This window comes from Apodemus sylvaticus, chromosome 12, assembly GCF_947179515.1.
Source record: "Apodemus sylvaticus chromosome 12, mApoSyl1.1, whole genome shotgun sequence".
NCBI lineage: Eukaryota > Metazoa > Chordata > Mammalia > Rodentia > Muridae > Apodemus > Apodemus sylvaticus.
The window spans coordinates 64,197,625-64,269,713 of record NC_067483.1 but is presented as its reverse complement, the minus strand read 5'-3'; the positions used below and the strand labels follow the sequence as shown (position 1 = coordinate 64,269,713).

The window sequence follows — 72,089 nt, the reverse complement described above, 5'->3', positions numbered from 1 at the left end:
ACTTCCTGCTTCTTTGTGCTCAAAAACCTTGCTCTCCTGAACCTATCTAGGACCCAGATGGTGGTCAGGTGGATGATGAACCCAGATGTTCACTTGGACAGCTTTCCCTGGGAATTTGGAGCAGGATGGAGTTGATGTCATTGGCCTGCAGGACCGAGAGCTGGGAACTCAATTAAAAACATACAGAACAGAGCACACAAAGGCTGTTGTGATAACAGAAGAGTCAAAGGCCTCCCATTCAGTCTCACCTTCCTGTGTTTACCTTGACTAACCACAGCTATGCCAGGGCTACAACAAAATGAACTCTGTTCTACTCTAGTTTAGGAGAATAAACAAATGACCTATGGCTGTGTAGGGAAAACAAGAAGGCTAGTGTGCTAAGCAACACAAAACCACACCCATGCTATGGGGGATGGCCATTGGCTAGTGCAGAAGATAGGGAGGGGTCCCATGTGACAGCATCTTATGCCTATAAGCTCAGTGACCATGACAACAGAGTAAGGAGTGACTGGCTCAGCCCACCCCACCCACAGCAATAGGTATGGCAGCCCCAGGCCCTGACTCAGGCATCCTCAGAGACACTTAAGGGTGAGTGGTTTGAGAGCAGCTAGGGAAAGGAGGGCTGGGCCCCAGTGGGGAGAGGTCAAATGGTGTCAACCATTCCCAGTCACTGCTACCAACCTGGCACAATGCCTACCCTTAACAACCCCTTTTCTGTCACAAGGTAAGAAAGGATGAGCATTGCTTCGTTTTATTATTAAGAAAAAAAAAAGAAAGAAAGAAACTGTGGAATCTCTTTCTCATTCTGTGAAGTTATTCAAAGGGTTGTGCCATTTTATACAGAACAAAACAAGCCGAGCGGCAGGTAAAATAACCCCTTCAAAGGGCACATCACAGGAGCTGAGCTGGGATTTGAACCGGGAGCGCACTGATTTGCGATTCCGGCTCCACACCGGACTGATCGCAACAGCGTTGTTAGCACTCGTCAGAAGGGCACTTGGCTGCCTCTGTCTCCCTGGACCTGCACTAGAAGAGGCCTTGCCTGGTGGCTCCAACGTGCAACTCATCTGTGTGGATGGGGCCTCCTGCTGAGGCACGGTGCCCGAGCCCTTCATCCAGGAGCAATCTAATACCTGCTGGGGGGAGGGGAGGGGAGGGTCTAGCACTGACGGAGCCCTTTGGGTTTCTGTCCTGCTGTTCCTCAAGCCTCTGGGGAGAACAGGAGTTGTTAGTCATGAAAGCGCAGCCCCGCTTCTGGCCAAGAACCATCTCTGAGTTGTTTCTCCTTGAGGGAGAAACATCTCTTGGTTTCCTTAAGGGATGACAGAGCAGTCCCCTCAAACGCATTGAGAAGACCTTCAGAGGGGCATCCCTGAGCCTGGAGTCCTTTCTATTTGAGGCTTTGTTTTTCTTTTCCTCGCAGACCAGAGAGGCAGTCAACCCTCCTTTCATTCGGGTTATTGGTACCCAGACGCTCCCTCTGGCGATCAGTTTTATTAGCACAAACCACTTTCAGATTTGACACTGACAGAGGAAAGGGCTTAGGGTGAGACAAGAAACTTTTCCTACTCCCAATATAAAACAAAGGCCTTGTATTCCTAGGCTGGAGGGAAAGGGAGACAAAAAGCAATCAATCATAAAAACACACCAGCAGACGGCACCACAGCCACATTAGTCTCTGCCCACTGCACTCCCCAGAAGCCAAAGCTGCCAGGATGTAACCGGGACTGGACAAACTAGAAGTCTAGACCCTGGGTGCATTTCAGCCTCACCTTTGGCATTTTGTAGGTCTCTGGGTGCCTGATGACACGGGCTCATGCCTACAGGATGCTAGCTAGTGTTCACTCTCGGAGAGATTAGTCCCAGACAAAACCAGTACTCAAATCTAACAACAAAACGTGCCCTTCATTTAATTCACCAGCCTTTGCTGAGTGTTTCCAGCCTTTAGTGGGAAATGTCCCCGACCCCACCCCCCATATACATTTAGAGAACCCCATTAAACTTTGAGCCTTGATCAGGAAATTTGTCTTGGCTTCATGTTTCTCTCGCTCAGTTATATCCCCAGCTTTCCTTCCAGGTAACCTGGTGACCCATTTGACGTAACTGCAGGCAGTTACAGACCCCAAGTTGTGCCGACCCCCAACCACATTATTTTTGTTGCTACTTTACAACTGTAATTTTGCTGCGGTTATGAATTATAATGTAAATATCTGTGTTTTCTGATGGTCTTAGGTGACCTCATGCAAAAGGGTCGTTTGCCCTCCCCTCTGTGGGGAGATCTCTGAGCAGTCCAGCGCTTGCTGCTTGCGGATCAGAGCTAACTCTTTAAGCAGGTTTGAAGGGTGTGTCAGCGGGTTCTGTGCAAGTCTGTGTGTGCACTTGGGTGAGATCAGAAAGAGGTCAACCCAAGGAAAAGGATGAGCCACCAGGCCTGACTGGGGAGAACTGCTGAGCTGGGAAGGATTGCCTTGCTGTGACAGCTGCAGGCCTGGCTCTCTGGGGACCCCCGCTGAGAGCCCAGCCCCAGCCCTTTTGTGCTATAAACATATTAACAGGGCAGTCTGACCTCCACACAGCGTTCTCCTGGTGTCAGAGGTCCTGCTTGGAAAGTCCTGTCTCAATACTGAAGGGCGAGCTGAGGTGGGGGCTGGAACTTTCCTAGAGAACCTTCAGGGGGGAGGTACATGAAGACCACCAGAACCTGACCGGACCACCACAAAGACAAGACCCTTCTTCTCCATCACGCTCCACACACAAGCAGGGCTGACCTGCAGCCCTCTGTGCCGAGTCCTCATTAGGATATGCTTGCTGCCAGACCTCTGGGCCCGACCTCTATCTTCCAGAGAAGCCCAACTACAAAGCACACCTGCTTGCTACTTCTTTGTAAAACCCCGCTGGCCACCCAGGGAGTAGGAAACCTGATCCCTTACCAGGATCAGGACAACTTGGTAGGACAACAAGACCACCAGACAACTGCAATGTCTTCCAGCTGACAAGAGGATAGCAAAGCAGAATGAGGGGACATTCAACCACAAAGAGAAAGTGCTAGAAGATGCCACAGTGACGCGAACCGCTGAAAACAACGGCTGTGCTCCTTTAATCCCAGCACCAGGGAGGCGGAGGCAGGCAGGTCTGAGTATCTGAGGCCCGCCTGGTCTGCAAAGTGAGTTTCAGGACAGCCAGGGCTACATATTGAAACTTTGTCTGAGATGGATGGATGAATGGATGGATGAATGGATGGATGAATGGATGGATGAATGGATGGATGAATGGATGGATGAATGGATAGATAGATTATATAAATCTTCAAAATTCTACAGAGATAGAAAGTGATTGCTGCAAGCTGGCCGAGAGGAGCTGGGATGACCGGTGACTGATAGGGAATTTTTGGGGGGTGTGAGGAAATATTCTGGAATTTGCTGCTGGCGATGTTTGCCTAACTGTGACTATGTTGAATACCATATTGTATCATTTAGTGTGCACATGTCCCATGTATATTAACTCTTATTTTGTTTTAAGTTTAAGTGAAGACGTCACAACTCTGTGGCTATGAATTCTTTCTACAAAATAATAACATAAAACAAACACAACAACATGTCTCAGCTAAAGTACCGCCCCCTCCTCCAGGAAGCCTCCATCACTGCCATGCTGAACTTCCGCAATTTGACACTTCATCCACACACTTCATCCACACACTTCATGCAGTCGCGGAGCCCGGAGAGGCTTTGCTGCAGCATCCCCGGGAGCTTGGTAGGTATGCAGCGTCTCAGGCCCCAGACCTAAGAGCCAGATCTGCATTCTAACAAGATACACAGGTGAGCCTGGTACAGCGGCCACAGAAGCCACTCGAGCTCCTGGGACTCTCCGTGTCTACCTACTACGATCACATCTTTGCTGGTTCCACATTCACACATGCTAGGGCTACAAGAACACTTGAGAGTCTCAGAACTAACGCCAGTCCGACTCTAACTTTACCACCAGGAGAGAGATGGCATAGGAAGGCATTTTGGCCACATTAAAGGGTAAGGGAATTCCCACCCTCTGGCAGGGTCTCCGAATGCCCTTTCCTGTTAGCTGAAAGTGACGTGTAACTCTTGAGCTGTGCGGGAAATGTACAAGATGAGGCTTGTACAAACTAGAAGATTGGTTTTGTTTTCTTTGAGACAGAGTCTCTCTATGTAGCCCAGGCTGACCTCAAATTCTCCATTCTTCAGCTGAGGTTCCTGAGTGCCAGAGTTATAAGACTGTACATTCAGTTAAAATGTATTAATTGTAACTCATCTGGGACCCTGTCTCTCTTGAGAAACCCACACCCATGTTTCTTGACCATTCTTGTCTGTTTCCTAAAAGTCCGTCTTAATCCCACACCCTTTTTCTGTCTTCCCTCCTTCATGCTTAAATCTACAGTAAAACCTTTTATTTAAAACAATTTTTATCTCTATTATTTTTAAATTGTGTGTGTGTTGGTTTACAGAAAGTGGGGACAGCAGGCATGTAGACTAGACTACAGTGAGGTCATCAGTAAAACATGCAGGAGATACACCCCAGTGCTTCTACAAGTAGATAGGAAAGAAAACAGAGGCCAGAAGAGTAACCTGTAGATTACTACACGCTAAAACAGGCACCACCCTTAGTCAGCGTCTAAGCTGAACTCAGAGTCTCTGATTCAGTCTCTAAACATATCCGTGCATGGTGATGTCCAGGCAGTGAGGGAACGTGAACACGAGGAATTGTTCATTTGTTTTGATGTATGGAGAATTATGACGACCATACAAAGCGTGTTCTTCCTGAGTGATTTACTAATACATTTACAGACAGCATAAATATGAAACCCAAGGTATGCCTAAACATATAATACCATACAAGACAGGCTAAAATGAAGGGCATGGGGATGCTGGCTCAGCCCTGTGGGGCAGGGGCAGGGAGGGACACACTGCTTCAGGGGGCTGTTTTGTTTACCTCCGTGCATGTGCCAAAGTCCAAAGCAAATGAAGCCAAACAAAAACCAGATGTATAAAACAGGTAACTATAGCCGATACATTATGAACTATTAACTGAAGAGAAGCAAATATATACAAAGCAAAAATGTATGTAAGGATCCCTTAATTGTGTAGGAAAAATAAAGTGCAGTGTGGCTCCGTGGTTAAGAACTTGTGCTGCTCTTACAGAAGACCTGAGTTCAGTTCCCAGCCTCCACGTGAAGTGGTTCACAACTGCCTGTAACTCCAGCTCCAGTGAGGATTCGACGCCCTCTTCTGGCCTGTGAGGGCATTGCACTTGCACGCATGCCCCCCCCCCAACACACACAACTTTAAAAAACGAAAATAATCTTTTTTAAAAGAACAATAACTATTTTTTCTTGTTTTCAATCAATTTTCCACACCCATGATTCTGAAATGTAATAGCTTGCTTTCTCAGGTGCTTCATACATAGACTCTCAACTCCCTGTCCAGAGAATTAAAACTTAAAATGTTACTAAAATCTAAGATGAGTTAGAGGGGGAAAATGCATGGAAGGTTGTGGATCAGAAATGTGCACAGCTCAAGGCCACAGCGCACCACTGGAGGGCCGGAGCCAGCTGCAGGTGCATTGGTATCTGGGTCAAATGTGAACATGGAGTCAAGCCCTTTAACATCCCATACACACCAGGGTCAGAGACGTGGTCGGCCGCCTTGGCCCTCACTGGAATCCTCTGGGGTGCTCTGAAGGCTGTGAACACAAAGATCCAAGCTAAGGCAATTGAATCAAGCTCTCTGCTGGAGGCCTGGGTCGGCAGAGGTTCTAAATACTCTCCAGCTGACTCAAGTCCCCAGCCAGAGGGAAGACTCCCTACCAGCGAAGGGGGGAGGGGCTTAAACACAGCAGGGCAAATGAGCGGTGGTCAGGTCGGCCGGCCGTAACCTCTCCTGGGTCAGTGGAGAACAGAGCTGCCAGCGAGACATTAAACAGCCACCTTTGTCCTGCTTGCTGTGAGTCACTAGAGGGCATTTGGAGATGCTTGTGTCCAATCTGAGTCATTTCTCTCTCGGGTGTGGCTGAGAGCCCAGAGGGGCCAAACTTTGGCTTTTCTGGGCCGAAATGGGGGCTCCTTTGGTTGTGGGTTTTTATCGAGTACATTCAAGTATGGGGTAAACAGCTGGCCGTGGGTCCCTGAGGACTGACCTCCTGCTGAGCCCTGGGCTGTGATCCAATCCCAAGTGACACCCAGCACTAACCCAGCAGCCCAGATTCCAACCCCATGCAAGAAGTCCTCTCAGCTGGATCTGTGTCTGGCACTGAATGTCACCGTAGGACATTCAGCTGGTGAATTGGGACAGAGATTCAAGCATGACTGTTGGGACCTTTGCCCAGTCACAGGGGCTGGGCTGAAAAGCAGTGCATTTTTTAAAATATTTAATCTTTTATTGATTGATTGGTTGATTGATTGATTTACACTCCAGATGTTACCCTCCTCCACTCAGCCTCACACCCCACCCCCACCCCGTTCCATGGTCTGGGGAGCTGGTTTACTGTAAGGTCTCTCCCGAAAGTCTCTCCTCACCTGGCCAGCAGAAGCCTGTCATTTGCCACCAGCAAGTGGGCCTTTCATTCAGCCCTCCCTGCAGGCTTTGTGCCTAAGTAGGCCCGGCACCCTGTCCTCCATCTGGGTCCCCACCCCCGCCTCAACCCCACAGCCTTGCCTGACCATCAGCTCAGTGACACTGGTGGCTCCCTAGCACTGGGGTTCCCTTGGATCTGCCTTTTTGAAGAGCTTCCCAGGTGTGGCCTGACATCTGGCTACTGCAGAAGGACAAGGCGGGGCTCTCTAAACCACGAGGCCACTGACCAATGAAGGCTGGCAGCACGGCCAACCTGCCACTGGGCACCAGGCCTGACACAAAATTGTAAACTTACTTAAAACCTGGAGGGTTGCCGGGCAGTGGTGGATCACGCCTTTAATCCCAGCACTTGGGAGGCAGAGGCAGGCGGATTTCTGAGTTTGAGGCCAGCCTGGTCTACAGAGTGAGATCCAGGACAGCCAGGGCTACACTGAAACCCTGTCTCAAAAAGCAAAACAAAACAAAAAACCAAAAAAACCAAACAAACAAACAAACAAAAAACCTTGAGGGTTATTTTTGCCCTGTTTTTTGAGCATAAACTTGGTGATACTGTCATGTTGTAATGGAAAAAGGTTGGATGGATCTGGAATAAACAAGCTGGTCCCTACAAAGGCAGAGTAATAAGGCCAAGACCTTGTGGGCTCAGAACTGAAACTATTTCAGAATTTGCGGAGGGCAGGACCAGGTAAGACACACGGAGTCACAGTGAGCCTCGGCAGGCTGCACTGCCCTTCAGGGATGGCTTGCTGTAACTCGAAGGTAGGAGACGCTCTAAAGATTTAACGGTGGACTCTGCCCCGCTAGAACTTGAAAGGGCTGGCTGTGCCAAGCGTGATTATTAATTGCTGGATTGCAGAATCATGGTGGTTCTGGGAAAGGCCCAGGGAACCATTAGCCTTCACTGGTCGGGGACTGGAGCCCGGGGCAGCAGCCGCTAATCAAGCAGTGCGAAGTGGCTCACTATTCAACTGTGGGAGGGTAAGGTGTGTGCACCCGTGGGATGTCTGTACTCGTGACTTGTCACTGACCCTGGCTCACATCCCAGCCTTGACATGTGAGTACAGTAATCAGAGACAGACAGACAGCACCTTTGTCGGCAGCACACTCGAGAGCTCCTGTTTTATCTCCCTTCTTGAAAAGAAGGTATGTCCCAGGGCAGTACAGAGGCCTTAGTACCCCAACTTATGAAATGCTGGGTGTCTCTATTCTGACCCAACCAGTCACTTCTACCAGCAAGCATTCCAGGCCCCACCCAGGAGCAGCTTAGAGCCTTCACAGTGGCCTCGGGGTCTGAGACTGTCTTCTTTGTGAATCTGTCTTTGCTGGCCTTAGTGAGGTTGAGAGGAATTCCAGTAATGCCATGAGCATGAATCTAGACTTGCAAAGCCACATTTAGGGCCAGAGAAATCACAAGGCTGTCTCTGGGACATGACGGCTGCTGCTCTAACCTTTGTAATTAGACAAGGCCTTCGCACAGCCCACTGCCAAGATCCTCCAAGGCTTTGTGACAGAGAAGCCTTCCTCCTGCAGAGGGCACAGTGATTCATGGGGAGCCACTTAGACATGCCAAGAGTCCTTACTGCAGGAACAGAGGAGAAGCCCAGCACTATTCTGACAGAGCAGCATGAGTTTGGCTGTGTGGAGAGCCCGGTTCAGCCGGATCTCAGAGCTATGAGATCTGAGGCTAGCAGGCTGACTTAGCAGGAATGGAACATTCTGGAACGGAGCATTCTAATACACAGACTCACCTAGAACATCACCACAGGAGTCAGACGGCCTCAGTGGGAAAGACATCGGCCCCAGGACGGACTGGCAACTAGAGGATGTAGGCAAGAGTAATCCACAGAATGCAATAATTTAGATGGGGCACGGAATGTTGCCAGGGGCTCATTTCTAGTGCTGGAAAGAGGTCTTGCCCCTGACCTTTGTGGGTCACATCTCCACTTGGATTGTACTGGATAGGACATCTGCAATTGTGCGAGGAGGGGAGAAGGGGCTGACTGACCTTCAGGAATCCCTTGTTTCAAACAGAGGGGCTAGAGAGATGGCTCAGCAGTTAAGGGTGAACACTGCTCTTCCAGGGGATCGGAGTTCAGTTCCTGGATCTCCCAAACAGAAAGACAGCTGGGAACCACGCGCAGCCACAGTGAAAGGGGCCCCAGTGTGCTAGAGATGCCGTGTGGCTGACGGAAACAAGGACGTGCTGGCCATCTTGTCTTCACACCTGGAGAATATCCAGAGTGACAACACCTCACAGGGAAGAAAAGCGGTGTGAGGCTCTCGGTCCATCTTCCAGATCCTCGTGGGGCAAAAGCAACCTCGAAACTGCAAAAGTAGCATTTGCAGGGTAGGCAGCTCAGAGGCTGTGTTCTGCACACATTCGGCGAATGTCTTTGATGCTTAACCCTCCAGAGAGACACAGTTCCTACCTTGTGGAGAAACTGCATCAAAGGTCAAGAAATGCGGAATGCGGCAGGCGATGGAGGCCTTTTCCTGGCAATGAAGTCTCTGGGGTGGGGTGGGGTGAATACTCTGAAGTTGTATGCCAAGTGTCACGACTACCCATGAGGCATTTGGAACAAGGGTAGTGTCTTCCCGGGGTCCTCTGAGGAGAGCATTTCCTAAGCATTACCCCACCCAACTCCCGGAGAACGGATAGAATGTCTAATGATTGGCCTCCACATCTCCAACGCCCTGCATCTCCAGTTTTCTGTATCCCCACTAAAAGGGTGCTCTCCGAGTCACCTCTGAACTTAAACTGAAAGTTGTCTCTCCCCTTTTCCCTGGCAGTAAAACCCACTCGTTTCCCATCCTCCCTGCCAGTTCTGTCTCAGGTAATAACATTTCTCTTTTACCAAGAGGGAGAGCAGGGTGGGTGAGCAGATGGCTCAGTGGGTCAGGGTGCTTGCTGCCAAAGCTACAAGTGTGGGTTCGAACCCCAGGCCCTCCATGTTAGAAGAAGAGAATCACCTCTGCAAAATACAGCCAGCACACACACCCTCACACCTAAATGAATAAATAAGTCAATAAAACAAATAATTAGATAATTATAGTTTTAAATTCTTCAAAAAAGGGAGCCTAATGTAGCAGTCCTCTCTTGACAGCTGTGTGACTTCATACAAACTTTCTGTGCCTCAGTTTCCTCTCCTGTAGAATGGGGACAATACTTAGCTCATAGGAGTGCTGTGAAATTTAAAGACTTAAAAAATACGCAAAGGGTTTTGAGTTTTATCCAGCTGGCAGTGTCAGCTTGTTCTCCTACTCAAAGCAGTCAGGACAAAGCCATCCCTGAGTCCCTGGATTCTCCCCCCCCTCACGCACTACACCCAAATCCATCAGCGATTTCCATTCTTCAGATACAAACCCATCTGACTCTCAACGGGGCACGAGTGCCTAGGCGGTCAGAGGTGGGGGAAGAACTTGGATCACTGGGGTGTACTCTTAAACAGACCCACCCCACCCCCCAACTTACCTCCTCTTTCTATTTGCCTTTCGGTGTCATGAAGAAGGAGCAGCTTTTGCCATGAGATGTCATGTTGTTCTGCCATGGCCTCAGAACACAACCCCACCCCTGAAGGCCCAAATCTCTGAAACAGTTAGCAGACCCAGTCTGTCCTCGCGAGGCTCCCACCCACTGCGGGACGGGATGAAAGCCTCAGGATACCTATCAGGTGGAGTGGAGATCTAGCCCGGCTCTCCGCGCTGGGTGACACTCTGGCCGCCAGGTGGCGCTGCAGCACATTGGGGTGTTGCAGCGATGCCCCTGTGGCCGCCCGCGTCCCGGTGCCAGCTGGCAGCACCCCCTTTTCTCTGCTCTATAGGAGGGCAAAGGTAGCAACGTAGAATACCCCTTCTCTTCTTGAGGGCTGAAAAAGAAAAGCCAGGAACCCTTGGTGTGGTCGCCCTCGCAGGAGGCAGGCGTGGGTGGGTCCCTTCCGCTCAATGGGCATCCAGGACTAGAGTAAAGAAAGGGCAAGGACCGCTTGCGGGCTAATCGCTGCGTCTGTATAATGTTTAACCCAGGGCTGCAAGCTCCCATGTAGCAATAGTCCTGAAGACGTTCAGCTCTACCCTGGGCTGCCAGTGCACTGGCCTAGGACGTGGGAAGCAGGGAGAATTTGAAATCCATAGACATTAAGTGTCACTAGCTGTACTGTTGGCATTACCGCCACTGCCGTTTCTTTTCCCTGGAGGCAAGGGGAAGGCTTTTCAGGAAGAAAATCGGTTTATTCCTGGCATAAGAACCAGAGGAATGATAGTAACCCTAGAGGGAAAGTGCTCTGGGTTCTGGGCCACTGTTATAAATGTGTTGTGCCCTGCGGTATGCCCTGGGAGAATCCCGGGATCACGGCATAGGTGCAGTTCCGGTATCTACCACTAGGTGGCGCAGGCCACTGCGCTCTGTTGTGGGATTACTGAACTGGTTTAGCTAGGCCGGGCCAGCAAGTTAATCTGAGCACCAGACAGGCGTTGGGGTCTTAGGCCGGCGTTTAGGGTCTCAGGCAAGGGAAGAGCTGTCTTTTTTGGGGGGGAGGTGTCCTAGGATTTGAGTCTCACAGAACAGGCACGGAGACCTGGGGTTTGCCTAGGCCTCAGATGTGGGTTCTGGAGAGTGATGGGGTGAGATGCCACAGTGGATCTGTAGTCAAAGCCAGACCTTAGGGTCAGCTTTTGCTTTGGTAACTGGAGCCCACGGTAGTACTAATGATCATCTTGCAAATCCTGGGAGGATAACGGAAAGGAAGCAGGAGACTCTCAGAGCAGGCAGGGAGGGCCAGGTCTACAGGAGAAGAGACCTGTCTTTTCTTCTCCCTGGGCATTCCCTCTAGGAGGTCAAATTTTCTAGTACCCTCCCGTAGTTGCTGTTCTCTGGGTTTGGTTTTGTGCTTGTGAGAAGAAGGCCTGTAGGGGAGACAGGACCTAGACATGGTGGCCTGTGGCTGCCTTTGGAGATTTCTGGAGCAGAGATCTGCTGGCTCTACACGGCTTACTTCCAGTGCGCCAGTCTCTGGGTTCTGAAGCAGATGGATCCACTTACAGCATTTTGACCCCTGCCTGAGCCATGGCAGTTTCCCCAAGCCTCCCCCTCCCCCCTGCTTGGCCTCTCTGGAAAGTTGCGAGTGAGCCTGTCTGTCAGAAAACAGTATCTTTATCAGCGTTGAAACCTCCAACAGGGAATAAATCCTGCGGCATGGAAACCCCCGCTCCCTTCCTCCCATGCGCAGAGCCTGCATCCCGGGACTCCAGTTCCTTTTGTTAAGTTCAGTTTTGCTCTGAGCCCGAGTCTCCCCCCAGTTCTCTGAGCCTCAGAAATCCAGACCTCAGGGCTGCCAATCACTATTCTCTAATCAGCATACCTTTTGAGGAATTAGAGTAGATCCTCGCCCCCACCCCACCCCACTCCTTTGGGCGCTGGTGCCGGAAGCCAGAGCCTTCTATGCTCTAGGTAACCTACTCTCAGCTACAGCCCCAGGCCTTGATTTTTTTTTTTAATTAGAAAATGCCTAAATATCTTTATCCACGGGTAAAAGTTTACGTGCACTTGTCTGACACGCTTTTCCCTAGCAGCACGATCTTCCCTATAGAAGCAGGAGGGTTGGCTGAGGAGCCGAGACTGCCAGATCTTGGGGATTTTATTTTTTTGCATGTTGAAAGCAGTGTTGTATCACGGCCCTGATAGCACAAGGAGTGATCTTTGGGGAAATGAGTCACCGGCACCTCCCTCCCGGTGACTGCCCTCCCACACCCTGGGGACTGGATGCACTATACAGGAGGGAATCTTTGCAAAGCGTTAACAATCTGGAGGGTGAACACTTCAGAGACAGAATGCAGTAACTAGGCCAGACAGGCGTGTTGTTTTCCCGCTTTGAGGGAGAAGGGAGAAGTGCAAACCAGTCTCTTCACCTTCCGGGCGAATACAAGGCCGTGCACTAAATCTCCTCTGATTTCACCTCCCTGGACACAGGCTGCCCAGCTGCAGAATCCGATCCAAACAAAAACTCTTATTCTTATTCATAGCATTCAGGAGATGACCCTGGTTCTCTGAGTACAGTGAGAGCTAGGGGGAGGGGTGGGGAGTGTTGGTGAAGGGGGGGTGGGTTACGCCCAAGTTCTTACTGCATCTAGAACCCTCCGGTTACACAGGCAGGATGCGGTTCAGTCATACCCCAAAATTGTGTTTCGAAGTTAAACTCGATGGGGCTTCAGGAGAGAGAGAATGCACGGCGGCTGTCTCTAGTTTAAGGGTGCTCAGAAAGTTCAGAGAATGTGCTCTCTGCCTCCCTCCCTCCCTCAGACCCCACCACAGGACCACACCTCCCTGCACCGACTTACTGCTCCGGGCCAGCCTCATACACAATGGCTCCTGCAACTGTTTGCAGATGAAATCCCCGTTGGCAGATGAAGGCCAGGCCAAAGGAAGCCTTTCATTTGTCACCTCCGCACAAGCTAAAGTCACCTGGGAAGAGGGAGTCTCACCTGAGAAAGAGCCTCTGACAGATGGGTCTGTAAGCAAGCCAGTGGGGGCATTGTCTTGGTTAGTGATTGACGCGGGGTAGCCCAGCCCCCCTGGGGGTGGAGCCAGCCCTGAGCGGGTCGTCCTGGGCTGTATAATAAAGCCGGCTGAGGAAGCTGTGGGGCAAGCATTAGGCCGCCTTCTTCCATGACTTGTGCTTCAGTCCCTGCCTCTGGCTCTGCCCTGATTTCCCTTCATGATGGACTACGACAGGCATGTGTAAACTAAATAAACACTGTGCTCCACAAGTTGACTTAGGTCGGTGTTTTATCATAGCAACAGAGAGCCAACGAGGACAAAAGCCAGCAGACTGGCTCCAAGTCACAGCTAACTGTGGTGTCACTCACCTGGGTGTCCTGGGTATCTGGGTAAATGTGTAAACAGTGAAAGAGCAGGCCCCAGGAGAGCCTGTCTAACTGTGGTGACTCACGGTCCACACCCTCGGCGGTCCATCATAACCTTCAAAAGCTGAAAAGCCAGGGCAAGGCTGGGGTGTGGCTCAGAGACAGAGAATTTGTTTGACATGGGCCAAACCCACAATTTAATCCCAGCACAGAGAGAAAAGAGCGGGACACCCAAGAACTGCTGTGTCTCCACCCTGCCCACGTCCATTCTGAAGCTGTTGTTTATCATTCTATTTATCATTCGTACCCTTCACCAAAGAATAAACTCTACGACTATGAGCATAAACAGTGCAGTTCTGTCTTGTGGACTAGAATGCAGGATAGACAAGCAACTAGGGACAGCTACAGGGGACCTCGGAATTTGTTTTCTAAATTACCGAGAGAGAATCTCAGGTTGGTATTTTAGAGACAGAGACAGAAAACTCAAACATACCCACTGTGGCTTGTCATAACAGTGGTAGATGAGCAGGGGGGGTGGGGGGGGTGGGGGGGGTGGGGGACGATGACTCTGGGCCAAGTCTACAAGAGGGAGTGGAGAACGAGAGCCTGTATTGTGTAGAAAACTCCGAAGCAACTTGTTTCCTGGTCGATGATTTGCTTTGGAAAATTCTAAAACAGCCATAGGCCTCGACCACGGTGGAGCAGTTGTAAAAAGCATCCTAGAAACTGGGGCAGGAGAGATGCCAGTGGGTAACGCAACTTGCTGCTCTTGCAGAAGATCTGGATTTGGTCCATAACATGCACACGGTGGTTCAGGGCTGCCTGTGATCCCAGTCTCAGGGGATCCGACTCCCGCTTCCGGCTGCCAGGCATTCATATGGCATACTTACATGCGGGCAAACACTCATACCGTTGAAAGTAAAAACTAAAAGTTCATCCTATTTAAAAAAGAAAAATTTAGAAACCATTAAAAATAAACTTGAGAGACGGGGATATGGCTCAGTTGGTAGAGCGCCGGTCTGGCACGCAGGAAACCTTGGCTTCATTCTCCCAGACGCCATGAGGTAGGCGTGGTGACTTGTAAGCTCAGGACTCCACAGAGGAGGGGGGGGGGAGTTCAGGGTCATCAGGGACTTCACAGTGAGTTTGAGGCTAGCCTGGGATACTCATCAGGGACTTCACAGTGAGTCTGAGGCTAGCCTGGGATACATGAGACTCTATCTCAAAACGAACAAGGGCCCAGAAAAATCTTAAAAATTTGTAAGCACACAGGTGGAACCCCTTAAGTGAACAGTCCCTCCAGAAAGGAGAGGGAGGCTCATGAAAGTCTTCATGCCTGGAAAATGAAATGTGCAAGATTTAGGAGTCCCCGCCTCCTCCGACACCCCAGCTTTAGCAAACACTCCTGGAGGAGGCTGATGTCTATGCTGTGAGAAGAGTGGCCTGCAGGTTCAGAGAGCAGGGGTTACTGCTTTGTTTCTGAGCTGTCATTTGTGTTGAATGTTGGGACGGGCTTTTCTGTGATTGCTTTTGAGCCATCCTGTCCCTTCCTGTAAGTAACCCTAAAAAAGACCTCATTGGCTCACCAGGCTGGACTTCAGTGCAGTCATGGATTCTCTTTCTGGGATAAGCAGAAGTGTGTGTGTGTGTGTGTGTGTGTGTGTGTGTGTGTGTGTGTGTAAGAGAGTTTCAGCATCTCATCCACGAAAGTCTCTCCCATAGCAACATGTGATGGAGGTAATATTATGGGGTGCTCTTAGATCCAAAGCAACTCAATCACCAGGTCAAGGCAGATAACAAAAATGTATTGTAGTCAAGCTGCTACTGATCAATCAGAGGCACAGAACAGACTCAGAAGCTGCACTACATCCCTGGGTCAGCAGTTCACACAGAGCTTAAGCTTGCAAACCACAAACACCTGTGACAAGTTATTGTTATATTTTCCACCAATCAGGATTTAGAGATGAGGGCTTTCTTTTTTGCCGTTGATCTACATCATCTCATATAGAATGTAGGTTGTATAGTCCGGCCAATCAAATCCACTTATTTGTTCTTTTGTAGTCATTATGTTTTAGGGCACAAAGGATGCAGTTATTATGTTTTAGGGCACAAAGGATGAATGAATGGGAACTGTGTTCAGGAATTGTCATTATGTCCTGGGACAAAATGGCAGTACTTAGAACAGAGTTCTTTTACTTGTTCCCAACAATAAGAGCAGAAGTGACTGTCTCTAGAGCTTGTCTTCAGTTTGAAGGTCACAAAAATGAATGCAGAGAAAACTTAGTTCTGTCTAGAACAGCTTTTTCTTGCAAAATCTCAAAGAAGAATAAAAGATAATCAAGGAAACACATGACATTCCTGATAGGTGATTAGCTTAGCTCCTGGCCCATGGAGACTGGGTTCAGGGCCACCTTCTCCAGGGAGACTCTTGCCGCAGTGCCAGTGTCTGGTCACGTTCCTGCTTCTGGGTTCTCTAAGTTTGTCATAATGTAGAGAAGATGCCAAACTCTTAGGTCAGTCCCTCTCCACATCTCTCCAGTGCACTGTTTGGAATCTGGAGCTGCATCTCATCAAGAAGAAAAAAGATACCCAGCAAGCACTGTTTAGACTTCAGCAGGTAGAATCCTAGCCTTGGGGTATGTCTTAGTCTGTATTCATACACAAAACATCATGACCAAGAAGCAGGGTGGGGAGGAAAGGGTTTATTCAGTTTACACATCCACATTGCTGTTCATCACCAAAGGATGTCAGGACATGAACTCAAGCAGGTCAGGAAGCAGGAGCTGATGCAGAGGCCATGGAGGGGATGCTGCCTCCTGGCTGGCTCAGCCTTCATTCTTATAGAACCTAGAATGATTCCTCAAGGGATGGCACCACCCACAAGGGGCCCTCCCACCCTTGATCACTAATTGAGAAAATGCCTTACAGCTGGATCTCATGGAGGCACTTCCTCAAGGGAGGCTCCTTTCTCTGTGTTAACTCCAGCTTGTGTCGAGTTGACACACAACACCAGCTAGTACAGGGTAATACTTTCAAAAGTCATGTCCACAGTCTTCCCTTATAGAACATTCTCCAGGATTAGATCTTCACAGGTTCCTGTCCATGCATACTCTCCCTAGAGTAGGCTACAGTGCCTGTGTGCTCACCCACAGCTCCATGGGAAATGGTTTTAGAGGGCTGGAGCCACAGAACACCAAAGGCAGGTCCTTCTAAACATCAGAAATGGATCCTTAGGTTTCTAAAGCCTGAAGGTCCAGGTTTGAAGGATATGCAGGTTTGGTGCCTGGTACGTCTGTTCATTTCCAAGATGGTGGCTTGTTGTTGGGTCCTCTGAAGAGGACGAATGTGGCATCCTCGTGCATTTGAGAGGATGGGACAGCAAAAAGAGTCTAGTCTCACCCCCTCCATCCTTTTTATAAGCGTTCTCATCCCATTTGCGAGGTAAAGGGCACTCACAGCCTAGCTCCTACACCACTGTTCTGAGATATGCTGTGGACTGAGTACAAGGACCATCACCCTGTGCCCCTGCATTCTAGTATGGTGCTCCCTGAAAGCCACGTACTGGACACTGGGAAAGGCCATCCAGGTTCACACTTCTCTGTAGCACTTAAAAAGCAAGGCCAGCAGACGAACAAGGAACCCCTCGTAGGCTGAGCTTGCTACCTCGAAGGGGAGAGGTGGAGAGGGATGAACAAGGTATGCGGCCCTCCCTTGGGCTTCTGGTTGCAGGCCTCAGAGACATTCAAGGCAGCCTGGGTATGTCTTCGCCAGTTCGCCATCCTTCAGAGCTCTGTTCATTCTCTGCAGTTGCTGTGACTCACCTGGAGTCAAGAGACCCGTCCCCCAGGTAATGAAATGCCTAGTTCAATGTAAAAACAAAACCACGGGGACTCTGTAAATAAGGTATGGAAAAACAGTGGGAACTGTAGGTCTTCACAATAAATTCAGATCCTGCTCCTAGATTAAATGAAGTCAACTGTAAGACAAAGAGGGTGGGGGGCGAGGGGAGCGAGGGGCAACTAATACTGAGCCTGAGGTGCCAGCCTTCACAAGCACCCCTTGCGGTAGCCTGAGTGATGTTGGTCCCTTGTTTTTAAGCTGCTGATGTTGCCAGGTGTGGTGGTATGCGCCTTTAATCCCAGCACTCGGGAGTCAGAGACAGGCAGATCTCTGTGAGTTTGAGGTCAGCCTCGAAACTACAGAGCGAGTTCCAGGACAGTCAGGGCTATACAAAGAAACCCTGTTTCAAAAAACAAAACATAAACACACACACACACACACACACCAAACAAACAAACCAAAGATGTGGGCGAATGTGCCAGATCAGTCTGAATGGAAGTGTTCTTTTGCACCACTAAAGAACAGATTAGCGCGGAGGATGAGGCTGAGCAGGGAGATGCTAGTTTTGATCAGGGAACCACTCTTTAAAGGGCCTCACCAGGTTGGCAATGCAGATGCTGAATTAGACTGAATTAGACTGAATTATACGAGACCCACAGACTCTCTGGAGAAGGCTGAGCAGGATGTCTTCCTGGAAATCTGTAGGTAGCAATTCATAACCCATCACAAACCAAGGCCTGATGGCTGGTCCGTGGTGAAAGGAAGCATTTGTCAGGTGTCTGCTCCACACACCTCTGGTTCCAACACATGGGTGAAGCATTAGGTGTGAGCATGTGGCCTCACAGCTGAGCAGGGTGAGGTCCCCAGGTGGACACTGGGTCAGCCAAGTATATGTTTTAAGTCAATCCTACATGTGTGCATATGTGTGTGAGTGTGTGGGGGGGTGCATGTGCCCTGTTGTTTACTGATTGTATAGACCACGCTAGCTGCTCCATGAGCCTCTGGAAGCTTCCTGTCTCTGCCTCCCATTTCTCCATAAGAGCCCTGAGATTACAGAAACATGTATGTTGTTTAAATGAGAGGGAAATATGAACTCGGGTCCTCATGCTGACAGCAAGTTCTACCCACTGAACCACCTCCCTAATCCTACCATACATATATGAATATATATCCTCTTAACAGTTTTTTAAAAAACAGAATTGTCCTTTTTTAAGAAAAAAAAGATTTATTTATTATGTATAAGTACAGTGTAGCTGTCTTCAGACACTCCAGAAGAGGAAGTCAGATCTTGTTACAGATGGTTATAAGCCACCATGTGGTTGCTGGGATTTGAACCTTTGGAAGAACAGTCAGTGCTCTTAATTGCTGAGCCATCTCTCCAGCAACACCCTCCCCCCCCCCTTTTAAGATTTATTTATTTTGTATAAGTACACTGAAGCTATATTCAGACACACCAGCAGAGGGCATCAGATCCCATTACAAATGGTTGTGAGCCATCATGTGGTTGCTGGGAATTGAACTCAGGACCTCTAGAAGAGCAGTCAGTGCTCTTAACCACTGGACCATCTCACCAGCCCCATATTCTCTTAATTTTAACAAGCTCAGATCTGCTCTCTTTGACCTGGGTTTGGTGAGTTGCACTTCAGCAAAACAATATGAAATACTTTATTATCCAATGAACTATTATCCGAGATTGTGCTAGGAATGAGGGAGAAAAGTCCTGCGGTAGAATATCCAGTCTAGGCTTGGAAATCAATTATCCAAAGAGAATTCGTATTTCCAGTTGTAACGTGGTGTTTATTACGTCTGATCAAGGACGAAACCAGTGCCTGATTCGTTAACAAGCCCTTAGGGAAGCTATTAGCCAGCCGGCGTTTCTGATTCATGTGGGAATCCTTCCTTTCACTGTCAGAGGATTGTGCAAAGGTGCTCCCTTAATTACGAACGAAATCTACTGAAGGGAAAGTCCATGACCTTCATAATACTGCGGAGAGGCAAACGCAAGCCGAAAGAAATTGGTTAATCTTCTAAACGCTGACCTGTTTTCCCCTTGAATAGCCATCAGTACTATGTTCAAGGAATTATGCAAATACGTGTATCCTTTACAAGACTTTTTAAAATGTAACTTGCCCTCACTAGGAGCTATAATAAGGTCCAGAAATGGTCATTGAAAAGAAGTGCTTCCACCTTTTATTCCATGTCAGGGCTAAGCACAGGGCCTCTCCCATGCAGAGTTTCTGCTGCCCCCTGCACTGCAACCTTGCCTCCGCTGCAGCTAAAGAGAGGCAGCTCCACAGGTTAGAAGGCACGTCAGGACCTAGTAGCTTTGTGGAGATTTCTCTCTTATTTTTAAGTACATATGTGTCTATGTATGGATATCAGATCCCTGGGGCTGGGGTTACAGATGGTTGTGAGTGGTGCTATGCTGGGTGCTGGGGACCAAACTGCACGTGCTCTCAACTGCTGGGCCGTCTCTCCAGCCCCCAGGATCCAGCATATTTTTAAACTGCAAGTAAAACATTGTCACCTTATAATCTGCAAAAGCATCAGAAAAAGAAGGAAGGAAGGAAGGAAGGAAGGAAGGAAGGAAGGAAGGAAGGAAGGAAGGAAGGAAGGAAGGAAGGAACGGAGGGAGGGAGGGATGGAAGGAACGGAGGGAAGGGAAGGAAGGAAGGAAGGAAGGAAGGAAGGAAGGAAGGAAGGAAGGAAGGAAGGAAGGAAGGAAGCAGGCTGCCTGAGAACAGAGGCAGATACACACCAGAAAACTGTATTGGAAGCGGTGACCAGGCGGCACCCACTGTAGGTGACCTACACCAGGAATCAGTCCTGCCATCTATACTGAGGGTCCGATGATCAAAGGCGCACTATGGAGAGACACTGGGAAAAGGCCAGACAGGACCAAGAACCCCACGCAGAGGAAGAGCCGGCTCTGGAGGCCCCAGAGCTCAGGAGGCGGTTCCGGCTGTAGAAGAGGGGAGGAGCCAGAAGAAGGCGGGCTGCCTTGGGATTTGGAGCTCCGCGCGGCGCCCCTGGTTCGGTTTTTTCTTTTAGCCTCCTGCTGGCTCCAGCTGCCCCTCTTCCTCGTTTCTACGTCTCTCATTTGAAAGACAAGCCAGGGCCACTCCCGCGGAATGAATACTCAGGTTTCAGTTTTGCCCTGACCTCAGACTCAGCCTCTCCATGGCCTATCTGATAAAGTTACCAAAAGTGAGCGGTGACAGATTCCTGGAGGAGAAGGCTGGAAATGATGGCCCAGCCCAAAGGCCATTTTTTTTTTTTTTAAAGTCTGGGACCTACTTTCCGGCAACAGCAATTGAAAGCTGCCTTACTCCACACAGGTTGAGACTTTGCTACTGTATATGGAAATTTGCAAAGCAGACTGAGACTACAATATAAAAGCTATTCCTTTCTGTGTTTGGCTTTGTTTTGGTGACAGCCTTGCTCCAGAGCCCAAAGCAGGTCTTAAACCTGAGATGGTTTTACCCCAGCCTCGTAAAGCGCTGAGAGATTACAGGTGTGTGCCACTCTGCCTTGTTTTTAAATATGAAAAACATTAATTCTCTTCTGATGTCCTTTTACATTAAAGAAATCTGTGACACTGTGGGTGGAACTCTTGAGTCTTAGGAAATCGTTTTACTTCACGAACTTCACTTTAGTCCTGTTGAGTGTGTCTTGTGCTGGGTTCAGCTAGAGTACCTGGTTCAGATACTCTAGGAACTGGGCTGGACTGTGGCCTGAGAGTTGCTGATGACTTGGTGTCATTCGCTAGATTGCCTTCACCCAGGGGCCTCTAGTCCAACGACCTCAGAAATAATGTGTCCTTGCACAGAAAGAGCAAGAGATGGAGGTGTGGTCCCAATGACTGTCTTGAAGAGGAGGTGTCTGAGCAGTTGATGTGTTCAGGCCTGGATTGGTCACGGGACAGTGCAGGAGGAGAGAAGGATGGAGGAAGGGAAGGGTAGCCAGCAGTCACCGCCACAGAACTGGGCACACAGGATACCTTCTAGATGTCCAGGCAGAGCCACCATGCCTCAGAGCAGGGGTAAAAATGCAAAGGAGATGGTGGCCCTTCCTGGCCTCGGTTCTCTCTGTAGGGCATCGGTCCCCACACAGCTCTGCCAGTTATGGCCTGACCTCTCAACGAGTTGATGGTGACGTGAGACCCGAGAGCCCATGTTTCACCCACTCGGCTCTGCTCTGCAGGGCACATGAAAACTCACAGGTCCCCGTGGCTCGCTCTGCTTTCTGCTGTTGGATTGCCTGGGAGTGAGTAATCAATCATTTCTGGGCTCTGAGAGGTCTTAGAACATGGAGCTGGCCACTGGTGAGGGCCCTCCTGGTCGTCCTTCCAGGATGGGGGGGGCGGGGGGGAACAAGAGAGGGCAAGACAGAGAGAAGAGGGAACTGCACTGTGTGGCATCCATTCATCCATCCATCCATCCATCCATCCATTCATCCACCCACCCATCCATCAATTCATTCATCCATCCATCCATCCATCCATTCATTCATCCATCCATCCATCCATTCATCCATCCATCCATCCATCCATCCACCATTCATCCATCCCTCCATTCATTCATCCATTCATTCATCCATCCATCAATTCATCCATCCAATCATCCATCCATCCATCCATCCATTCCATCCATCCATCCATTCATCCATCCATCCATTCATTCATCCATCCATTCCATCCATTCATCCATTCATCCATCCATCCGTCCATCCATTCATCCATTCATCCATCCATCCGTCCATCCGTCCATCCATCCATCCATTCATCCATTCATCCATCCATCCGTCCATCCATCCATTCATCCATCCATCCATCCATTCATTCATCCATCCATTCATCCATCCATCCATTCATCCATCCATCCATTCATCCATCCATCCATCCATTCACCCATTCATCCATCCATCCATCCATCCATTCATCCATCCATCCATTCATCTATCCATTCATTCACGAAGGCAGAGCCCTTGAACTATTTTAATAGCCTCTTGCTAGGCACCTCTCAGCTCCACTGCACTGGGGACAGAACTGTGGGGGACACACTCCAGCCACAGGAACCGTGCTCATCCAGCAGTGATGCTGCTGGAGATATATAAACTGGGCTCGGTTCCACAATGATCTAGGAGCTGGGAGTGAAAAGCACAATCACTCCCTTGCTATTCTGTCACAGTCCTGATCCCACTCAACCTCCCGCTGCCATTTAGAACACGAGCGTGTGTTTCTCTAGATGGGCAATACTCTGGCAGCATGAAGCAATAGAGAGATGGAGGGGAGGGATTTTAAGTGTCCTCACTTTGGAAACCACCCCATTTTCCTACAATACTTAAGTATTCTGTGACCCCACAGAAGCCACTTAACCCCTCTGAGCAATGGAAGCAGTTTCATGAGACCCTGTGTAATATATATATATATATATATATATATATGTATATATATATATATATATAATAGAAGTCAGTGAAATCACCATAGCAACAGCACTTTTGCTCTCTAGTGTTGAGCAAGGCAGGGGCTGTTCATGGGCCAGACTCCCCATGCCTTCTGCGTCCCTATCCACTGGTCCTCTCCAATGGCTCTGCCTCCTTTCTTTGACCCTTTTAAACTTGGTTCCAGTTGTGTTTCCAGTATGGCCTGCCTGCCTCCAGTTCTGGCCCCTAAATTCAAGCCCAGTGCCGCCTTCCTCTACACCTTGAATCATCTAGCCCCTGAGCAGCCTGCCCTTGGTGCTATATTAGGGGGAGTAATCTTAACTACAACCGCTTGCCTGGGCAGTGATTTCACAATGGCATCTTTCCCTGGCTGTGCTGAGCCAAGTCTCTACAAGCACCAACCTGCCTGGGAAGGGAAGAGCTTGCCTGGGAAGAGCTGGGCCAACCGTCTCTTAGATGCTGCTGCTTTCAGATCAGATGAAAACACAGGTGGGCTTCTCCCTGGCCCCTCTCTGAGCCACCTCTCCAGCCCCCAGGATCCAGCAGGCTCTGATCTCCCACACAGGTTCCCTCTCACCTCACGGTGGCCTCTGTGAGGGAGGGCATCTCCATTTTTACAGCAGAAAAGGTTTGAAGAGCCAGCAAGTGGCTCTAGGCTAATTTTATGGCCAATGTGAGGCCAGCCAAAACTGGGAACTGTGTCTTCTTGTTCCAAGTTACTCTCTGCCACTTTCCTTCCCTTTGTTTCGGCCTGTTCCGATTCCTTTGTTCTTGCCTTTCACAGAAATTTACATACCAGTGTGCTTAGCAATGCTGTCCACTTAACTCGCCAAGAAACTCGGTCACATAAAGCTGAATCCCCGAGAGGCCCATCAAGTCCACAAGGCTATCTCAACCTTGAGGTAAGTCAAGGCCAAATAAATCTTTCTCAAAGGCCAGAGGGGCCTCTGAGCGCCATGACCTGCTTCCCGAGAAGGAAGAACCAGAGATTCCCTTCAACTGACCTCATGTCATGGGTTCTCTTTGTCAGATTGGCACCCACATTCCCTGAGGTGCAGTGGCCTTCGTCCCTATAGGTTGTTCCCTTTGAGGACCATGTGTGTTTGATTTCCAACTGGGGACTGGGAGTGGGATCAGCGGCGGCAGCCAGGGCAGCAATGTGGAATTCTGGAGGAGAATCAGAGATAAACTGAGGCAGAATGTGACCATGTGACACGAATCCACCCCACTTGCTCCTGTCCCCAATGGAAGCTCAGTCCAGTATGTGCCACGTGCTGGTGGATTTGGAGTTAATGGAAAAGGCTGGGTCATGGGTCATGGGTCTGAATAACTAAGATATGGCAGGGACCACCCAGAGCTCAGTGTCATAAATGTTATACCCTGAAGGTCTCACTAGACAAGAGGCTGATGGGGGCCTAAATCATTAGGTCATGGCTCCCTTGAGCTACAGAGACAAGTCTTTCAAGAAGCCCCATGTCTTAGTTAGGTTTATATTAGCTTGATAAAACACCATGAGCAAAGCAACTTGGGGAGGAAAGGGTTTATTTGACTTACACTTCCACATCACGGTTCATCCATTGAAGGAAGTCAGGACAGGAACTCAAACAGGTCATGGAGGAGTGCTGCTTACTGGCTTACTCCGCCTACGTTCTGAGCCCACACCCACCAGCCCAGGAATGGCACTACCTATGAAGGGCTGGGCCCTCCCCCACCAATCACTAAGGAAATGACTTGAAGGTTTGCCTACAGCCCAGTTGTATAGAGACATTTTCTTAATGGAGGCTCCCTTCCTTCAGATGGCTGTAGCTTGGATCAGGTTGAGGTAAGTGTAGCCTGCGCACCCTGCTTGGTGTCCATTTTGGGCCATTCTTACTCTCATTCAAAATCAAGTCTATTTCTCCCATCATTGTGTTGAATATATGTGTGAGTGTCAGAGATTCTAGCTCACGAAACCAAAAACTACAGAAAAAGGAACTTTGGGGGAGGGGTGCTGCTGAGGATGTGATCAGAGGCCATGGAAACTGTGGACCAAGCAGTCTGGGGAAATAAATTACGTGGTTGCAGATACTGGGACCTCGGCCAGAGGAAGGAGCTGTTGCCCTGCAGAAGAGACAGAGAACAATTCCCCTGAGGCACAACAGAGGGTCTTGTCAGCAAAGTCAACATTATCCAGCTTCTTTTGATTCTGACTGGCACTCACCCGAAGCCACCAAATGAGGCCACCAACCCTGAGCAACACGGTAGTGGTGGCCTTCATCCTCAAGTGGTACAAAGCTGTCAGCACAGTTTCCTACCCTCAGCCCCTCCTGCCTCACATGGAAACCCTGCCAACCCTTTTCTGTGCCAAGGATCCTCCCGCCTTTGACAGAGACCTAGCCTAGGCCTGTCTTCTCAGGCCTTTCTGTCCTACTCTCCTCACACCATGTGGCTGAGCTAGAAACACATCCAGCGTTACCCATAAGCATCAACAAGAAATTTTCCTTTTTATCGGCTGCCATGGATTTCAGAAAGCATTTTGCATCTCACTTCACCTGACATCTGAGAAAATTGTGCATGCCAGCTGAGTTGTAAGATGAACCTGCCCGTGATAAACGGACCCGGCTTAGCAAAGGCAGCGAGGTCAGCTGACCAGAGTTCTGTGTTCTGCAAGCTATGTCCACTGGGCTGGTTCAACATCAACTCTTTGTTTTCACAAAGACTATCAGATTGTCACCAGGGATCAAGCCCACATTTCATGACAGTTAATCAGCAAAGAAACCTACAGATACATATGGAATGAATGTATTCAAACAAACGAGTTGGTATTTATAATGCATTCCAGACAAACAACTTTGCATTCAACTATTTAGCCTAAATTCAGTATTTCTAAGTCTTCCCAGATGGGCCCCCAATTTTTTTTTCTGTGTTGTGGGGAATACTTCGCATAGAAAATGTTTGAGCTCTCCAGCCTTGCACCAATTAGAATGAGTTAGGTTTGCTACAGCATCAACCATCCCCAAACCCTAGAATGGATACAACAAAAGTTTAATTCATCTTAGTTCACTTAAGATCTTCAGACGGCCCTTTAGGGCCACTTTCCTTCTGCGTTGACTCAGTACCATAATCAGTCATAGCTCTCTATAAGCACACACCTCCATGCATGCCATAGCAGAAGAACAGTTAAGTGTGTCCTCCTAGAAATGATACATGCTATATTTAACTTGCAAAAGCAAGTCCCCTGACCACACTGAACTCCAAGTCAGCACGACAGCTATCAATTCCTATAAAAACAAATGACCAACAAAGTTACGCTTTTGACAACCCAGCTTCTAATTTTCAGTTTCTGGAGTTTCCTTGGCTCACACAGACAATGGTATGTGGGTGGAAGATTAGTGTTTTGGTTGGCTCAGAGAGGCCACAGTGTCCTTGTACACATGTGTAGCCCTTGCTGTTGATGGCTGCCGGAGTACCTCGATGGCTTCTCGTCCTCTAGCAGGCTCAGTTCCCACCTCCTTACACAAAGGTCCTAGGATAGTGTCCCAAGAGGACAAAGCCCAAAGCTGTCAAATCTCTTGAGCCCAGGCTCCAGAATTTGTACAACGTTGCCATGCGTCATGGGCCAAGGCTGGTGGCAAACCCAGCCCAAGTCCAAGGTTTATGGAAATGGTTTCCTGGTGAAGTTACTCATATCAAAGTCAGGCTGTGGCCTATTAAATCAGGTGTGTGCACAGCCAAGTGCTGTGACTCCTGCTCTACAGTCACTGTGAACTCTGAGTTAAATAATACTGAGTCACGGCTTCTGAAGAAATAGAGTGTGTTCCTACGAGCCTCTGGCACTAAACCGCCATAAACTAACCAACTCTCTAACCACATTTCTCATCTCCTTAAGGCTATCTTATCTAATGCATACCGTCGGTTTGTAAACACTGAAGTCACAGCCAACTCAGAGCCCACAGTGTGTCCGGCCCACTGAAGTCTCACCCCATCAAAGTTTACCTACACATATTTCCTCAAAAGGCGCACCATAGCCCTGAGGAGCGGAGGAGCACTGTGTCACCAACTATACTCCATGGACACTTGTTAACAAAATAAGAGCTGCAACGAGATGGCAAAATATCACTTGGTTTTACACACAGCTGTGTATCTACAACTCAAACTGTTACCCCCAAAGACTACAGTCCCGCAGGGGGGGGGGGGTGGTGCACGCCTTTAATTCCAGCACTTGGGAGGCAGAGGCAGGCAGATTTCTGAGTTTGAGGCCAGCCTGGTCTACAGAGTGGGTTCCAGGACAGCCAGGACTACACAGAGAAACCCTGTCTCAAAAAACCTACAGTTCCCTCAAAGACCACAAAAGCAACATGAGTCATAGGTGTGGATTTTGAGATCACACATTACTTTTTGCAAGGAGATAAGCCCACACATATGGAACCCACAAATAATAAGAATCAGTTGTACAGGGAAAACAGATAATGGTGAGAAATATATCATATTTTCTTTATTTGCTTGCCTAGCCACCTTTGGTTGAAGGTGGGCACTTTATTTAATGTGACAGTTCTAAAAGTCCTGTAATCAAATTCTCCACCCACCTTGGGTTTGCACTGACTGCTGTTATTTAGTCACTGTTCTGAGCCGGGATATATTCTCTCTTTCCCTCTCCATCGCTCATTGTCTCCATCTCTCTCTGAGACCCCACAGAATTGAACCCAGAGCCTCAAACATGCTAAACAAATGCTCTATGTCTTCAGCCCCCAAACCTGAGAACCCACTGTCATGTGTACCCTCTGAAGTCTCTGTCCTGTCAGCTTGGTGGCATGCTGACGATCGGATAGTTCTCCTCAAAGACTAGAACTGGTAGATCTCCTGGCCGTGCCTACTGGCTGTGTATGAGCACTGGAGTGTGCCATGGGCAGAAGCTGACACTGACTGTTCTGCTCTAGTCTGTTTCCGTCCTTTTGGAAGTCTGTATAAAAATTTGGCCTTTGTTTAGGAAGCCCAAAGCCAGCAAAAATAAATAGATAGATAGATAGATAGATAGATAGATAGACAGATAGATAGATAGATGATAGATAAAGGCTTTCTTACATGCCACATCTATCTTACAGAAACCGAGATAATGAAAGTTTAATAACTGACCTGAGCATACAGTGACCCTACGATGCAAAAGGTGGTCTGACCCCAAAGTCTGTACAATGAAACACTTTGCCTTGTTGTTGAAGAAACAGGTTTAGAAAGCTTAAATGGCTGGAGGTCACATGGCTGGCCAGGGCTGATCTGCCTGGTCCTAAAACTCATCCTGTGCTCCACTGTTTGCCCAAACCGTTGATGAGATGCCAGGAGCAGGTGGGCTTCAAGGTTAAGGCTAGAGCCCTTTATACACACACACACACACACACACACACACACACACACACACACACACACACACTACTGCAACAATGGTTATCTGAGGGTCAGCAAATGAGCAAAATGATAGAGATTCAGAAAATGAGCTTAAGATGGGCAAACACGTGGCGCCTTGCCTGTGTGTAGAGCAGGATTAAGGATCGTGTTTGATATGTGCCGTGCACTGCTATAATAAAATTATACTGAAACTTGCATTCCTGCTGGGTGTGGTGACGCACGCCTTTAATCCCATCGCTCAGGAGGCAGAGGCAAGTGGATCTCTGTGAGCTGGAGGCCAGCCAGGCCTACATAGTGAGCCCCGGACCTGCCAGACTGGACAGTGAACGCCAGCTGTCTCAATAATGAGCAAACAAAAAAACATTGCATCCAGTGGAACTGAGTCCTTTCTGTTCAGTTTCTTGCTCAGCTCCTGGACAGGAGGGCCCTCCAGCCAGTCAGCGGGTTCTTAGCAGACCCTCCCACCCACGGGGGGCGGGGGGGGGCTCAAGATGGGTGAAGCCCCAGTGAAGGTCAGGTCCAGAGTTCCACGAGCCCACCTACTCCACCTCACCCTTTTTCTTTGTCAGTTCTTTTCCCTCACCCTGGATAGCCCTGCAGCTGATATCACCGAGAACTCAGCATGTAGGTGCACAGTGCAATCACAAACACCTGATGAGCTGGGACTCCCTGTCATGGTGCTCAGAGGACATACTCAAGAGAGGGTGTCAATGAAACTGCAGTTCTAATCAAACAGAAACCCGATTAGAGCCTGTTCACGAACACAGCGCATTCATGGCCACAGAGAGAACCCACTGTTCTGTGTGCAGTTTGAGTTCATTACAAAAGCACAGGACTCGATTCCAGCAGCTGGTGTGATTTTAGCTCTATCTAATGGTGAATGTTTGAGGCACTAAACTCATGGTTAGACCTCAGAGAGAGGCCATCTGCTCCTTACTTCATAGTCAGGAGCCTCCCCATTGCAATGATAAGAACTTACTCTACAACTCTGGTACCCCTAAATGACTTGTTCTGATACCCCTACACACATACCCATGAACTGACATGTTCATGTACATGCATGAACACATGTGCATACAGGGGGTGAGAAAGAGAGAGTTCCAGATGCCTCTCTTCTCTCCTTGGACCGTTTTCAGGCTTCCCCACAGATCTTTCTTTAACTATTATATTTGGAATTTCCTCCTGTCCAGGAAAACTAACAGATCTTTGATGAGAAAAAAAAAGCAAGTTTAATATTTTTTAATTAGCCATTTTAAGATTTTATTGAAACTAACATTTCATAAGTCGATTCAGATCAAACTGCTAGTGTCATCGTCTCCTTTCTCCAAAGTCTTTAGAGTCAAATCCACTTGTGTTGGGCAGGAACCACTCGTTTTGAGGGATTCGTGTTAAAAGAGCCCTTGGTTGGTGGTGTATTCACACAGCACTCCTATATTAATCCGTTTTCCTTAGTTCCCCGTAGTGGGCTGCCATTTTGATTTCTCACTGGTAGGGTCATCTTCACATGACTCTGTGCAAATATTCTCATAGATATCTTTGCTCCATCTGGGCATTCACATGTTTGAAATATAAAACACAGACTTTATCAAAGGATCTCCTTCATTCTCAAAGATAAAACTTGTCTTTTCATTGCTGTGAAGAGACACCATGACCAAGGCAACTCTTATAAAGGAAAACATGTAATGGGGGCTGGCTTACAGTTTTAGAGGTTCAGGCCATTATCATCATGGTAGGAAGCATAGCACCATTCAGGCAGACATGGTGCTGGAGGAGCCTACAGTTCTGCATCGTGATCTGCAGCCAGCGGAAGGAGACTGTGTGTCACCCTGGACATAGCTTAAGTATATATAAGATTTCAAAGCCCACCTCCATAGTGACATACTTCCTCCATCAAGACCACACTTGCTAATAGTGTCACTCCCTATGGGCCAAGCATTTAAATACATGAGTCTTTGGGGGCCATTCCTATTCAAGCCACCACAAACTCTATTGTCTCAGTCTTCAAAATGACACTTGGATAAGGGTGGTATGTCTTCAGAACCACCCGGAACCATAGTTGTTTTAACAAATTTCCAGGGCAGGAAGGGGATCTCCTGGTGCCACTGTGGCACCTGGGAACCCAGATGTGGTTTTCTTTTTTTTTCTTTTGGTTGGATGTATTTGTTTGTTTGCTGTAGGTTTTTTGTTTCTGTTTTCATTGATTCTTTTTTTGAGACCAGGTTTCTCTGTATAGCCCTGGCTGTCCAGGAACTCTGTAGCCCAGTTTGCCCTCAAACTCAGAGACCCACCTGAGTCTACCTTCCGAGTGCTGGGATTAAAGGCATACACCACTACAACCAGGCTCAGGTTAAAGTAGCTATAAACTCAGCTGTAAGAGGTCATATAGAGGTCATATAGAGGTCATATAGAGGTCATATAGAGGTCATATAGAGGTCATATAGAGGTCATATAGATGATGCCATTGCTCTTTCCCCAGTTTATTCCCAACGATAACATCTTGAAACATACATATCACAGTCAAGATATTGACACTGGTACAATACATAGATCTCAATCAGGTGTCATGGCATCCTATGTATCCATATGCGTGTACACACTCACATGTACTTAGTTGTAATTATTTTATGACAAATTGTCTGTATCAATATTTCTTATTCTTGCATTATTTTAATAACCCCACTTATTTTCCTTTTGTTGATGCCCCTATCCTCCAGATCCAACTCCTATCGATCGCTAATCTATTCTCTCTCACTATGACACTGTTATTTTAGGAGGCCATAGAAACGGGGCACATGTATATATGTATGGCACATACATATAATCTCAGCTTCTTGGAATACATGAGCCCAGAATTTTGAGGCTAGCCTGGGCAACACTGTGAGACCCTGTCTCAAAAACCTAAATATGTCATTCATATACATGAAAAAGCAGAATATGTATTTCTGTGAAGAATGTCATTGGAATTTGGAAAAGGCATATGATTTTTTTCTTTTTCCATTTTCATGTGTTTGAGTGGTATGTGTGTGCATATGCATGTTCTGCATGTGTGATGATGCATATGTGTGGGTATGCATGTACCATACGTGTGCATGTTCATATAGAGGCCTGAGGCCAATATCTATAATCATCCTCCATTATTCCTTTACCTTATTCACTGAGGCAAGGTCTCTTAATCAAACCCAGAGCTCATGGATATGGGTGAGTCATGCTAGCTAAATAGCTCTGGGGATGTCTTGTTCTGCCTTACAGGTGGGCTGCCACTGCCCCCTGGCATTTACATGGCTTCTGGGAATCTGAACTCTGGTCCTCATGCAATGTGGCAAGCAGTTGAACCACTAAGCCATCTCCCAGACTCATCATAAGATGTTTTTGATCAAAAATTTGAGTTATAGGGCTGGAGGGATGGTTCAGCATTTGCAAGAGTGTGTGCTGTCCTTGCAAAGGACCCAGAATTCAGTGCTAGCACCCGCACCAGGTGACTCGCAACTGCCTGGAACCCTAGCTCTGGAGCAGTGGTTCTCAATCTGTGGGTCACAACCCTTTTGGAAAATTAAATGACCCTTTCACAGGGGTCACCTAAGACCATTGGAAAACACAGATATTTATACTATGATTCATAACAGTAGCAAAATTACAGTTGTGAAGTAGCAACAAAAATAATGTTAAGAGTTGGGGATCACCACAACATGAGGAACTGTATTAAAGGGTTGCAGCGTTAGGAAAGTTTAGAACCACAGCTCAAGGGGGTCACTTCTGGCCTCCATGGGTGCCCTTATTCACATGCACAGAGTCATACACAGACATAGAATTAAAAATAAAAGGAAAAATTTTAAGTTGAGCTATGAGAGGCCTATGGGGCACACTTTAGTGGGCCAGGTACTTACTTGGTCAACATGTATAAGGACCAGTATTCAATCCTTAGCAATATAATAAATAAAAATCAATTAAATTATGAAGAAAAAAGACATGTGGGTATTTTTAATGAAGACTCATATAACCCAGCTGCCTTGCTCCGATCTGCAGGAGGCCTGACTCTGGGTGACTAGGGCTTCATCCTGCATTCAGTAAAGATCATTAGGAAACTCGGTGTCCCAGGCCCCTATTTGTCTATGACAGACATCTGGCATTCTTAACAGAAAATAAAGGTCACTTTTTTTAAAAAGCAGGGACCCTGTTGCCTGAATACAATTGGGAACACACACCATGGTAAATGCTGGGGCCTGTAATCCATTTGTCCTTGTTTCAATATCCAAAATGTAAGAAAAATAAGAAAGAGCTAACGAACAAGCCATGTCCGCTTGGGCCCTCTCTGCTCCATGTAGTATGTGTGCCCCACACAGCAGCATACATACGTGCACTCAGCAAACACCTTAGTGTGAAAACCCTGCACCGATCCTCACTGAGTATCCGGGAACTCCAGTAAGGTTTACTCAGAGCCGCTCCCATCAAGTCTATAAATAGCAGGCATGTGCCTCTGTAAGCACTGCAGCTACTTGTTTTTTTAATAGAGGTTCTCATGTTACAAGGACATCACAGATAACTGAATAATTTATGCAATGGTAGATGGTGTGGACTTCGCTCCTTGCTGGTGAGCTCATTCCCAAGTGTCTAAAGCAGATAAGGGAAGCAAAAAGCTACAGCCCAGGGCTCTGGGAGCTGTCCATTTATTTTTGTTAGGAGGAATTCACCGCTGGAGTCGTGAATATGTATATTCATACATATTCACATATGTATGATATATGAATATACATAAAGAATATGTATATATGTTCTTTATTTAATGTTATCTCAGCCATAGAAGGCATATCCACCGCAGGCAGTATCTTAGTCACACTGGGACAGCTCAGAAGAATGCTTAAAGCACAGCTCGAAAACCACCCAGCAGAATAGCAAACCGCCTTCTCTACGCTCTTAACAAAAGACGGCGGTGGCATGTAGGCGTGTTTGTTCTCTAAGAAAATACAGGGAAATGAGGGAGTTGGGAAATGGAGATAAGAAAAAAAAAAATGACCTGGACGGCTATGTTTCTAGGAGCCTCCATTGTTATCTTTTCAAAGACTTGAAGTATAAAAATAATCCGTCTTGTGCTTTACAGATTTACCTTCAGCCACACACAGTAATCAGACCAGCAGGTGCCGGCTCGGAAGTCGGGCACGCTTTTCTCTCCAGTGTAATTCTAATGAAGATGAAATTTCATCAAAAGAAAAAGGCTTAGTTCTGCGACAGGAAAACAGCCAAAAATACTTAACAGACCCATAACAGGAGGAGAGGAAGTCAGGTGGCGATAACCGGTAGAAACTCTCCTGATTTTCCTCAGGAGGCAGCGGCAGAGTGCAAATTGTGCCCAGCACGAGCCTGCACTGCACCTGAGCCCTGGACAAGCTCGAGTTTGGTACAAGCAAGAGCTAAGGAAGCAGCGTGGTGGGAACCCCTTAGAGTTTAAGTCGAAGCAAGAATTTTGGTAAACACTCGTGCATATCATTCAGTTGTCCTAAGGCAGTGATTCTCAACCTGCAGTTTGTGACCCCCTTGGAGGTTCAAATGCCCCTTTCACAGGGGTAGCCCGAGGCCATCGGAAAACACAGATATTTATGTTATGATTCATAACAGCAGCAAAATCACAGTTATGAATAGCAATGAAATAATTTTATGGTTGAGGGTCAGCACCACATGAGGGTCTGTATTAAAGGGAGGTTAAAGACCACTGCACTGCTCTCAGGTGTGACTCCTCCTGTGCCCACTTGAAGGGAAATGCCCTGGAAGTAGGTGTGTCTGCCTAACCTGGGGAAGGGATCAGCACAGGGAGTGCTTACAGGAGCACGGTTCATAAAAGCCACAAACTAGAGATAGCCATATGCCCACCAACATAGAAAGAAAGAGTCAGGCCTGGCCGTGGTGGCGCACGCCTTTAATCCCATCACTTGGGAGGCAGAGGCAGGCAGATTTCTGAGTTCGAGGCCAGCCTGGTCTATGAGAGTCCCAGGACAGCCAGGGCTACACAGAGAAACCCTGTCTCAGAAAAACCAAAAAAAAAAAAAAAAAAAAAAAAAAAAAAATTAAAAAATAAAAATAAAAAAGAAAGAAAGAAAGAAAGAAAGAAAGGGTCAGAGCCAGACCCCCCTCAGTGATGAGCAAAGCTGTAAGCCTCGATTGAATAAATCAAGCTAACAAAGTTAACCTCTTGTCCTGGCTGGTTTTGTGTGTCAACTTGAACACAAGCTTGAGTTATCACAGAGAAAGGACCCTCCCTTGATGAAATGCCTCCATGAGATCCAGCTGTAAGGCATTTTCTCAATTAGTGATCAAGGGTGGGAGGGCCCCTTGTGGGTGGTGCCACCCCTGGGCTGGTAGACCTGCGTTCTATAAGAGAGCAAGCTGAGCGAGTCAGGGGAAGCAAGCCAGTAAGTAGCATCCCTCCATGGCCTCTGTATCAGCTTCAGCCTCAAGTCCCTGCCCTGGGTGAGTTCCAGTCCTGACTTCCTTTGGTGATGAACAGCAATGTGGAAGTGTAAGCTGAATAAACCCTTTCCTCCCCAACTTGCTCCCTGGTCATGATGTTTGTGCAGGAATAGAAACCCTGACTAAGACACCTTTTCTGTTTAGTCATGTGCATTGGGCTGGGACGAAAGCAAAGGAAGTCACTATATTAAAGCCAGGATACTGGTGACTTTAAGAAGGAAAAAAGGGGAAGTGGCTGAGAAAAATAGACAGGGGGACTTCTGCACAACGGGATGGTTCTGTTTCGTGGTCTGGTTGTGACTTTGTGTGTTTTCTTTTTATAAGTATGCACTAAACTGGGTGTTTCTGCTAAACCCTTTTGAATGTGTGTTATATTTTGTTTACACAGACCCTGCCTTCTCATCATACTACTAAACACAAAAAGGTCTGAAAAAGAAGTTTCTTACTTGGATTTCAGTGCCTTTCCCAAATGCACTTGAGGCGTGCAGCTCAGCTTAATGGACATTTAAGGCAATGCTGCTCATCAGAGCGCACCTCAGCATCCAGGCAGGCTGTGCGGTGAGAAGAAGAACGGAAAGAAGTCTGGCTCCAGACTTGATGTCTGCTGTGACCTTAGCAACTAGGCTTCCACCCACACAGAGCCTTACACACACACACACACACACACACACACACATGTACACACACATACACACCTAAGCATACAAGCATACACACAAGCATACCATAACACACACACATGCACAAGCACACACACACATATATACATACACATACACACATACACATACATACACATGCATACACACAAACATGTATACACACCTAAGCATGTAAGTATACACACACATGTGCACTCACAGACACACACACATACATGTACACACACATACACACTAAGCATACAAGCATACACACAAGCATACCATAACACACACACACATGCACAAGCACACACACATATACACATACACACGCATACACACATACATGTATACACACATAAGCATACAAGCATACACACACATACACACATGTGCATGCATAGACACACACACACACACACACACACTCTGGGAAGCTCTCTGGCCTCAGCTCTTTCCCATAAAGAGCTCAGGCCTATTTGAGCTCTGTTGAGAACCTGCTAATATGTCCTTGGGAAGCCTTTGTAAAAACTTTTAACTTAAAAAAAATACAAATTATTTTCAGGGCTGGGGATGTAGCTCATTGATAGAATGCTTTCTGGGTGTGCACAAAGCCCTGAGGTTCATCTCCAATATCAGCATGGTAGCACTGCCTGTGACCCCAGTCCTTTGGGAGGCAGATGCAGGAGGATCAGAAGTCCAGTGCTCTCCTCAGATATTTTCATTTTGCTAAGAATCTAGATTCTTATGAGCTGCTTCTGGGGTCATAGGTCCACCCCAAAGCTAACCAATTAATATCTGTGATCCGACTGGGAACGGGGTGTGCTTTCAGCTGCCTTAGGCTAATAAGAAAACACAGGTGACCTGAGTGGGCAGAATACACATTGACCAAACAACTTCAAGGAAACCTCATAAACAGAGAGTCCACAGAATGCTGAAAACATAATATCTAGTGAGATTTGGGCAATACAGACAGGGCAAGCCCAATCTAATCAGGCTGGTACCCAAGTTCAGAGTACAGGGCATCTTCACAAACCCTCACCACACCGTTACATGAGTTGGATTGCTATTATATTTGGTATGTTGTGCTTGGGTTCAGTTTGAGTTTATACCTGTAAAAAAGCCACAAGCCTGTGGGAAGTTTGCCAGTTTTATGGGTGCCATGTTTAACTAAGAATCTTAGGGAACCAATTACATCGACACTGTGAATCCTTGAAATACCTGGAAAGATGCCACATGTCACTCAGATCTGAGCCACATTGGATTCCATGACCCCTGCTGATCTCTCCCATAATTATATTTCCATTTTGGAACTTAAAACCTCTCCAAAACCAGCAGCAGGAGCAACCCTGGGTGGCCAGCGCTCCAACACCCCTCTGCAGCAGGGACTGTCGTCTGGCAGAGCCTTTCAATTCATGCGATGGGATGCGGGGCTGGCCAGTTAGCAGAAGCCAGGGGTACTGCCAGATAAGCCAGAATGCTAGGGGCATCCTCTCCCGCAGAGAAGCGTCTGGCCCATACTCCCCAGGCTGAGAACCCCTGATTCTGTGCTCCAACCTCCATTAGAAGCTCTACATCGACTCTTGGTTAATCAATGGAGACAGAGTTGTCTTTTGCAGCTCCCCTTTCTTAGCACGTCTTTCCTTTAGCTCAACCGATTAGATCAAACAAGCCCCCAAATCCCTCACCCAGCAGGTTGAGATTGGAGTGAGGGTGACATCAAGCCCGTCTCCCTTTTCTTGAGGCAGACTCTCTTGTATCTCAGACTGGCTTTGAACATATTCAGTATTTGAGGATGATTTTGAACTCTTGATCTTACTGTCACCTCCTGAGTTTGGAGACTATAGACAGGTGGGTTATTCCATTTCTAGATTGGATCCAGGACTTCATGCATGCCGAGCAAACAATACCAACTGAGCTGTATCCCTAGCCCTGTTGACTATTTTGTCTTTTGAAGTGAGCCTATTCCTGGGTCTTCTGTATGTACGGAATGACTTTTTGTATCTTGTGAATGCATACCTGACGTTTGCAGCTGGTCACGTCAATGGGCATGCCCCATGGCCACCAGAATAAACCATCAAAACCATATAAACAGGTATCAACAAGAGCATCAAACAGATGGCGGTGGCTTAGAGGAGCTGAAGTCTCTAAAGTTGGCCCACAGGCCCACGTAGTTAGTTTTTTCCATGATCTTATGAAGGCTGCTGGGGCTTCTGGTTGTCTCTTTGTAACATTTGTCTGTGGTTTCCATGGCAGTAGACTACTGTGTAATTCTACATTTGTTCCTGAGGCTCTTGCACTCTGTTCTTGGGTGTAGCTGCATCGCCATCAGATGTGTATGTCTTTGAGAACAGCCCCAGTCTTATCTCGTCATGAACAGACCCACCAGTTGCCCCAGGACCGTGGCTTGCTCTTTAGGTAGTCTGCCTACGCTGCTGATGAGTTTAATAGCCTTAGATGGCAAAAATGGCTTGGTATCATTGTGACAGTGACTTCCTACACATCCTGTGTCCTCCAGCTCTTCCTCTCCTTCACCAGAACCCAGCTACTAGCAGCTTTCCTCTGCCTTTGAAGCATTAGACTCCGAGGCTTCTTCTCAATGGCAGAATAGCCCTCCATCTCCTCCTCCCCCACAACAACAACAAGTATACTCTTACTCCGGGGTCAGGGAGAGATGCGCAGGGTGAAGATCCCTGGAGTGAGATCTGTGTACCTCTCCCTACCCCCAGCACCTCATACAGTCACAGAGATTTCTCTGGACGAGATTCCATCCATCCTGACAGCCACTGATCCCTGGGCAGCAGCTGGCATTTGGCATCTTAAGATGGTGCCCAGGCCTCCTCCATAGCACAGGTCCTGAATTCTGTGTGGAAGAAGAAAGAAGAGGAGGAGGAGGAAGAAGAGGAGGAGAATTCTAGGCCTTTAGAGCTACACAGATATAGAGTGTAACAGGACCCCTGTTTATTAGCCTGGGCTTTTGGGGGCTACTAAGAGTCCACATGCACAAAGAGATGGGAGCTGCTGGGGGCGGGGGAAAGACTTGAGGGGCTGCACTACTCAGCATACACAGCTGCCAGCCTCTTCTCCCTTCGGACTTCAGACACCCTCAGTCGGTGAGGCAGCCGCCTCCTCCAGGTTCTGAGGTCCACCGCACAATGAAGAACTGCATGAAGTCCTAGGAGCAAGGGTATGGTCCTTGGAACGAGAGCTCAAAGCGGAGCGAAGGAAGAAAATAGGGAGCCTGCCCATGAGAAGCTGGGCCAGGGCAGGAAGGGTCCTAAGTTGGCTGCTAAGCCTGTAGAATACCGGCTAATGGGATAACCAGGCCGGGCGGGTGCTAACCGGGTCCTGGGGATGTGTTAGGCCTAGGGTAGAACAATGAGGGGCGTCCCTTCCTAATGCTAAGGTTAGCCAAACCTTGTGTGGTGACTTGGGCCTATAATCCCTGCAAGAGGCTTGCCATGAATTTAAGGTCAGCCCGGGCCACGCAGTGAGAGCTGCCCTTCACCTCCATCCCCATCCCCCAAAGTGAGCAGATGGGTCTCAGCAAACCCTCAGATTCACAATTAAAATCCGTGCTGCTCAGACTTGGTTGGAAGAAGAGAAGAGATAGCTGTGGCTATTCTGCAGCCTTACCACACAGCCATACTCTGGAGCTGAACGGATAACCCAAGCACGGGCCGATCCAGACTCCACCCAGCTCTAGCATAAGGCAAGTTTCTGCCTGCCTATGTGGAGGAAATGGCTAAGTGTGGTTTCTACACTTTGAATCTAGCCAGAGCCTAACTTTAGCGTATGCAAAAACCATGCCAGCTGCGGCAGTCCAGCTTGCACCTGTGGGTATTTGAATGCCTGTGCAGCCTGCTGGCCTGTTCCTGGGGTTGAAAACCTTTCAGACTCTTAGACTCTTTGTTCCCTTAGCAACCAACTCCCTCATACCCTCCCACCCCACAGGCAAAGCTGTTCTTCATTCTGCCCCTGTGGGTGGGCCCCACAACCTGGAAGGGGCTCACAAGGGTTGCAGTTTGGGGAGAAGTAGAGGTTTGGGAGGTTTTCTGTGGCCCTGTGGGAAGGGGTAGAGTCAGGTTAGGAACCTTGCTTGCCCCCCACCCCACCTCACGCCCCCTCACCCTTCTGACTGACTGCTAGCCTTTTGTTCTTGCCACAACTCATTAGTTCTCTAAACAGAGGTTGAATCAAGGAAAATGAAAGCAGAAAAATGGGGGAGGGGATACTCTAGGAAGATCTGCTGGGGAAGGAAGTTAAAACCAAACATCATGAGATTTCGATTATCCCACCACTGACCTCTTGCTGGTGCATAGCCAGGGACCAGAATTAAGTGCCACATGGGGACACGAAACACATGTCTGTTATTGCTCTTCAATATGAAAACATGCGAATCCAGCCCCAGGATGCTGTCCTGGGGCTCCGGCTCCTTCGTGGGAGGACGGTAATCCCTGCCATGGGGGTGTCAGGAGCACGGGGCTGAGAGTGGAGATCTCCGGCACCACGGAGATTTAAAGGGGTTGGGCTGCAGACCCGGAGACCCTACAAGAGGCAAAGAAGCATCTCTTGCACATCACGCCCTGGAAGACCGCCAGAGTCTTGATGTCTGGGCCAGAGGAATTACAGTGCTTTAGAGGAACATCAAGGAACAGATCTGAGCCGTGGGAAGAGGCCAAGCAGTAAGGCCCCGAGTGCCCCTCTGGCAACAACGGTAGGCCTGGCTGCCAGGGACATTAGGTCCAGGGTCTGTTGCTCTCTGCTTTTTGCCTCCTTTGTTCGTTCTCTTCCCTGCACTGTCAAAACAAGATGCGAAGGTTCCACCTCATGAGCCGCACATTTCTAGAATCTTGGTGGTCCACTAAAAAGTGCCCTGGGAATGGGGGTGGGGTGGGGGAGGGGGAATGCCAGAACTGTGGAGAAAGAGGAAGCTCTGAGATAAGTTCTAGCAGCCTGTGTGCTGTGCAGAATCACTACCCCCACCAGGAGCCCAGTTCCTATCCTGTCCATAGGGCTCAGTCAAGTCCTTGGCCCCTTGGGAGGCCCACTTTCTCCAAAGGAGGAGCTGCCAATCCGCGTGCCTGGAATCCTTCTGACAGAAATCGCAGACCATCAGTTCAATTCCTACCTAGAAAATTGTGCCTCTGACTTAACACCATATACATCACTCTATTGTTTTATATACGTCAGGCACTCATCTGGGAACATGGAGGTACGACTTGAGCCATTTTTGACAGTTCCGTAACCTACCCTGAGTTAGGATCATAGAGCACAAAGATTTGCCAAACCACCCTCCAGATCAACAGCACAATCTCAGCAGCCATTACCTTGAGAGATGGACGTGGTAATGTCAAACCCTATCCAGACGGCACTCTGCACACTGACCCTCGCTAGGAAGAGTTCTGGCATTGCTGTTGGGTGACTAGAGGAAGGTACGGGAGGAAATGTGTGCTCACAACCTCAGGCTGTTTCCTCTAACATGTAAAGCAAGGCATCAAGTGTGGACCAGCAGAACAACTACAGGCACTAAGTTCCCCAGGCACCACCTAGAGAACAGAGTGGCATCCCACCATGCACAGTGTGTTTGGAAAAGTGAAGGAGATGCTTACTCTTCCTGTTAAAATGGAAAAAGAAAAGATGCCTTTGAGATGAGCATTTCCAGGCTGGGGCTGGGGCTCAGTTTGGAGAGTGCTTGCTCTGCTTGCACAAAGTCATGACTCCGAGTCCCAGCACGGCATAAAAACAGTCAGAGTGTTAAGTGCCCTATGCATAGGGTGGTGGCTCATGCTATTAGTCCTAACGCTGGAAGGTAGAAGCAGACGCGTGCTCTACATAGTGAGTTTGACTGCATAGTGAGTTTGAGGCCAGCCTAGGCTCTATTGAAGACCCCATCTCATAAAAATAGAATATTTATTTCTTCTTGCAAACCATTAAAGCAAGTAGATCAGCTGTTTGAGTGCCAAACATACAATTTTGTCCCCAAGACCATGGATGAGGAGATGTCATGTGGCTACAAAATGTGGAGATGCTGGGGAAAGGGACACTTCCCACTCAAATGGCATTGTGGTGCTACCATCCCTCACACAGCTGCCCCTCACGTTCACAATAATTTATTTACTAGACAAGATTTAGGATCTTCACTTCCCAGAAGGAAAAGAAGCACATTAGATGGTACATGGCTTCTCAAAAGGGGCAGAGCTGGGGTTAGAGTCTGGGTGCTCTGGCTTTAAATAACAGGGCTCTTCTAGCTGTGCCAGGGATGTTTAACTATGTACTTAATAGGAGGTCCTCAAAGAGGAAAGGGAGACCGGCTTCTCTGGCCCCAACTTAGGTCAGAGAAGCTAGAATTTTACCTGTTTTGTCTATGAGAAGTGTCAAGGTAGATAAGACTTTTATGTTTGAGAAGTTTCAGTGAATGTAAGATTTTGTTTAATCATCAGAGAATTTAAATTGAAAACTCACTGACCTTTGCCATGATCTCTCCAGCCTTCAGTCACCGCACAGGGAGCCTCATTTGGACTGAATACAAGGCAAAGAGGGGTGGAGACACCCGCCCTGGCAGCTCAGTCAGTTCCAGGAGAGCTCCCAGCAAGCCCCAGCTTGTGTTCTGCAAAGGTATGTGCTACAAAGTTTGTACCACCGTGTAGCAGTATTAGGAGGCGGCATTAGTTACTTGGTTCGATTGCTGTGACAAAATACAGAACAATAGCCACTTAAGGAAGGAAAGGTTTATTTTGGCTCATGGTTTGAGGATACAAATAGATCCTGGCAGGAAAGGCATGGTGGTCAGGGAGGGAGGCAGCTTGTCACATTGTGTCTACTGTCAGAAAGCAGAGGAGGAATATTAAGACTGGTATCCCAGTTTACTCCTACAGGAGGATGATGTCCACTGTTGGGTGGGGTTTTTTGATCCCCTTGGCTGAACATCTCTGGAGGATCCTTCACTCCTACCAGCATGTATGTCTTCTAGGTGATTCCAAAGTCTGTCAAGCCAACAATGAAGACAGCATCACAGAGGTAGCGGAGTCTTTAAGAGGCACCCTTATTGGAAGGTAGTTAGGTTCTGGAGGGATGTCCTAGGGCAGGATTTGTGGCTCTTGAAGAGTGGGCTAGTTCTCGGGCCAACAGAATGTTGTTCACGAGGTTATGTTTGCTGTGTGGTTGATACCATCTGCCTACAGTGCGTTACTTTTAATTTCCTTTCCTCTGTTGAGTTGTGCTGCATCTACGCATGTCAGAACACCAGCACTGTGTTGTTTGGACCCTCCAGCCACCAGAATCATGAAGGCAATAAGCTTCTTTATCTAATTATTTATTAAATTAATAAGTCCCAGGCATCTATTTAAAGGAACAGAAAATGGACTAATATGGGAGGGAAGCGAAACCACTCTCTGAATGAAGGTCCATGGACTGACATCACAGGGTGATGTCTGGTCAACTCTGCAGATCTTTCTCAGATATATCTAAAGCTTTGGTTCATAATCTGCTCAAACTTAACCAAGTTCTCCTGCCCCCTTGCCTGGTGATGTGCTTTCGAGTACCTCTAGGCCTGGCCTTCAGTGAGATTTATGTTTACTCTAAGAAATACTCTAACATATCAATTTTCCATGGTGCAAGGACATATAGGGCATCATCTTGAATACCATAATCCCTGGAATACTTGTTATGGTTTATAAAGTGTTTGAAGGTTTTCTAGTTGGGTCATGCATTAGAAACATGCTCTCCAAGCACCGGAAACATTAAGAAGTAAAGTCTAATGGGAGATTCTTGGGTTACTGGAGGTGCTGCACTCAGAAGAGATTAACACGGATCTCACAGAGAGGGTTCTTATAAAAGTGTCACGGTGTGCAGTAGCAAGACTGGCCCCTCTGTATTGTGCCTGGCGTCCTGTCTGGTCCTGCAATCTCTCATTTTCGGTTGTGCTCTCACATCTACCGTGATATGGTGTAACCAAGGGAGCCCTTACGAGAAGCCAAGCATATCTGCTGCCTTCAGTCTCCAAAACGGTGAGCCAATTAGACCTCCTCCTTTTGCAAGGTTCGACACTGAAAGATTAAGGCAGCCTGCCCACCGTTAGTATTTCCAGGTGCTCTTAAAAAGTTCTGCCTCCTCTCCAGCTGCTGCTTCAATCCAGCAATTCTGTCTTCACCTGCTGGTTTTAACTTCCCAGCAGCTCTTTAGGAATCATCTCCTGATGTTAAGCCAGCTCCCAGCTGGCAAATGTCTGGGTTTCCCCAGGATCTTCTTATGCAGTACACAGGGGAATCATTTAGGGTTGGTTTTTCCCTCTTCCCCCCCCCAACCCTGCCCATGGCTTTACCCTCTTAACCCAGACAGGTGAGCAGCTGCCCACTACAGAGAAAAGACCCAACTACTTCTAACTCTGCCTCTGCCGAGCACCACAGAGGCCTAAGTACATCCCTTTGTTTTGATTTTCTGAAGCGGTTGTGACTTGGTTTTATCTTGTGCTTCTGTGACTCGCTCCTTAAACTATATATGACGGAGAGACATCAGAGAGATCATTTTCTATCCTTGTTTTGTATTTACTTGGACTGGAAACTCATCTTTCTGATCTTCCTTTTCCTCATTTCTCTGAAGAAACAACATAGAACATCGAACAGGACTGTTGTTGTTAAGTGAAGAATGAACAAGAGTCCTGTTGGGAACCGATGAGAGAGTTCCACAGGGAAAGGTGCTTGCTGGGCAAGCCTGCTGACCTGAGTTTGATCCCTGGAACCCACATAAAGGTGGATTCTGATCCCCAGAATCCTATTTATAGTGCTGTCATGGTCAGGGTTCCGCAGGTGTCAGCTTCCCTTCCCCCACAAAGGGCATACCCCAGACCTTATCCACAGCTGTGTCTCCAAATTTAATACAAAGTCTCTCATGAAGTATAAATGCAGAAGCACCAAATCCAAAGAACATAAGAAACTTACTTCCAAGCTTGGCTCCAGAAGGAGTTGCCAAAGCCGGTTGAATCCCATAACTCAAATGATAAGATGTTAGTGTTAGAATTTGGGGATTTGGGCTGGGGTTGTGGCTCTGTGAGAATCCTGGATTCATTGCAAAAGAGGGGGCAAAAAGGAGGGAGGAAGGAAGGAAGGAAGGAAGAAAGGAAGAAAGAAAGGAAGGAAAAGGAGCAGGAACAGGAAATTTAGAGACATGACAAAATGAGAAATACTTTAAAAAAAATAGCACACCAAAACAAACACACAGACATTCAGTGCTGTGCTCGTTGTAATAAAAAACTTGGAACAAATAAATGCGGGAAGGAGCGCTGGGAAACAGAAATTCCCATATACCGTGAAGATGAACTACTTGCTTTTGAAATGTACATTTGAAAGTAATTATAAAGATACTTCAAACATATTTTAGAATGGCATGTTATAGAATTCCATATATTTTTCTCTTATAAAATTATCTATTTTTTTAATACATAAAACAAATGCCCAGGCTAGGAGGGGCAGCTCACTCAGGCTAACATAAAGTGGAGTCTGAGGCCAGTCAGGACAGCATACTGAGTTCCAGGATAGCTTGTGGTATAGAATTTGATCCTGTCCTACAAAACAAAACAAAACAAAACGCCTGGGAAATATTACATGTCAGTGTCTCTATCTGGCTGACAGAGTAACAATAATTTTTCCTTTATACATTATACTTTTCATTGTCATTATTTTCCTTAAAAAGTATTTTATTTTATTATGTGTCTGAGTGTGAGTGTATGCATGCATATACCCATAAAGGCCTGAACATAGGATCCTCTGGAACCAGAATCATTGGCAGTTGTTAGCTGCCCAGTATGTGGGTACTAGGAATCAAACTCAGGTCTTCTGTAAGAGCATTGCCTGTTCTTAACCACTGAGCCATCTCCCCAGTCCCTCGATGTTGTTTTGAACTGTTTAAATGAACAGCATTCTTAATATCAAAAAAAAGGGAACTTTCTTTTGAAAAATGAAAATACGAAAAGAGGTGTAACAGTGATTCCTTCACAGGGTTACTAGGCTGGGGTGAACCGGCTGCAGCCTACAAGGACTAGAAATGCCCTACAGCTGCCACAGCTCCCTCTCGTTCTGCTTTGGCAGGACTGATCCAGCCTATAATGTCTCCTATAAGCCATTTGCTTCAACAGGACCAGGAGCGTGCTATCGTGATATCTCCAAGCTGCTAGTCTCCTGGGCACTGTGCTCGTGTCCCAAGGTCGCAAGTTCCAAGGAGCGATGGTAGGGTCATCCCTTAGTCTCATGACTGGAGACAGCTATGATCTAGAGTGGCCCAGCTGTGGCCACTTGTGTCCACTCACTGTGACCCACGAAGCAGGGCCACATAGTAAGGGCTTGATGGATGTGTTGAGAAATAGCTGACCTGGCTGGAGAGCTGGCTCAGCGATTAAGAGCACTGACTGCTCTTCTAGAGGTCCTGAGTTCAGTTCCCAGCAACCACACGGTGGCTCACAACCATCTGTAGTGGAGATCTGATGCCCTCTTCTGATATGTGTGAAGACAGTGACTGTGTACTCAGATACATGAAATAAATAAAATCTTTTAGAAAAAGAAAAAGAAAGAAAGAAAAGAAATAGCTGACCGCTTCCCTGTACATGTCTATGAACCCAGATGACCTTGAAAGGGAGGATGAGAGTGTAGAAGGTTACAAGTCTGTTTTACTTTGAAGAAGGCAGACTGTAGGAAAGTGGTAGGTCAGAATGGCGGGTCCCTAATGATAATCACCAACAGGGAATGGGATCTCAGGGAAAGGACCAGGAAAGGAGGAGAAAGAGAAGACCTGGGAAGTTAAGGACTCTCAGCCTGATTCTCCTAGGATGGGTTTCCTTCCATTTCAGTAGCTGAAGCTCCTTCCCTGAAACTTGCCCATGATGTCTGAACTCACTGCCTCTCCAGGTTAATTACTCTGAGCTTAGCCATAGCTGCTCCTTTGTGATTCCTAGGAAGTGAATCACAATGAGAAGTGATAAGTAGAGACTGACCTGGGCTGCTGCCTCTGAGAGGGTGCAGCTTCTACAGCTAGAGTCAAAAGATCACATGAGCCAGAGACTTGGCTCAGCAGTTAAGAGTGATTCCTGCTCTTCCAGCTAAGATTGATGCTTCCGAGCACCTATTTCAGGCAGTTCACAAGCACAAGAGGGTAGGTCTGGTCTCTGCAAACTCACAGTTCCACATAATTAATAATTCAGTAGAAACAAACTATTAGAGAGAGAGAGAGAGAGTTGCACACGAGGCTGGGAGCCAGAGCACAGCACCAAGCATGTATACTGAGCCTGCATCCAAAGGCCAGGCAGGGCAGGGTGTCCATGGCTGGTGGAAAGAGACTGCAAAGTCTGTGGCCAGCCACTACTTAAAGTAGAATTCAGTACCTAAAGAAGGACTCAACAACAAGCCCAAAGGGAGATGAACTCACAGGGAGAAAGAAAGGAGGGGGAAACTGTCTGTGTACAATGACCTTGCAAGCCACAGCTAAAATCCATGAAGAGATCTTACAGCAATAAAGATACCCAGTGGGAAGCTGGACGCGGTGGCACAAGCCAGGAATCCCTGCACTTAGGAGGCTGAGGCACTTATGCTGCTGTGAGTTTGAGGCCAGTATGGTGTGCGCGGAGTGAGACCCTGCAGATAACCGAATGTGAGTTTTTCTGAGAAAGAAACAAAATTATGGGAAATGTTCAAGGCTTGAAAATGCTTATATTCACAACCCTCAATGAATCATGAAGAACTGACACTCTGTAAGAGGACGTATGTCACCCTAGAATAAAGGTAACCAATGAAGTAAATGATCAATCTCTGCAGGAACCTTTAAAATGCTCGGAAAATCGAGGAAGACACTAGAAGGTGGACAGATGTCCAATGCCCATGGATTGGAACATAGATGGAAAATAGCGAAGATGGCTATCCTATCAAAAGTAATCTACAGATTGAAAAACTATGATACCGTGCCGGGCGTGGTGGTGTACGCCAGTAATCCCAGCACTTGGGAGGCAGAGGCAGGTGGATTTCTGAGGCCAGCCTGGTCTACAAAGTGAGTTCCAGGACAGCCAGAACTACACAGAGAAACCCTGTCTCAGAAAAAAAAAAAAAGAAAAGTTAAAAAAAAAGAAAAAAAAGAAAAACTATGATACCAATTAAATTTGAATTCTATTCTTTACATAAATAGGATGGAAGCCTTAAAATGAATATCAAAACACACAAAATACTCTGGAGAGCCACAACAATCCTAGTAAAAACACTATCTATCGGGCTGGAGAGATGGCTCAGCTGGTAAGAGCACCGACTGCTCTTCCAAAGGTCATGAGTTCAAATCCCAGCATCCACATGGTGGCTCACAACCATCTGTAAAGAGATCTGACACCCTCTTCTGGCGTCTGAAGACAGCTACAGTGTACTTACATATAATAAATAAATAAATATTAAAAAAAAAAAACACTAGCTATCAGCACACCTGCTGTCACAGTATATCACTGAGCCAAAGTGACAGGAACATCCTGGCACTGGCACAAAACCAGATGCGGGCATTGATGGGGCCAAGCAGAAGTCCAGTGTCTGGCAGGCAAGTGTCATGTTTCGTCTACATAGAAAAATCCTCTATGAAAGTAGAAGTAAAACTTCCCAGAAGAACAACGGGAATTAAAAGGATGTGTGTGGGTGAGAAAGGGGAGGGCAGGTGGCACAGAGGGGATATGTTCAGTATGTAATACATGCATGTACTAAAGCCTAACATATGTAAAAATAAGGGAAAATAAGGGCTGGGGAAGTCCTCTCATGGGAGATGGTGAACTGCTGTCACCATCTTGTATGTTTGTCATACACCATGTTGTATTTTTGTCAATTTAAATTTTTTTTATACATATATTCGAATTAAATATGTAATTCCATCCGTTTCTGCCTTCCTGCTCCGCCTCCGGCCTTTCCCCATTCTCCTCTCTCCAACTTCCATCATGTCCCCTGCCTCACTCAAATTGATAGCCTCTTCTCTCCCAATTGTCGTTACACACACATGCATGTGTGCACACGGATATGTATACACAAATATACAACTATAACCCGCTGAGTTAATTTTTGCTGTTTGTGTGTATATGGCTTCAGGACTGATGACTTTGCATTGGATAACCAATAAGGGGATTATCCCCGGGAGAGGCTGATTCTCCCTCTCTCTGCAGTCCCTGTGCAGTTTTAAACAGCTCTTTCTAAGAATTTTTATTTATAAATGAGTTTTTATGCCCAGTTGCAAAAGTAAATAGAGGCAAGCCACCAATATACCATACCACTTATGGTATAATGCAAGTGCAGGTGGATATAAAGGCGGAGATGACAGAAAAGAAAATATGTCCTCTGGATTTGATAGATTCTAAACAAAGCACAGTTGAAAAGACTGTTAAACTGGAGTAAGAAACTCATCTAGACTGTAAGGATGATAAAGATAAAAATCAAGATGGCTGGTTTGGGTAAAGGACAGGGGCCTCTAGAAAGGCTGGTCAGAAGAGACAAGTGAGTCAGAATGGCAGAGCTGTGAATGTAAACAGAAATCCGAGCACAAACAGAGGTCAGAGCACTAAACTTTCTAAGTTGTCTCAAGAAGTAAGGTGAATAAGGTAAAGCACCAAGGCTGGTGCCTGATCTTGATACTTAGTAACGGTTTGAATCTCTTCTACTTGGTCCTAGAGATCTAAGTGAACAAAATTCACACTTCTTCTGTGTTAGGGTGTGTGTGTGTGTCCATCCACCCCTGCTGGCTGCTGGCATCAAACCAAGGGAATTTCAGTTGGCTGTTTATCTCCGGATCCAACAACAGTGGTCTTAGTTCTCTGTGACAAAGAGCCTGGCCCCCTGTCAGCTGTGCCCTGCTGGCTTCTCTGCTTCTGCTTTCTCCCTTGAGAACACACTCTGTTTACCCCTCTAGCATTAAGTAAAGAAGCCAGTCTGGTCCAAAATTTCAAAATGTAGAGGTGACATTTCGAATATCCAAGCAGCCTGGCTAGCAGATTTTCCCCCAGAGCTCAATATCCCATCCACACGGTGCAATAGAACTTCTGGTAGAGACAGGGAGAGGTGGGGGAGAAGCCCAGCCTTCCTGAGCACAACGCCCTTTCCACTCCTAGGCCTGAAGACAGCATTCTCTAAAGAAAAGAACAAACAAGGCTGGCTGACTCCCTGCAAGCCGCAACAAAATGTTCCATCAGGCGTTTGGGAAGAGCAGACTCCCAGGATTTGGGAATGTGAGCGCCTGGATTGCATTCAAAGCTAATTCCCCCCTGAGATAGAGAGTAAGTCCTAGTGGGGCTCAGCTGCATTTAAAATTCCATACTGTGAAAGAGAGGGTAAGTGTGGGATCCACGCCAGGGCCAGGGGGTGCCAGCTGGGTATCCAAGAAACGGAGCCAGGAAGGGATGTGCGACAGACCGCCAAGGACGTGAGTGAATTGGCAGTTTCTCTCTCCCTGTAGCAAAGCAGATAAAGGAGTCTGTGATGCACCACGGAGGGGAAGTTTGTGTTTGTTTTTCTAACCAAAGAGAAAACATGTTCCACCCTCGGAGTCCTTGGTCAGGAAACAGTTGTTTGCACAAGGAAGAAGAAATACCCCTTTGCTGACTGACACTGGCTTCAGCGTTCCTGCTCAGGGGCAATGCATGCTAATGGACCATCTTTCCTCTGGGGGACGTTGGGTTACGTCCAGGCACTGCCCTCCCCCCATTGTCAATCTTGCACGGGCAGCTCTATCTTGCCCTCATCAGCACAATTGTCGGATGCTAGGAAATCTATATAACGTGTCTCCCCTGTTACTTGGAGTTCTTTCCTTCTTTTTGTTTTTTTCTCCTAGAACTGCACATCTCACCAAGTATGATTTATTTAAAAGAAAACCATCAGGAACTGAGCATTTAGACTTGGGCTCGGTGTGGGTAAATGCTCCAGCTTTGAATGGGAGAGAGGAAGAGGAATTGTGGGTAAACAGAATTTTCAGTGTCATCTCACACCCCATGATGCATCTTTCTCCTATTATCTGCAGGAGGCTGCAGAGGGAGGTGGGGGACTTCAGGTCACATTATGAATGAAATTTAAAAAGCAGGTGTTTGAAGTGAGGGTAGAGAGGAAACTGCTGCACACCACCAAGAAAACAAGAGTGTGGTGTGTCCGCAGGCAAGGCCCCGTGAGCCAGGCCATTGCTCCGGGAACTTCACGTGGGTTTTACTTTCTCTCTGCTCATCTCATACCCATATGCGGCTTGGTAAGATTTCCGTCCATGTGGTAAGCAGGGGAGAAGAGGTCATCGGAGGCTTCACAATGAGAGAGGGGGAAGACTGTGGTGTTGGTTCCTCTAAACTCAGCCCTGAGGGCTGAGACAGGAGGACTGGGAACTTGAAGTCAGTCTTGGGTTACATAAGACATAAGCCTGTCTCCAAAAGAAACCAAAATGAAACAAACAACCAACAAAAGGAAGTCGACGACAGTGGGATGTTGCTTAGTAATGTAGGTTTAGCTGCCGAGGTCTCCAAGCAGTAGGCTTGTGTGTTGATTAGCACAGGATACTAACGTAGCAGGGGAAGTGCTCCCTTTTCATAGGGACTGGCATTTTGTCTTAATTTACAGGTGCCAAGCCACAGAGACTGCCAGAATCTGTCTAAACAGTAAGTTGGAATCTCAGAGCCAACATCTTCTGAAGCTAGTGCTGAGGTGTAATTAGAAGCACTGTGTTGACCTTTGTTCTCTCTTCTTGTCCCTGCTGCTTTAGAACTTCTGAAACACCCGTGCTTTTCAGAGTCAACCCTCTCATATGACTCTAACCCATGATCCCTTGTGACACTCAGACACATGAAGACAGATGCCTTGCAGGCCACTTACTGTCAGCGCCTCTCTTCCTTCTGCCTCCACTGTAAAGATGCACATTTCCACATCTCCCACAGAGCGGGAGCGCTGGAGATGGAGGGTAGACATCACCTGTTTACCTTGTACAGGAAAATAGCAATTAAGCCAAATGAGAAATTAGTATTTTCTGGTTGCAAGTGATCTTTTGAAGAAGCACATTCTTGCGTTCAATTAGTCTCTACAGAGCAGCTGTACACACGAAGGGGTGGGGCCATGGGCTCATTTGTTCAGGGACACATTGAAAAGGATTGCAGGGGAGATGCGGAAACGCCGAGACATCTGCTGAGCTTAACTAGAATATTCATTTGACTAGTGAACGGCTTGACGGGGGCCAGAAGAGTACTCTACTGAACATCTCCTTGTGCTGGGCTCCTGGACACCAGCACATCACCAGCTGCGCCCCTCCCCCCTCGTCTCCTAGGAACAGCGGCCAGCTCAGCAGCTGTTACAACTCAGCTTCTCCATTTCTATTTTAATCAGAGCAGATTACTTTTGACCAAACTAGCATTTCTGCATACAATCTACATCACCCGACCTCTTTCCATTAATGAGAAATGGTCCCCTCTGTTCTTGCTCTGTTTGTGGGAAGCACATTTATCCCGACCAACATTGTTATGCTAATTACATAAGTGCTGTTGCTCTTTTCGGGCAATTTTGATTATAAGAACTCTTGAAACTGCAATGAAAGAGAGAGGGCCAGGTAATTAGGGAGATTGCAAAATCCATCCCCCGGGTAGAGGAAAGAATATTCTAAATGTGAGAATTGGGGCCTTTGGATTACACTGTGTTTTCATCTGGGCCAGGGTAATTCTTCAGTTCCTTGGAGGAAAATCTCAGGTGACTAGCATGGACAGGAAGATATGTGAGCAAAAAGATGGGTGTGGTTCCTGTGCCGTCGTGGGAGCGAGGACTATGAAAACGTGGGGCGAACTGGAGTCTCGCTCCTCTGGAGGAACCACCTGCCTCAGGATCCCCCTTGAATGCCACCATGGAGAGAGCTGCTGGTTTGATGAATGAGGAGGGTCCTGGGACCAAGTCAGAAGAGTCAAACACTGCAGGGGGGATTCGGGCATCAGATAGAGTCACTTGATGTCATAAGGGAATGTGTGGCAAAAAATCTGAGCTAAGTACCCTGTTTTTAAAGTGGCTTTAATTTTTCATTTATAAAGTGCAAATAACTTTCCCTTAGGGCCCTATCAAGCAAAGTACCTAAAAACACCCTGGTATTTCTCACTGCTCAATGTACTCTTGAATGGAGATGGAAGGTCCCATCATGTCAAGCAAGTCTTCAGCAGATGTTGGCTATCATTTGACTCAATTCCATCCCGACACTACCCGGAGAGAGCCTCAGAGCCAATGGATTGAAAGCTCAGTCCCCAGGCACTGTCACCATTTGTCACCAATGTCCAGTTCTTGAGTCCCAAGTCATGACTTGTACTTCTCACCAGACAGTGATCAAGTCCCCGTGGCTTGATCCCTGTCCTGTCTAGTTTTATGTCAACTTGACACAAGCTCGAGTCATCTGAGAGGAGGGAACCTCAGTTAAGAAAGTGCCTCCGTAAGACTGGACTGTGGGCAACCCTGCAAGGCATTTTCTTAACTTGTGATTGATGTGGGAGGACCCAGCCCACTGTGGGTGGTGCCATCCCTGGACTGGTGGTCCTGGGTTCTATAAGAAAGCAGGCTGAGAAAGCCACGAGGAGCAAGTGTGTAAGCAGCATCCCTCCACAGCCTCTGCATCAGCTCCTGCTGCCAGATTCCTGTCCTGTTTGAGTTCCCACCCTGACTTCCTTTGATGATGAACTGTGATGTGGAAGTGTAAGCAGAATAAACTCTTTCCTCTCCAGTTTGCTGTTTGGTCACGGTGTGTCACCGCAGTAATAGAAACTCTAACTATGACACTCCCTCTCTGAGTTTTACAATAAGGTTGGAATAAGTTGGAATAAGAGCCTCAGTCCTCAGAAGCCATTGGTTGGAGGCCCCTCTCAGTTTCTTGCTATCTAGGTCTTTACAGAAAGCAACTTATAATGTGGCCATGGGCTTATTAGACTCTGCAAGGGAGACTTTGGGCCTGCCTATAAGAGTGGCCTTGGCAAGTTAATAGTCTAACAAACTGAAAATACAGTTCTTAACATTGTAAGAGACTTGAGGTCACTGAGAAAATGACTGTCTCTAAAACTGGAGAATGGCAGGCAGACACGGGGAATCTCAGCTTATCCACCAGGCAGCCATTCATCCACAGAATTGTCTTCAGGACACAGTGCCACTGAGGAAAGATCTGAGGAAAGAGTGTGATGGGTGTGGGAGGGTCAAACACTCAAGGGGGACTCAGGCATCAGAGGCCCCCTGTTTCTGTGAGATTAGACTCTAGGAAGGATCTCAATGAGATTCCCACACTACACATCAGAAAGGGGGAAAACCCTCAGGCTTCCAGAGGAGGAGAGAGAAAACATTTTGAAATATGCCAGAGTATTCTGTTCTTAATGGGCCGTCCCTCAGGAGAAACTCCAACTAAAGTCTAAACTGCTAGCGCTTTATCAGTGTTTAACTGATCTCACAGGAAACGTGGCGGCCACTCTGGGCATTCTGACACAGGTCAGAGAAACTGGTGTCCCTAAAATTGAAGAGACAGATAAGTAGATACAGAAAATCACAGTTTAGCTGGGCGATGGTGGTGCATGCCTGTAATCCCAGCACTCTGGGAGGCAGAAGCAGGCAGATTTCTGAGTTCGAGGCCAGCCTGGTCTACAGAGTGAGTTCCAGGACAGCCAGGGCTATACAGAGAAACCCTGTCTCGAAAAAACCAAATCCAAAAAACCAAAAAAAAAAAAAAAAAAAAAAAAAAAAAAAAAAAAGAAAGAAAGAAAGAAAGAAAGTAAGAAAGAAAATCACAGCTTACCGACCAGGAAGATCTGTGGGGAGGGAGGCACTGAGAGGCTTGTGAGTGCAGTGCAGAGGCACCAGCACTGAAAGACCCAACCCTGGAAGTACAGGCTGCCCCCTCCTCCCTGTACCTACCTGCATGAGACGAAAGGCCCGGTGCCAGTATTTCCCTTACCCAGTACATCATGGTCTACCAAGACGGCAACAGTACAAGGCATGCTAAAAAGCTTTTAAAAAGAGTTTGAAAGACAGAACCCGGTATGGGGAAATGCTGGAATGATCAGAATGGGAATTTTAAAGAAGTATTGATCATCTACCAAAGACTCCAATAGAGCAGAGAGCATGCAAAAGTAGACACCAACCTGTGGAGAGGCAGAAATCCTAGGAAGAGTCAAGAAGAAAACTGTGGCAGAGACAGGAGACTACCTGTGATGGGTTCATTGGGAACCTGGACACAGCTGAAGAAAGGATCTCCCAGTGCTGGAATACCAACAGGAAGATCATGCAGTGAAGAACAAAGAGGACTAAATGGCAAGGCAAAGCAGAGAGTGTGCAAGATGTGCGGACCATAGTAAAAGGCACAGCACGTGCATAACGGAGGGTCACATCATACCACAGACTCAAAGAGCTCAGGAAACACCAAGAAAGTCACTGTACCCATGCATAGCATATTCAAAACCCCCTGGGAACAAAACAGAGCAATCGAGGGAGAGGCCAGAGCTTTTACTGGTCTCACTTTAGCCATTTCTGCAGCCACACCCCAGGGAGAGGAGTGGATTGACAAGAGCATCAGGGGCGACTTCTTGGGAGCTACTGGAGATGCTGTCTAGGGTAGAATGCCTCCAGGCTCCCCCTGACGCACAGATTCTGTGAACACAAACAGTTCTCTGCTAGAAGAGGCAACACCTTTTCTTCTTCACTTCAGTCCCTGACATTCTCATCCAAACACATCCATGGCTCTTACCTCTTAAGTGTCTGAGCATCCCCTGATGAGAAGCAACTAGAAAAATCATTACACCCCAAAGAGTTAGATGCTTTGAGGAGGATCATGCACCTTCTCTCTTCCAAAGCACCTGCTCATCAGGTGACCTGGGGGTAGGAGACGTGTCTTTCCAGGATAGCCTCGGAAAACATGTCTTTGTCTAAATCACAGAATTCGACTCCAGCCATGCTGAGAGCGATGCCTCCATCCACAGCCACCCCTGAGTTCTCACTCCCTGTAGAACAACCGAGATGGTGGTTACGGACTCTGAGGGATTCAGTTTCCCTGGGTTAGTGGAACTTTGAGACATCTAAAGCATATTCCTGTTGTGCCTTAACCCCTCTCAAATGTGAAGACTTTCCATTAATTGTAGTTAAGTTAGACTCTTCCTTCCTTCCAGAAAATGGGAAGGAATTTTGCTATGTTTGTGCACCAAAAAAGAATCTTGAAAGTGGGGCTGGAGAGATGGCTCAGCGATTAAGAGCACTGACTGCTCTTCCAGAGGTCCTGAGTTCAATTCCTAGCAACCACATGGTGGCTCACAACCATCTGTAATGGGATCTGATGCCCTCTTCTGGTGTGTCTGAAGACAGCAATGGTGTACTCATATACATAAAATAAATAAATCTTTAAAAAAAAATCTTGACCGCACTCACAGGGTCCTTTTTAAAAGTGTTTTATTCCCCCTGGAGAGCCACATTTCCGTATGAACAGTCAGAAGCCCACCACAGCTTCATGCCCTGAGAACTCACTCATCCACCTTCGAAAGCCAGCCTACTGCTGCATGCACACAGTCTCCCAGGATCCGGCCGAGTGAGCCTCCCCGGCCTCCTACACAGAGATGAGTGCTGGCACCATGGCTCCACTTCTGCTCTCTCATCTTATGAGTTCCTGGACTACACACTACACATTTGTAGAATGTTTTTCCCAACTGATGTCTTTCAGTTTTACTTTTGTCACACATAGGAATCTAAGGCTTACAGATACTATGACTTAGAGCAATCAAAGATTTTTTTCTTTCATTATCTCAAACCTTATTTTTTAAGATGGCATTTGGTTCTATCAAAAGGTCAGGAGTTCCAGCTGATGGTAGAACATCTGCTTTGCTTACATGAGGCACTGGGGTAATGTTCAGCAACACTGGTGTGCGCACACACACACAGACACACACACATACATGCAAACACACACACACACACACACACGTACATGCATACACACACAGACACACACATGCATACAGACACACACATGCACACACACACGCACACATGTACACACACACACACGCGCGCGTGCGGGCGCGCGCGGGCACACATGTACACACACGCGCGCACGCGCACACACACATGTACACACACGCACATGCACACAGGCACAGACACACATACGCACACACAGAGACACACACAGGCACACACATGCACACACACACACATACACACACATACACACACACACACACACACACACACACACACACACACACACGTTCTTTCTCATAAAGAACCCAGTGGACTTTTATCAGTGATCTGAGTTAAAGTCTTAGGCCCATAACCCTTACCACTCAGCATTTAGACTCTGGGTAAGTTACTAATCTTCCAGGGACCTTATTAATAGAATCCTTATCTGTGAAGCAGGGTCAAGCATTCCTAGTTTAACACAGAATGGCTTCCCGGGTCAAATTCCAAGCACACATCTCAACAATGTATTTATCGGAGTACAGGAGTTATTCAAAAATGTTGATTTACTTAAATCTTATGGAGAAACAAAGAAAAGTCCCAAGTCTCCAACCGTTCAACTGAACAGGAGGAAATGAACTCCTTGGGTCTGTCTAGACCATCGGCCTCGCTGTATCCTCTTCATTCATCCGATAGCAAGTTGTCCTGCAAACATCTGGCAGCTTTGTGCACCAAGCCTTGAAGTGGCACAAAAGACACTGTCACTCTGTGCCCTCAGAGGTGAGCAGATCTGCCCTGGGAGTCAGGAGGAACATTGCAGTGTTGCCTGTGGGACCGTGGCTCGGCCTCTTCCTGAACCCACGTTATTATTGCATGATGTGTGGTAGCCTTTGCCTCTGTATGGATAAATAGCAAGCTCATAAAGACTTCTGACACATTTCCACCATAGACAATTCTCAGACACAGGTGCACGCAGACTGTCCTCTCCTGTACCCGTGAGCCGCCCACAGTAGGCCCAGGACCGTAAGCAGCCATGTGAACACACACAGTACCTTGATGTCTGGCCGCGAGGAAATACGCAAAGAGACAGACATGCTCCACCATCAGCTGAAGGAGATGCTCATGCAGTGGAGGCTACTGGCTCTAAGGGCCTGGCTCTATGTCTAGAATACCGTGATGCTTTCATTAGCTATGAACAGATGACACACAGAGTGGGCCTCTTGGTCACTGGAGGAGTATGAGGTCTTTTCCAGCTAGAAGAGTGAAGACAATGGGCAGAACTGAATGCTCTGTTTGGAAAGGTGGGGTTAGATGTCTTCATCATCCATCTTCCGTCAGCTTTCCCCTTCCCAGGATCTTACCATGGGATCCAGCTCTGCTGTGCCTTTTCGCCCCTAATCCAGAGACCTAGGAAGGCGGGTTTAGTTCTTATGTGCCCTGGGCACATCTAGTTTCTTCCTTGTCCCTGCCGCTGTCTCTCCATGCAGCCTCATCTACAATGGGTGGTGGCAAAGCTGGCTGCAGGTGCCTCTGCGGGGAGCACAGGGTCCCTTGTATGGAAGAAAGACATCTTCCAAAGGCCACACCAAAATTCAGTTCTAATCTTGCCAGCGAGTTTCTTCTGGGATTATCCAGGGTGGCGGTGGTTTTCTCCCCTCTCCTATAGGTTCAGGAACTGGGTGCTCCTAGATTTATGGCCACAGCTCTCTGGGATTGAGTTTTCACCTTACCATTTAAAAGTTTTCTTTGTTCCTTTGCATATGTAAGATTCCGGTGTAAGAGAATCATTGCAAAAATCTTGTTTTGTGCCCTCCAATGTCATCTCCAGCTTCTTACCTGGTTTAGTGGTGTGTTTTGGGTTTAAAAGAGATTAAATATGGCTTTTATTTTGCTGTTTTCTTTGCATGTATGTGTATGTGGGGAGGAGTGTTGGCTGTGCAGGTGGGCGTGCTCTCTCACACATGTTCTCACGGGGCCAGAGATCAATGTTGGATGTAGCTTCTATTGCTTCCCACCTTAGTTTTGAGACTGGCTTTCCACTGGCCTGGAGCTCATCTTTCAGCTCGACCAGTTGGCCAGCCAGGCCAGGGGGTCCGTCTGCCTCAGCCCACCAGGTGCCAGGGTGACAGCCTGCACCATTGCACTTGGCTTTTGGTGTGCTGGCCTGGACTCCAGATTGGGGTCCTCTCATGTGTGTGTGTGTGTGTGTGTGTGTGTGTGTAGCAGACACTGTAATCAGCCCCCTCACCAGCCCCCAAACATATTGCTTTTTTCCACGTAAATACTGGATTCTTTTTTTTCCTTCCTCCCTTTGTTTCTTTTCATTTGTATATTTTGAGTTTTTTTTTCCTTATGTAGCTTAGTCTAGCCTCTTACCATGTAGCTGAGGTTGGCCTTAAAGTCCTAGTGATCTTTCCTCCCTCAAGTGAGTCATTATGCCTGGGTAAATATTTGACTTTTAGGGTCCTGTCTAAGGATTCAGGGGCCAGCTTAGCCACAGGAGCTATGCCTGGCTTAACCACAGGAGCTATGCCTGGCTTAGCCACAGGAGCTATGCCTGGCTTAACCACAGGAGCTATGCCTGGCTTAACCACAGGAGCTATGCCTGGCTTAACCACAGGAGCTATGCCTGGCTTCCAGAGCATCAGCAAAGCTCCCTCCACCACACCCTGTGAATGCCCATGTGTTCATGTATAGATTCAGGGCTGTGTGCTGAGTCATGCATACATACATACATGGAGGACAACCCTTGGTGTTCATTCTCGGGTTCCTCTAACCTCTCCCCGGCTAACTGATAACAGAGCCTCAGGGATCCACATGTCTCTGCCTCCGCAGCCCTGGGATGACAGGCCCAAACCACCATGTCAGCTTTCCCCACAGGTGCTGGGGATAAGAACTCAGGTCTTTACGCTTTTGAGGCAAACATTTTATCAAATGAACTATATGCCCAGACTGGGTTTTCTATTTATAAGAAACTGCACTGAAGCCTCTCTCCTGCATTTCCATCTTCAGAGCCTTCCTTGCAACCCCACTCCCCAGCCTCCCACTCTCCCACATGTCTCTTGAGTTGGTAGCAGAGGCCCAGTCTGGAGGGCAGAGTGAACTGCCCTCGAAAGCAGGAAGCTACAGGGCTACAGCTAACACACATTTCCACAACACCTGTCTGTGCACATCACACAGACCCGTGGCAGGTTCCTGGTCCTGAACCTCACTCCAGGTTGGGCACTCCACACCTGTCTGACAGGTTGTCATTTCCACCCAGAGCGTTCTTGAAAACCAGTCCCTCGTGAAGCTCCATCCCAGCATTCCTTTCCCTTCAACCTGGGTACAGAAGGCATTTTCTGTCCTCTTTGAGAACAGTGGGGAAATTCTACTACAGAGACAGATTCTGCTTGATCCATGACCTGCACACACACAGCCCGAGGCAGGAAGGCTGGTTCTCAGCCGAGCTAGGCACAGCATCACCACCCACCAAGTGCTCTAGAATTTTAAATTTAGAATCCAAGAAGCCATCTTTCTCCCAGGCACTTGAACAGACTCCCCCCCCAATCCTTTGTTCCCCCACTCCCTGTTGTATGAGGGGATCCATTTGGGGCCCACCCTTTGTTCTTAGCACCCATAATACCTTTGTATCACACACAGGTGACTTTGGGGGAGCTACACCCAAAAAGTGGTTTATTTTAAAAAGAAACATCACACACTTGGAGGGCATCAGTTCTTGGGCAGAGGGTGGAGGCCACAGACCCAGGAGAGGTGGTCATGGTTTGAAGTAGACTGCAGAGACTCCCCTCTTGACAATTCAGGAAGCATTTGTCTGCCATGCAGGGTCCAAGCTCACAGCATCCCACCACGTGGGTAGGGCTGCCTTTCCTTTCACCCTGAAAGCTGATGAAGAAAACGTTGTTGAGTTCAGTAAGCAACTCGCCTGGACATCAACAGGAAGTGCATGAGGTCGATAGATCTTTGGATTCTAAAGCCTGTTCTGGGCTTGTTGGAGCAGGCTACACAGCAATGGAACTAAAAGCACACTAAAACCACCTTAAATGACCATGTAAGGAAAGACTATCAAGATAGAAAATCACATATGACATGACACTGAGAGACAGAGAAAACGGACTGTGAAACTAGAAGAGGAGCTGGAGAGATGGCTCAGTGGGTAAGGGGGCTTGTCGCCAAGGATGATGACCGGGGCTCAATACCCAGAACTCGCATGCTGGAAGACGAGAACCAACTTCTGGAAGTTGTCCTGTGGCATCCATACAGGCATGGCATTATGCATACACATGCACACACATATATACACACATAGAGATGCACACATGCACACACATATTCACACAGGGAGACACACACGTGCACACACAAAAATATAAAAGCAATCCTTTAAAACTATATGAGCAGCCAGGCAGTGGTGGCACATGCCTTTAATCCCAGCACTTGGGAGGCAGAGGCAGGCGGATTTCTGAGTTCGAGGCCAGCCTGGTCTATAGAGTGAGTTACAGGACAGCCAGGACTACACAGAGAAACTCTGTCTTGACAAACAAAACAAAACAAAACAAAACAAAAAACCCAACTCTATATGAGCATGTGGTACTAATCTTTTTTAAAGTATATCAGGAACATTTTTTTAAAAATACCAGGAAAATATCAAGTTGCTGTTAGGTAATTCTTACTTATATCTGAGTAATTCTTATTTTTATCATTATTCCTTTCTTAGTCTTTTCAAAGTTCTTCCTTAAAATTATATTGCTGTTATGTGAGAACAATACATGTTTTAATTATAAAAGTTATACTGTTATGGTAAAAATAGCCAAATGGTATTCTTACAGATTTTTTTTTTACATAGATGGAAGTATAATTCTATTTTTAAGTCATCAATACTGGCATAAAGTGTGTATTGTTCCCCCTCTTATTTTTTTTTCAATTAATGTGAGTTGTTAAGATTTCCTTATTTGAACCTTTAATATAGGCTCATCCCTAGCGGCAGCTGTATGAGGAATCCATTGATTATCAGCACCTGTTTTGCCAATCCATTTTCAGATATGTTTAAGATGTTCACACTACACATTATACATAGGTAATATCTATATAGGTAGAAATTCAGTTTTGATAGATTTGCCAAATTTCTTGGCTTCACTAACCATGAGTAAAATTTTTAAATTTTTATCAATTTGATATAAGGGGGAAAGGGAGGGACTTTTTAAAAAAAATATTTGTGAAAATCCAAGTGTTAATGACATACATAGGAATAAGGCACAGTGAGACTCATTTTATTGTATGCTGATCAAAACATTTATTTGAATGTAAATTTGAAGAGAAAAAAAATCCCATATTTACTAATACAGAAAGCATGTATCAACATTCTAAAAGCTATAATTTTTCAATTCTCTTAAATAAGCTAGACTCTTAAATAAATGTAACTGAGGGCTATAGTATTTTTCTCTTGGTATTCTCTTATGAACAATGACTGCTTATTGTTAATTGTTAATGTATATTAGTAATGAAGGCCCAGTCCTATCCATAAAACAAGGCCATCCCTGTGACTGAATGACCTCAAGGAATGTACCAGGTGGCAAAGTTTAGCTGAATATAAGGAAGGTTTTTTTTTTTTTGTGACAGTTCTCAGGGCTGGGGTGAAGGCCTGCTTGTCACATAGTGGACAACCCAGCCTAGGAGGCAGGGCCGCACACTCAGGAGAGTTACCAGGGGTCCTCTCTGAGAGGACAAGTCACAAGCCCCTGGCCTCAGGCTCTTCCACGGGAACCTAAGTCTGTTCAGAGAAGTTGGTGGCCTGCTCTGTCCAGTGCCCCCTCACTTTATAGTTTTCAATTACAAGCAGTATCCAGATTCTTCCCGTGTGGCCCATCTGCCCATTGGAGGTTTGAAACCATCTTGCTAATATGGAAAAGATTGTGAAGTGATATCACAGTGTCAGTGTGAGCCAAGACCTAACACAAATCGATCCACTATTTAGTTCTTTGAGAATATCCCTTTCGAAATATTTGAAGAAAGAAATGTCTGTAGTAAAGGTTTTTTTTTTCCCCTTAAAGAAACCCAAACAAAGACCAGAAGAAAAGTCCTTGACTGCAGATCAAGGCTGGGGTGCCCTTGCCCCCTTGGTGTGTAAGCTGGCTGCCATTATGACAGCCAAGGGCTGGCCTGGAAATGCTGAGGATAGTAACACTGGAGCAGGACACAGGAAAGCAGTTAAGTTCTTACGGAGATGGTGTTCTTATTATCTTGGGTATTATAGAGTACAGGGCAAACCTATAAAACATGGTAATATGCAAACAGGAGATTCTTTTTTAAAGAGGAAATAAAAAACACATACATTCTTGAGAGTTGACTGAACTCAGAATAAAAGATGCACTATCCTATTCAAAGAAATATAAATCACCACAATAGGAATAACAGAGACATTAAAACTGGCCGCAGCAGGCTCCTGTTGAAGAACACACAGTCAAGAAATCTACTAAATTGGTATGTGGATTTTATGCAAAGCAAAGTTGCCCTAAGACAATTTATAACATGAAATTATTCATCCAAAACAAAGAACAGCTAGGAGTAAAATTGCTTCAAAACTTTGCTGTTGAACCCTGTTGGATTTTGAAATCATGTGACAAATAAATTGTGTGGTCCTGACAGAGAAATGGGAAGAGAAAAAAATCACTATCTGAATAAAGTCGGTATTCCAGAAACATTTCCAGCTGCTTTTGTGGAAATATTTTTGAGAAACAGAAGTCTGAACATAATCATTACAATAGTAATAAAAAAAGAATATTAAAATAAAGCTGTAAGGAAACCTTGGGGAGAATTTCATGTGTTTTTCTATAAAACAGTGCTGCGTAGTAATTTTCCATTCCTACAGATTTTAAAATTCAGAATCAAACTGAGACATGATGAATTACTGACACGGGGAAAGCAGACCTTGCTTCCTTGCATGTCCTTGACTGGGTTTTTGTCCCAGATTCTCATTCAGCATCATTAAAACTGAAACTAAATGAGCCAGATGCCATGATTCACACCGGTAATCCCAGGACCAAAGATGAAGGCAGAGGATTGTGAGTTTGAGGTCATCTTGAGCGACACAGTGACATTCGTTCTAAATCAACCAAACAAAAGTAAATGAGTGTGGTATTCACTTAGTTGAGATAGTTTACTACTAAGAAAATGAATGATTTCTGTTCAGACCAATGGACTGAGGAGGCCACTGGTCTAAACCTAAATATGTAATGAGTCTGAACAGATTCAGCATTATGGTCAGACCGCTGGTGACAGTTGGTGTGCTAGCGGTTGATATCCAGATCGTATCTTCTCTCTCCCCTCCTCCTAATCTTTTCCTCTCATCTTCCCCAGCCCCATCCTCCTCTTCTCAGAAAAGGGGAGGCCTCCCGTGGATATCAACCAGCCTCGGTATATCAAGTTGTAGTAAGACTAGGTGCACCTTCAACTGTGGTTAAGCCAGACAGCTCAGTTAGTTGCCAAGTCAGGCAACAGAGTCGTATACCACCCTGCTCCTGCTGTTAGGAGTCCCACCTGAAGACAGAGCTGCACAGCTGTTACATGTGCTGAGGGGCTGGGTCTGTCCCATGCATGCATGGGCTCAGCTTGGTTGATTCTGTTTTCTTGTGGTGTCCTTGACCTCTTTGGCTTCTTCAATCCTTCTTCCCCTCTTCCCCAAGCTCTACCTAATATTTGGCTGTGGCTCTCTCCATCAGTTTCCATCAGTTGCTGGGTGAAGCCTCCCAGATGACAGTTATGCTAGGTACCTGTCTGTAACTATAGCAGAATATTATTAAAGGTGCCTGGGTTGGACTTCCTTTCTCATGGCATGGGTCTCAGGCTGGGCCAGTTATTGGTTGACCACTGCAACAATTTCCACTCCATCTTTACCCCTGTACATCTTGTAGGCAGGACAAATTGTGGGCCTAAGGTTTGCGTCTGGGTTGGTGTTCCAATCTCTCCATTGGAAGTCTTGCCTGGTTATAGGCTTTTCAGGTTCTATATCCCCATTGCTATGAATCTTAGCTAGGGTCACCCTGACAGATTACTGGGGGTTTCCATTGTTCTACGTTTCTAGCTCATCCCAGAAATGTCCTCCACCAATACTAATTCTCCATACTCTCTCCCTTCTACCTCCCCCCACTTGATCCTTCCTATTCCCCTCCCCCCACCCTCCACTCCCAGTTCCCTCCATCTGTCTCCCTATGTCTATTCTATTTCCCCTTCTTAGTGAGATTCAAGTGACCCCACTGGGACCTCCTTGTTGCTTAGCTTCTTTGGGTCCTTGGATTGTTGCATGGTTATTCTGCACTTTATGGCTAATATCCACTTATAAGTGAGCACATACCATGTTTGTCTTTCTGGGTCTGGGTTACCTCACTCAGGATGATCTTTTCTAGTTTCACCCATTTGCCTGCAAATTTCATGATATCCATACTTTTAATAGCTGTGTGATACTCCATTGTGTAGAGACTGTACCACATTTTCTTTATCCATTCCTCAGCTGAGGAACATCTAGTTTGTTTCCAGTTTCTGGCTATTATATAGCTTCTATGGGCATAGTTGAGCAACTGTTCTTGTGGTATGGTGGCACATCTTTAGGGCATATGCCCAGGAATGGAATGGTATTAATCGTGTGTGTGTGTGTGTGTGTGTGTGTGTGTGTGTAGAATACATGTAGAGGTCAGAGGACAGCCTCAGGTGTCAGTCCTTATTTCCCCTTCACACTTGTGAGGCTGTGTGTCACTGCTGTGTCCACACATCCGGCTGACTGGCCTGTGAGAGCCTGAGGATTCTGTTTTCTCTACTTCCCGCCTTCCCTTAGAAGCAGAGTCTCTCGCAATTGCACCCAGCTTTCTGAGGACTCAGGTCCTTGGCTTGCAGGGTGGTCATTTTTCCCAGTGAGTCACCTGGCCAGCCCTCTCCCAAACTTTTAATGTTTTGATTTCTCTTTCCACAACGGATGTTCCTTCCTGCAGCATCTCTAGCTGCGTCTGTTTATTTTCTTTAGGCAATAGCCCAAATTCGGATTCTTTATTTAGTAAGTGGGAATGTCATGACTACTCAGGAAAATGGCAGGAAGGCCAAGCTCAAGGTGGCAAAGTCTGAACTGTGGCCAAGTGGTAGTGTGTGACCTCATACCCAGCACTGTGGTCTCCCCCAAACAGGATGGACCTGGTGCTCCCCTTGCTGATATTCCTCTGGGGCTAAAGTGAGGCTCAGGTGAGATATGTCACCACTGCCTTCATTAACACGGGGCCGATAGTCCCTAAGATATTGTTATTGGCACTTACTAACACTCTGGGCATGTAAACCCCACTTAAACTGCTCAAACTGTTAGGGCTGTTTGGTTTTTATTTTATTATTTTTTTTTGTTTAGTTTTAGATAGGGACTTGCCATATATCCCTGGGGGTCTGAAACTCTCTGTCATCCAAACCACTGGCATCCTACTTGTGTCACTCCTCCTGCCTCAGCCTGTTGGGTGCTGGGACTACAGTGTGATCCACCATGCCGGGCTGACTTGCTAGTTTAATGCTCATTAGTGGGCTCTACATCATAGGAAGGAGTCCGAATATGCACCACCCTCTCTCCTGTGGGGTGATTCGGATGTAAATAATCATGGGACAATCATTGGAGAATCACTGGTGTGAAGACGGGACTATTTGAGAACTCCAGAAATGGTCCTCGCAGAGAATAAACCAGGTCCTGTTCATTTGGGGTTGAATATTCAAACATAGAGCATTGTTTTAATTAACGGATGGTTACAGTGGTACCCGAGGTGGTTTCCCACTGAGTTCCCTGCAGACGAAGATGCTTCTCCTAGGACTGCTTTCAGAGCTGGCTGGAAATGCAGAGGGCCTTCTGCTTTTCACGCTCTAGCTCCTCTTTCCTATTTTGGGCAGCTTCTGCCTTCACTCCGTCTCTGACACGAACAACCTCCTTCTGGTTGCTCCTTTTCACTTTGGGGAAACTAATGGAACCTTGTCATTTGAACAAGGCTGTGTGCTGAGCCGTGTGGGTGTGTCCCGGGCCAGATGGATGAATAAGAAATGAAACTTGAAAGGCACTAGCAACCCTTGGTGCATCCAGGCTGGGAAGTAATAAAGACGCTGTCCATCAACAGCCACAGAACCTAGTGAGAGCAACTTTGTAGCTCAGGAGCGATTGCTCAGGGCTAGCCCTGAGATAAATTAGTAGGTCATTAGAGGGGCTTGTCTTTGATGTTGGCAGAATCTTCACTTCTTCATCACCCTAAGGGTCCCTGCCTCTTTCCCTGACAGGAGCTCAGCACACTCCCACTAGGAGAGCCAACCCTGCCCTCTCTGATCAGCTGCAATCGGGAACTTTTCCTTTACCATGATAATGCCTAAGTGTCTGCTGGCCTATTGTTTCCCACAGTAAAGGAGACAGTCAGCTAGCTAATAGTGCTTCCTATTAATCTAATCAATGATTGTTGTGGCTGGGGACATAGCTTGGGGCAGGAAACTTGCCTAATGTATAATGTCCTGGATTTGATCCTCAGCACTGTAAGAAAACAGGTATGTGCAGGGTTTAATGTATGGCTCCTAGGAGTTACTGGGGACCCCCTGGAAGGTTGTTTTACTTGAAATAATTAAATTCCAGGTAGTACAGCTTCCCAAGCTTGGAGCTGGGGATGGGGAGAGTTGAGACTGGGCTAAAGGAAAAATTCTTTAATGGCAGCTCTCTCTGAATCACCTTATCATGAGAATGGGTCAGGAAACTGCTCATTTCCAAAACAAAACGTTGGGGTTGATGTGGAGCCTGTGTTTGGAGCTCCTATAACAACAACAACAACAACAATAATAATACATACAAACATACTATATTAATGTGTGGGCATTAATATAATTATTATTTAGCCCACCTGCCGCTATCTAGTTCCTAGAATAGGTGACAGTTTATTTCACTGAATCTTCTTTGCACACACAGAACGTGTGCTGCCCTTACACAGTGGGGACCACTGGGGTCCATCAAAAACAGGACGAGTCTAAATTCACCCACGTAAGTGACTGACTACGTAAGTGAGCTTCCGTGTCTAAAACCAACTGAGCCCAAGTTCATCAGTAGAAATCCTCTGTCCTGAGAGACTGGGCTCGGTCTAAACCAGCCCACCAGCGATCCCTTGGCTGTACTTGATTTCATTCAAGGAATGAGAAGCTAGGAGATGTCAGAAGACTTCTGGGACAGGTGCCTCGGGATTTTTTTTTTTTGAAAGATTATCTAGATATTGTTCTTCCCATCAGCCATCTTTTTTCGCTGGTGGCCATCTTACCCCCACAGAATTAATCAGTCTTAGGGTAACCTGACACCAAAGGCAGAACAAGGCTCCAGAATGAAATGGATTGCACCGGTGGCTGCAATCTCAGGCTGTCATTAAAGCTCAGCCAATCTCTAGGGTAGGTTCTCAACCTTCCTAGCACCACAATCCTTTAACACAGTTCTCCATAGGGGGACCCCAACCATAAAATTATTGCATTGCTACTTCTTAACTGTAATTTTGCTACCGTTATGAATCATAACGTAAATATCTGATATGCAGGATGTCTGATATGGGACCCCCCAGGAAATGGTCATTTGACCCCCAATTGTGATTCACAGATTGAGAACGGCTGCTCTGGAGATTATAAGGTGTAACTTTAGCTTTTTCAAAACCTATTTTTGATAATGGTTCTTAAATGCTTTAACCTCCCTGGTAGCCCACCACCACCAGAGGTTGTGGAGATGAAAGGATAGGGGGATGGGGGTGGGGAGTGGACCTGTTTAGAAAGGCTCTTTGGAGCAACTCCCATCTGTGTTGTCTGGAAATCAGCAGTTCGGCTCATAGGTTATCAGCGGCAGCTCTGTCCACTCACAAGCACTTCACAGACACACCAGCAGTCTGGTTTGGTAGAGTCTGGATGGCAGACACATACCAGCAGTGGTGGCACCACCACACAGACACAGCCAGGCCTCAGCCTCAGCAAGAGTCAGCAGGGACCAGTGGGAACACCAGAAGTAAGAGGCTGTGCCTCTCTCAGAGAAGGGAAGATCAGCGAGTGTTTAGCTACACGAGCAAGGCTAGCTCAGTCTCAGTCACTGTCTATCGAGGTCTAGTTGGACTTCCTCCAAGCGTCACATGTCCGCCTCAGTTTGTCCCTCGCCTCAGCACGTGTCTGTATCAGCTGACATCACTCTGCCAATCAGCTCAAGCCCTCAGAAGCAGCAAGAAGCCACAGCACACCACCAGAAGGTTTTTGATGCATTTCTGTCTATGGGGTCCTGACAAATGGAGCTCAACTATGCAGTGTAAGGCAGACCAACACATGGGTGTTGTGAGCAAAGAATCCTTCATCACGTGTCCTTTCACACGCTTGCTTTAGCAAGCATCCTTTCTCCTGTGTCTGCTTCAGCCTTTAACCTGTGTCCACCTTAGGAAAATGCTCCTTCACATGTTCCCAGCAAAACACCATCTAACACAATGACTTTCCACTCAAGTTTTCACTTCAAGTAGGACTGGATTCAACTGCACATAACTGAAATAAGTAGCAGTGGCTTCGTCAAGTTGGAGGTTTGTTTGGTTTTCTGGTTATTTTTTTTATGCAGAGCATACTGGAGATGTAGCTCAATTGGGAGAGTGCTTGTTTAATATAGGAGAAGACCCTGGGGCTGGAGAGATGGTTCAGAGGTTAAGAGCACCAACTGCTCTTCCAGCGATCCTGAGTTCAATTCCCAGCAACCACATGGTGACTCACAACCATCTGTAATGGGATCTGATGCCCTCTTCTGGTGTGTCTGAAGACAGCTACCGTGTATTTATATAAATAAAATAAATTTTCAAAAAAATGTAGGAGACCCTGTTTTAATTCTTAAGACCCTATAAACCAGGCATGATGGTACACACCTGTGATATGATGGAACACACCTGTGATATGATGGTGCACACCTGTGATATGGTGATACATACCTGTGATATAATGGAACACAACTGTGCTATGGTGGTAGACACCTGTAATATGGTAGTATATGCCTGTGATATGATAGAACACACCTGTGCTATGGTGGTACACACCTGTGATATGGTGGAACACACCTGTGATGTGGTGGAACACCCCTGTGATGTGGTGGAACACACCTGTGATGTGGTGGTACACACCTGTGATATGGTAGGACACACCTGTGATGTGGTGGGGACACACCTGTGATATGATAGAACACACCTGTGATATGGTGGCACACACCTGTGATATGATAGAACACACCTGTGATATGGTGGCACACACCTGTGATGTGGTGGTACACATCTGTGATGTGGTGGTACACACCTGTGATGTGGTGGTACACACCTGTCACAGCAGCATTAGGGAGTTTGAAGGTTTAGGATGGAGGATTGGAACTCAAGATTCATCCTCAGCTACACATGGAATCCCAGGCTAGCCTGGTCTGCATGAGACCCTGCCTTCATTCTTGGGCTAGCCCTTCTACTTGGCAACTCTATCACCTTAACACATCTTTGTTCCTTTAGTCTATAGTGTCTTCTCCAACTCCCACCTTTGAATCTGAGTCTCTTCATCAAAAGGGAGCTGGGCAATGGTATCTCCCAGAAGATTTATGCAATACTTCTCCTTATATACCAGAACCTATATGCAGCCACACCAAATTCTGACTGAGAAACAAGGTGTTTTCTTGAAAGCAACATGCCTGGCTAGCCATTGGGACTCTGTCACTGACTGGTTCAAGAGGGAAATGTGTTGGGATGGAGAAAACAGTCACAGCTATGCTGTGTTCTTCCTGTTGCTCAAGGCAGTGTGACTTGGGTTTCCTGTCCCTTGCAACCAGACACATCCTAGTTGATGCTACCTCACACACTCCCTCCCTGCCTTCTCCAGTCCCCTGCTGATGGCTGAAAACAAGGAGCCCTTCACTGGTCTCATCTAAAGTCATTCCTGTGTTTCTTCCCAGGCTTGGGACAGTGCCTGGCACAAGAAGGTGCTTGATAAATATTTGCTGAACTGGACAAAATTAACTAAGAGAATTCAGACTGAGAAAGATTAATCACAGTTTGACTTTGGGGTATGTCAGCTCTGGTCTTGCGCATGACAAAATCCTTACCGAAATGAGAGAATAACACCCATATATAAACATCTTATAAATGTTAGTGGTTGAACAAACTGTGTACCATACAAAGTGGCTAGGTGATTCTAGAATTTATCATATATATATATATATATATGTATATATATATATATACACACACATATGTATACATAACATGTATAAGTTTTTTTTTAAGTTGCAGCCATTTTAAGGTACAAGTACATTAGATATGTTGACATAACCCCCAAAGTTGATAACAGATTTTTGGCAAATGTTTCAAATGCAGGAAAGTTTGTGAACCTCTTTATAACTGTAGGGTTCAAAGTAAAGAAAACTTCGAAGGGGTTTTATTATTTTTTTTTTATTAAACTCTGAATCCTTCTAAGATCTCAAATCATTGTTTAGTAACTAGAGTGTAAATAAATCAGAATACACACACACACACACACACACACACTTTATTCTGGAGTCCTGTAATGGTAAAACCAAACTAGAAAAGGCCCCTTTCATTCTTTTGCTATCTAATGGCTAAATCAGAAGCAGCCCAGGGTTCTTCTGGACTCAAATGACCTTGAACTCTGAAAACTAACCAAATGATGTAGAACCCTAGGCCACTTTTCAAGGTAGTGCCATCTATTGAAACTCAGAATTTAGGATTTATGATCCTTTCTGTTTGCTTTTGATTTTGTTTTTGTTGTGCATTTATCTTGCTTTTGTTTTGTTTTGACTCAGAAACCTCAGGGAGAAAATAGAACTGAAAATGGAACCCTTGCCTTTGTCTGTCCTGTTTCTTCTGTCAAGATTCTCACTGATAACAAAGGGACCTCACAGAGGCAGAGCAGTCGGTTAGCTTTCCACTCAGGGCGGACAGAAAGCTTTTTAAGAAGGCCTGAAGCTGGTGAGAAGTTGCTGGAATATAAATGGGGTCAACCGGCCCAGCCTTCTAGTCAGCAGGTGAGGGAACTACCTCTCAGAGAACTGACAGCCGCAAGGAACACCCCCAAAGCAGTAACTGCAAAGCAAACCTCTTGTTTCATAGTCCAACACACTCTGTCAGGGAAAAGCAGATAAAATAATAACTGTTTGTATAACACGAATCTGTAGCTGCCTTCTTGAGTGTTGTCCCACTTGATGCCCACTCTGACAGGACAGATTTTATACCTAAAGGAGGGAACAACTGGGAAAAGTGAAGAGACTTTTGTCCAATGTGGCAAAACACTCCAAAATGTGTTGACTCCATTCTCAACCCAATCTAGACAAGGCACAGGCAAAAATCATCTTACTGCTCCTTTCACAGAAGAAAGAAACCTGGTGTATTCCCTCTGTTTATTGACTCTATGTTGTTCGGCGGTTAGGGCAAGGGGTAGGGCAAGGGCTCCTTTTCAAAATATCTGAAAGGTTTCCAGAGCTTTGTTCATGGGGAGATTGCTGAACTCTGCCTTGGGCTTCGACCTGACGGGAAGCAGAAGCGAGCCTGCTGTTCTCTCTCCTCAGTCTTCCCCTCTCACTGTCCACTCACATCCCCAGGGCCCTCACCACCTACACATGGGTGTAGTATGTCCCCTGTGGTCTCTTTGGCTGCAATACTTCCAAATCACAATGCTCTCGCTTTCCAACTCTGCAGATAGCAGCTTCACACTGGGATCCTGGAATCACCCATGTAGGAAACATTTCCCCCAGGAAAACTGCAGAACAGAATAGACTGAAAACCAGGATTCTATTTCAGAGCGCCATAGTTTTTAAGGACATGTACAGTGGGTTGACCTGGAGCTTACTATTAATCTGAGGCTGGCTTTGAACTCCTAACCCTGTCACTTCCTTCCAAGTACTGAGATTGCTTTTTGGGGAG

The 72,089-nt window shown here is 46.9% G+C and overlaps 2 long non-coding RNA genes across 4 annotated transcripts; both read right to left on the bottom strand.

Moving 5' to 3' along the window:
- Positions 1–29,376: 29,376 nt before the first annotated feature.
- LOC127697438 (uncharacterized) lies at positions 29,377–40,736 on the bottom strand. The gene is made up of 4 exons (XR_007980468.1): positions 40,558–40,736; positions 35,030–38,090; positions 29,823–29,918; positions 29,377–29,669 (listed from the first exon to the last, which is right to left on the bottom strand). It is a non-coding gene; the product is annotated as an uncharacterized LOC127697438 (long non-coding RNA).
- A 1,207-nt stretch (positions 40,737–41,943) lies between these two features.
- LOC127697437 (uncharacterized) lies at positions 41,944–54,599 on the bottom strand. Of its 3 annotated transcripts, XR_007980465.1 has the most exons (3): positions 53,996–54,599; positions 51,073–51,176; positions 41,944–50,623 (listed from the first exon to the last, which is right to left on the bottom strand). It is a non-coding gene; the product is annotated as an uncharacterized LOC127697437 (long non-coding RNA). The 3 variants fall into 3 exon arrangements; XR_007980467.1 differs by having other exon boundaries at positions 41,944–51,176; positions 54,115–54,599; XR_007980466.1 differs by having other exon boundaries at positions 41,944–51,176; positions 54,342–54,599.
- Between the last annotated feature and the right edge of the window lie 17,490 nt (positions 54,600–72,089).